Source organism: Haliotis asinina, chromosome 13 (genome assembly GCF_037392515.1).
Source record: "Haliotis asinina isolate JCU_RB_2024 chromosome 13, JCU_Hal_asi_v2, whole genome shotgun sequence".
Taxonomy (NCBI): domain Eukaryota; kingdom Metazoa; phylum Mollusca; class Gastropoda; order Lepetellida; family Haliotidae; genus Haliotis; species Haliotis asinina.
Genome location: NC_090292.1, coordinates 20,723,867 through 20,795,955, shown reverse-complemented (window position 1 = coordinate 20,795,955; position 72,089 = coordinate 20,723,867). Strand labels below are relative to the sequence as shown.

The following is a 72,089-nucleotide window of genomic DNA, read 5'->3' as shown; positions in this document are numbered from 1 at the left end:
TGACTTCCATGTAACTTGTTCAAAAATGGCTGCCAACTACTTGGGAATATAAGAATTACTAAAAAGTTAGGTCTATTGAAAACCATTTATGTTTACACATTTAGAAGTGTTAATTACCCCATAAGGAAAAGACCCTCGGTGTAAAACTACTCAGTTCTTTAAACTAATGGGAGTATACAAAATGCTAGTTACTCCTCAAGAAATCCAATTACTCAAACATAAACAGACATGGGAGTATTATACCCAATTGCTTGAAAAATTATCTGGAGCTCTGGCTTTATGCTGTTGCAGAACTTCTGTAAAGAGTGAAATGGGTTTATTTGTACCATATCTAACAAGGTGACATGATCATCTGTTACAGAACACAGTGGGGAAATACAACCCCATGTTTGTACCATATCTAACTATGTGATACGATCATCTGTTACAGAACACAGTGGGGAAATACAACCCCATGTTTGCTGGCTATCAGCAGCAGGACTCACAGGAGTTCCTCACCTTCCTCTTGGACGGTCTGCACGAGGGACTGAACGAGGTGAGTGGCAGTGTTGCAGAGTCAGCAAGGTGAATATCGTGAGCTGAACATAAGGGTTTCATTAGGTCCACAACCTGAGGATTTAAAGTCGTGAGTGTTTAGGGTGTAACAAGATAGATAGTTTGGGTTATGGGTGTTTAAACTGATGAGTATTCAGGGTTTGTTTGAAACATATTTTATTTAATTAAGAAACGGATTGGGCACAAGTTATCCAACTTAAATATGCCTTCTCCACATGAGGATAGTGTTGGCTATGGGGTTTAAAGTGGTGAATATTCAATGATTAACAAGACGAGTAGCAGGGCCTATGGGGGTTTAAACCAGCAAATATTGAGGGTTTAATGATAAGTAGTCAAGCCTATGGCATGAGGGTGTAAAGTATTGGGGACTCACATTAAAGGTCTTGATCGCTATTACAGAGGGACTGGATGTTGGTAGAGGTTGAAATTAGGACTGTAATCAGGACACAAATGAGCAGTGAGAGTCTGATTGAGACATAAAGGCAGAGATTGTATGAGACCAGTGTATGTACAAATTCATCAACAGGAGAAAAAACATGTCCTAAACTGACTTTTAGACCACGTCACTGAGTAGACATTCTGAGAGATATTGTGTGTGTACTAGGTGAAGGTTCGGCCCAAGATACCAGAGCAAGAAAATGACCGTCTCCCAGATAACCAGGCGGCAGAGTTAGCCTGGCGCGACCACAAACGTCTTCACAAGTCCATCATCGTGGAACTGTTTCAGGTAATATCAGCGTTTCAAATAATTGACGGAGACCCATCACCTGTTGTTATTGTATCAGGCTGTCAGTTTTAAATATTTGCAGGCCCTTGTGGCCTGCAGTAATTTATCTGACTTTTATTCCACGTGGAATCTTTTCCTTAATTTTTTATCTTTATTTACATTTGGGAGTCATCAGTAATCCATTGTGTTTTGATAACTTAAAGTTTCACTCTCTGGTATTTCAGCGGTTTGCACCTCAGAACATAAACACCAGCCTTTAACAAATGAAAATGTCTCTGTGTGCCGCTCGTTTTGAAAGAGTATGAAACTGTATACAGTGTAGTCTTTTTTGTTCTAATAGCTTCAATTTTATCAAAATGAGCCATGCAGATTTCATTCAGTTCTTGTAGATTTTAAAACCTGCAGACAGCAGCCTACAGATGGCAGCAGGCCCTGATGGACAACTGGCAAACTTAATTTATTAAAGTATTGCATGCCTTCTGGGTGTGTTTGTCGATTATGTTGCTTTTAACCCTTGATTTCCCATATTGATATGTAAATGATTGTTTCGAGGTCTATGTTGAGATTTGAATTTTGGCCGATCTGACACAAGGTATGCAGACGAATTCCATGGCCATGGCTGAAGGCAGACAGTATATTTGTTTCATTGCCACACTTGTCCCAGCTATGTAATGGCAGTCTATAAGTAATCAATTCAGGGCCAGACAGCAGGGGGATTGACAGGAGTGTTGCTCTGTGCTATTTAGATACTATGACATCTATCAGCTCACTTAACAAGCTGGCTACCCTATACCATTAGTCACTTATTTTGACAAGCAAGGTTGGTGTGGTACAATTCTAATGCAGATCTGTACAGATTTTATTTCTGGACCTATGAAAATCAGAGTTGCAGTTGGTCTTTATTAACCCATGCTTGTCCTAAAAGGTTATTCTGGGATCAGATGTCAGGCTAGCTGATTTGGTTGACTTATGTCATTGTATCCCGATTGTGTTGATTGCTACTGAGTGTGGTCTAAACAACAATCACAGAACAGGTTTCATTTTGGAGAGTTTTGAGTCATCAGATTCAGATAATGCCTGGAATAGCTATATTTCCCCGGTGGTAATAGTATCTGGTAATATATTACGTATTGCACAGTGACAAGTGACAAGTACTATTTCATATAACTCTGCTTCTTACAAGGGCGGTGGGATAGCCAAATGCTTTAAATTTTTGCTCGACACGCAGATGGCCAGAGTTCGATTCCCCACATGGGTAGAGTATGTGAAGTCCATTTCTAGTGCCCAACGCCGTGATATTGCGGAATATTGCCAAACACAGTATCAAACTCAACTCACTCACTCACTCACCTACAGGGACAGTTGAAGTCCACGCTTCAGTGTAAACATTGTAGCAAGAAGTCTGTGACGTTCCAGGCGTTCATGTTCCTCTCCTTGCCGATCCCGCAGCAGTCAAGGTGTACTCTAAGGGTGAGTGTGAGGTTCTAACTCTCAAGACCTCAAAACGTCCAATTGAGCTGCAGTGGCTAGTGCATCTGGCCATTGTCATCACTTTAGGTGTTCTCGGAAGGTGATTGAACGTCTGACTCTCAAAATGTCAGACACAAGCCGAGTTGCATATTATATGTGTGAAATTATCTTGAATGACATGATCAACACCAGTTCACCTAACTCAATATATCCAGACTTAAGCATTGTTGTAGTATGACTGTATGACCAAAAGGAGAACAGCATTGTTGTATGAGTTTATGACCTAAACAAGGACAATCTATCCTGTCTTAAGTGTTGATGTTATATGACTGTATGACCTAAATGAGGACAATCTTTCCAAACTTCAGCATTGTTGTTATATGACTGTATGACCTAACTGAGGACAATCTATCCCGACTTTAGCATTGTTGTTATATGACTGTATGACCGAACTGAGGACAATCTATCCCGACTTTAGCATTGTTGCTTTATGGCTCTATGACCTAACTGAGGTCAAGCTATCCTGACTTTAGCATTGTTGCTTTATGGCTCTATGACCTAACTGAGGTCAAGCTATCCTGACTTTAGCATTGTTGCTTTATGGCTCTATGACCTAACTGAGGTCAAGCTATCCTGACTTTAGCATCTATCCAAGCTTTGGCATTGTTGTGCTATGACTGTGTGACCTAACTGAGGAGAATCTGTCCAAACATTTGCATTGTTTTATTTCTGTAATATATGTGAGATTAATCATCAAGTAATTAATGAAGTAATCTAATTAATCTGATTTCCTGCAGGATTGCATCTACAAGTTCCTCAGCCCGGAGATGATGACGGGCAGTTGTAAGTGGAAGTGTCCAAAATGTCGCGTTGAGAGAGATGCTGTCAAGAAAATCGACATCTGGAAACTTCCACCTATTCTGCTCATCGGTCTCAACAGGTTAGCAGATTATCATTTCCTCTTTTTGTTTCATACATCACTGATTTATCTTGTCCTTAGCCGCTTCTGTTAGACTGGGGATCCCCATGCACAGAGTGAGTGAGTGAGTGGGTGGGTGTGTGAGTGAGTGAGTGAGTGAGGTCGGTCTAAATCCACAGAGTGAGTGAGTGAGTTTAGTTTTACACTGCACTCACTAGTGCCCAGCTATATGACACTGGTTTGTAAACAATCCAGTTACCAACAGTTTGAGCATTGACCTACACAAGTAGGAACAACGTCAGTGAGTCTGACCACACAATCCCATTAGTCACCTCATACGACAAGCATGAGCTTCTGAAGACCAATCATAACCCGGATCTTCACCGGTTTCGATCCAGAAAGCATCCGTAGCATTTGACATTAGTAACCACAGGAAAAACTATGAACACTGCTCTAGTCTTCAGCAACTGACAGAGAAATTTCAAACTTGGAAATTAAAAAAAAAATGAGGAAATACATACAAAAATTCAGATTCACATTCATCGGTATGTTTTCACTGCAAACAGACTATAATCATGTTTGTCATATATTTTTGTGAAACCTTTCTTACAGTAAGAGGCTTGTGGTTAAAGCATTCGTTTGTTATGCCAAAACCTGTGTGAAGCCAATTTCTAGTGTCCCCCACCGTGGGAATATTTCTAAGAGTGGTGTAAAACCCAGCTCGCTCAGCCACTTGTATATGTCAAAATATTGATGGGTATTGTACACTTATTTTTTTATGACTATGTACTACAGATTTGTGAGTGACGGGATGTGGACTCAGAAATCGACAAGTTATGTGGACTTCCCAGTTGTTGACCTGGACATGAGAGAGCATGTCGGCGACCCCAAGTCTACCACCAGATACAACCTGTATGGCATTTCGGTAAGTACAACCTTTACCTAAACTACTGAAGTAGTTTACCTTACGCCATAATGGCAAGAATTTACAACCTAAAGAAGGAGCTCCATCCCTTGTAGGGGAGAAGGGATAGCATAATGGTTAGTGTGTCTGTTCATTATGCTGAAGATATGGGTTCGATTCCCCACATGGGTACAATGTGTGAAACCCACTTCCTGGTGTCCTCCACTATGATAATTGCTAGAGCGGCATAATGCCATACTTGTGTACTTGCTCCCTTTCTCCCTCTGGCCACTAGCAAACTTGAAGTGGAATGCTGTGTCAGTAATTGCAGAAACATTAAAAACTGTTGAAATAAGTACCCTATTATGTGACTATGCTCGGGAATTCAGGAATTCTCACAAAAACAAACTGACACTGTTAGTTTCATCTGAGAAAAAAACTGAGACTTTGGAAGCAGACCATTGTCTTTTCTCTGGTATCCTGATGTCATGTTCTGTTCAAATGGTTAGATTTTAGTATTTCTGTATTTATGCAGATGATATTTGAATTCAAATGCTGATGGTAATCTTTTAAGACTGTCTTTGTGGATACTTTTAACTGACTCCATACTTTGGTGTGGCAATCTTAATCATTTTTTTTATCAATGTTTTGGTGTTTTACTTTTGGAAGATGAACTTCTGTAGCCCTGTTATTTGCTTGTTTCAGAATCACTACGGGACCATGGAAGGCGGCCACTGTAAGTTGAATGTAGAACTTTCTACATAAAGGGAGCGGTGAAATCTCAGTTTTGTGATAAATATTTCTTATAAGTAACAAAGTCTTCTTGTTAGAAAGCACTGTTGTACTAGTACACAGGGCCCTGTTTCCGAAAGCCGTCATAGCACCCTGACTGTCATAAGTCTGTGTTACAGTAAAGGAGGTACGGCAATCATAGTGCTACAATAGGGTTGAGAAATGGGGCTCAGGGCAGTGCCAATAACTGGTTTACGTGACAGATATTCACAGTCACTTGCTGATATTAACCTGTGTTTGCCCATAACACTGAAAAGTGGAAGGGTATTATCAGTGCATTCAGTGACAGAAGTTATGAAATGGAAAGTGAAGTATGAAGTCAACGCTTAGAGTTACCTTTCTTGGCTGACAGGTCCATTCTGGGCTTCATGGAAGTGGTTGAACAAGACGAAAATGTAGTTGTTTTCTTTGTAAATATTTTATTCAAAATATAGTTACAGCTGTTGTAGGGTTTTGAAATGGACATGTTAGAGTTTTTATCTACCCCAAGTGAAAAATAGTAAATGCTGGTTCTGGTTTCCTTAGTTTGATTCACTAGTTCAGGCTTCATGGCATCAAGGTGTCACACACACATACACTCTCACTCAAGAGCACATGTTGTCCAGCTCACATGGCATCAGGTATAGAAGTTGGATTCAAGGGTGGAAAGTAATACTCCTTACAGTTACTGGGTGGATTATGAAAGGGTATCATGGAGCGGAATCTGATTAGGAAAAAAATCACTTCTCTTTAATACCAAGGACGACTCCTGAAGAGCTAGCAACCTGTACAGGTTAGAGATTCTTGAGAAACATTTACAAGCTGAATATACAAGACAAATATATGGTTGGCAACTTCTTATTTATTGTGCAACACAACGTTTTTGGGCCACTTCTTGCCTCTTCCTCAGGTGATTAAAGACTGTATAGAAAGGTTTGTTCAAATTTTCAGGAACTTGCAGACAATATGTATCCTCTAAAGTCAGGATTGGTGTAGTCCTGTTGTTTTTGGAATGGATCAGTGATGTGGTAGACCGTTGTCTTAGTCACTTAGTGGTCAAAGCGTTAGCTCATAACAACAACACTTTAGGTTCAGTCCCCACATGTGTACAATGTGTGAGGCCCATTTCAGGTGTTCCCACCATGATATTGCTGGAATATTGCTAAAAGTGTGTAAAGTCTACTCACTCGCTCACCCACTTGATGCCCTGTGGGCAGTGTGCAAAATAGCCAATGGCCCACTAGTGTGACAGGCCGATGAATTTCCAGTCACATGATTGTGAATGTTCATCACTCTCTCTGACTCGTTAAATCATAACACACTTTTAAATCATGCTAGATTATGGCCTGATAAAATGTTCATCCTATCAGCAGCTTAATGATGAAGCAGGTGTCTGCATTAAAATTTCAGACCAGTGAGTTATTTTCTGGGCTACTAACTTTCAGGCATGACATGCCTGTAGATACAATGAACATTTTTGTGTGTGACTTCTCATGCATTTTATCCTTATTTGTGCATCCCATTTCAATATGTATACCACCATCGTTATCTGTGCTAAACCTTTGCCCATGAAGTTATATAATAAACTTTTTTGTAGACTGCTTCAAACACAGTTTACCCGACCCATGAAGGTCCCGGAGTAGAATAGGCCTTCAACAACCCATGCTTGCCATAAAAGGCGACTATGCATGTCATAAGAGGCGACTAACGGGATCGGGTGGTCAGACTCGCTGATTTGGTTGACACATGTCATCGGTCCCTAATTACGCAGATCGATGCTCATGTTGTTGATCACTGGATTGTCTGGTCCAGACTCGATTATTTACAGACCGCTGCCACATAGCTGGAATATTGCTGAGTGGCGTAAAACTAAACTCACTCACTCACTCACAGCTTACCCATTCATTGTCCTTTCAGACACGGCCTACTGTCGGAACCCCTGCACCAAGAAATGGTACAAGTTTGACGACCATGAGGTGTATGAAATGTCACGCTCCGATGTCAAAGTAAGTTTTTCAAATTTGCAGGGTTTCCAAATTTAGGGTTATGGGGTTAGTGAGATCTCTGAATCTTGTGACCTCCAATTTGGAAGTTCAGAATGGAGTTTGAACAATGACCCGATGCATGTATGCTTTGTTCTAAACATTGTCGGTCAACAGTGGATTAGGTATTTGTTTTCAAGCCTGTTTCTGAAAGTTAGAATATTGCCGAGTGAGACCAAATGAGGTTTGAACAGCAGCTCAATGCACATGTGCTTTTTTCTAAACGATGCTGCTTAACAGTGTGTTAGAATTGGAATATTTTCAAGCCCATTTCTGATAGTTTGATAGTATTTGACAAACACACACAGTCGTGTTGGGCAATTGCTTTTAGTAAATTTTACTTTAATTTAAGATATAATAGCAGCTAGTATGGTTAAAATAATAAAACCTAAAGACAGGAGTGGGAGATGTGAATCAGTCATAGCAAACGTTATCTAAGTTTTGTCTGTTCATGTCCGTTATTCATCATTCTGGAGACCAGTATGATTCAGAGACGTACATGTCAGGTGTTCTCATTGCTTGGTATAGTACCAGAATCACTAACTTAGTCGTTGGTTTCCTTTTCTTGCAGACATCGGCCGCCTTTGTACTGTACTACACGTCCATAGAGTTGACAGCACCTATTTTCAGCCCTTCATTGTAGAGCTGACAGCATCTGAGGGACATTTTAACGTAATCTGGTGTTTCGCAATAATGAGAAGAAATTAACAAATAAAAGTTACATATTTTTGTTGAGGGAAGGTCAGTTGAAGGGCCTGCATGTGATGATGTAATGTTAACGACTTATCTAGCCCTTTGTAGTTATTCAATGACTGGATGGATTTGTAGGTCTATGGAGATATGAATGGATGGGTTGATAAATGGATTGATGGGTGAATGGATGGATGTATGAATGGGTAGATAGATACAGATAGATGGGTGAATGGATAGATGGATGGGTGGACATTCATTAAGGTGCAGATATTTGTTCAGAATCAGAATCCCACCCAAACAAATGATGCAAAGCCTTGTTCTATATCATAGAAAGAACAAAACAAATGATTCTGGCCTGTTAATGAAAAACTGTTATTTATAGTGAAAAATTCAAAGCACATTGGATAACAAATATAATTCTCTTTACAATACAGTAATACTACAATCTGAGTAATTTAAAGAAAATTATTGATGTGAAGATCATTACTGAGGATTTATTACCTCGAGTCCAGTTACTCTGGGTAAGAAAGTTGTTTTGTATTTGGAGGAGGGGAATCAGAAACAATATTCTCTATGATGATTATGCCAAGACATGAGATTGTAGAAGATCTTGAGCTCTTTGAAAATGTGTAGGAAGTGATAGTGTTACCATAGAAACAATTTCTGATCAATAGTTACCTTCATGAAATGAATAAAAGTTAAATTATTGCCTCAAGAGGTGACTAATTGGGTCAGGTGGTCAGACTCTCTGACTTAGTTGACATGTCATCGTATCCCAAATGCACAGATAAGTGCCCATGCTGTTGATTACTGGATTGTCTGGTCCTGATTTGATCATTTAATCATTTTGGGTGTAAACTGTGTTTACCAGGTGAGACTTTTTTTCTGTTGCATCATGAACCAAGAATAGTCCTTTAACACCCTTCGTTGTAGGTGGATTCACAGTAGGTCTTTCCTTGTCTCAAGTCACAAGTCTTGTATAAGTTACCTCCCTTGCTGGTGCAGCTCACTTGTCCTGGTGCCACTTATCTATATCTATGTTGCCTCTCTTGGATTCACTAGGACACAGGGTTCGAATCCCAAGTAAACCAAATGAAGTTTATGGGTTTGTCGGCGCCATAGCTGTTTCACTGACAGCAGACTGAAGGGCCAGCATTGCTTTTGTTGTTCCAATTATCACACCGACTTGCAATATCACGCGAATATTGTTCAAATTGATATTAAACCCACTGTCACACACACTGGAAGCTCTTCAAGATATATATGTCACTAGCTATAGTCTGTTCGCAGTTAAAAAGTAACAGTGAATTTCATTTTAAACAAAAAAGTGAATGAAAAGTGAATGTGAATCCTCATGATTTAAAAAAAAATTCATTTGACATTTAATTCTCAGAATTTTATTCATCTGATGTTAAGTTAAAAGATGTTTAACAAATGATGATAGATTCAAAACGCTATTATTGGTTTGTATTACAAGGGGGTAAGCACAGTAATTGGAACAGTGAAACAATGCATGTGTGATATCAGCATTAACTTAGGCCAACCCTACTTGTTTTCGATGTTTCATTAATTGTGCATACCACTTGGTAATACAAACCAATAATCGGGATTTGAAACTAACATCGTTTGTAAAGCAACTTTTATATATTAAGTTGATTAAGTTTCTGATAATCAAATGTTCAGTTAGCAAGGAAAGCTTATGAGGATTCACAATCTTAATTTCACTTTCTTCCATTTAATTTTGATTAAAGTGAAATTCATCAGTACATTTTCACTGCAAACAGACTGTAACAACGAAGAAGCTCTTCAGAACTCAACTTCATTGTGACTTAAAGGGAAGTAACTCCTCAAGATGTATATTTATAGCTATTGTTGTGTAACCAGGTTGATTTTGTAGAATTTTATGGTGTCCATCTTGTCATGCATACTGATGTCAGTTGCATTTGTTTGTTATTATTTTGTGCCAATATGAGGGATGTGCATTGCATCATCGTCAAATTGTCATCACTGCCTCCCCAAAAGCTTTTCTCATGTTTGTCTGTGTTTCTATTGTCTGCCTAGGCTAGATTTTCATTTCAAGATGAATTTTTTTCCTCAAAGTTTTTTGACTCTGTCAAGATATTTTAAATGATATGATGAAAAATTGGAGTCTCATAAAAACAGGTCAGTTCGATTTTTGGGGCTCTACCAGTCTAAGTAAACTTAGTCTCAGTGTATTTCGTTACACTCCACCACTGAGTCTAACAAACCCTAGTAGAAGGTCGCGTCAGGTAACCTTTGAGCGACCAATGACCGTCCAGTCAAATGCGAGATGCTTAAATAGATTTAACCAATCAGACAACAGCTACTATTTAGGGATCGGAGGGACTTTCAAAATATTCAGATCACTGACAGAGATATCTCCACAAACAAAAATTCGCAGATAACTCAATTATTTGACATGCAGTATATACGCTTTGGGGTTTCTGTTGACATGGTTATCATTAGCTAATATTTCCGCAAGATGACATCCTTGAATGTTGCCAAAACACCATTTTCAGCAACTGTTTACTCACCATTGTCATGGTTGTATGTACGCCGTGTGCATCACCCGGAAGTGAGCGTACGCTAAATAGCATTCGAAATCGTTCGGGTACGAACCTTTTCGAGATAAAAAGTTCCAAAGGTATGTGCAAATGTCCACTTTTGCGATTTGGTAATCTGTGTTCTGATTGATCAATCTCAAAGGTTACCTGACGCGACCTCCCATAAGGTTTTGTTAGACTCAGTAGTGGAGTGTAACGAAAAGTACTGAGGATAAGTTTACTTAGACTGTAGGGTCTACATTTATGAAGAAATTGTTTCTGAAAACAAGGAACCTAGCGGTTGTAGCATTCACTTGTCATGCAGAAGACTCGGATTCAGTTCCCCACATGGAACAATGTGTGAATCCCATTTCTGGTGATACTGCAAGACTAATGCTAAAAATGGCATGACACTGACTCATCCCTCAAAGTTTTATTATGTTAGATATGTTCCTTTGAGGAAGCAAGTACAATTTGAGGATGATGTATCCACTGGTCTAAGAAAATTTGTGTTTATTTTCATTTGTTTTCAAAACAATGACCGATGCTTTGTGAACTAAATTTCTAATTTCCTTAGTTATCTGTATATTATGATCGTAATGTTTTGTGCAATGAGTTAAGTTTATTGTAAATAGTTTCAGGTATTTGTGCAGGTTAATATTTATGGGACAGATCCAAAGTGATGCCTATGTGTTTGATAAACTTAATCATGGCTGTAAGTATTTTGTATTTGTTTTAACTCTCAAGATTTGGTAAATCCTGTTTATTGTGGTTCATGCAGACTACTGCTTTTTGCCAAATATGTGATTAACCCAATGGAAGTACCAAATCAGTCAATCTGAAGGTTTCTTTCAGATCTGTGATAGAACTTTTCAACCAATCAAGACTCCCCTCTTTTATGAATCTTCATGTTGTCTAATGTTTCCATGAAGATCAGTTGTGTTGTATGAATTACTTTGCAGAATGTTTAACCACAATGGAACTACCAGATCAGTCAATCAGAAGGCTTCAACAAGATCTGTGATAGATCTTTTTAACCAATCAGGATTCTCCTCTTTTGTGAAGTTTTGTTTTGTAATATTTCCATGAAGATCAGTTGTGCTGTATCAGTAACTTTGGAGAAAGTATTACCCCCCAGTGGAAAAAAACAGATCATCCAATCATAAAGCTTCTGCCAGATCTGTGATATATCTTTTCAACCCATCAAGACTCTCTTTTTTTTTTACCTTTTATGTTATTTACGGCTTCAAGGAATATCAGAAGTGCTGTATCAAACATATTGTCGCTATTGTCCCTATGAAGATCCAAGTTAGTATTGTCATTCAGTAGCCCATATCCGATTATGTGGCTTGGCATATATATGTCATAGCATCCCAAGTGCTCATGATGTCTGGAGCAGACTCAACTATGTTATGACCAAGATCTTTCATGTATAAATCTTCTTATAATTCTTTGACACACAACACTTCGAGGTCATTTCAGACCCCTTCATCAGGTGAACTGATTTTTCCATAAAAAGATCTTGGTCATATGAAACAACATCTAAATGCCACTAAAAGAAATCTTACTTCATGAATGATTATGTTTTTAAAGATATTATTGAGAAGATCATAATTATTTTCTTTCAGATAAGCAGATTATATAGCTGAAATATTGCTGAGCGGGTTGAAGGACAAACACGATGATGTACCTTGGACCTTGCTGAAAGCCGAGTTCAATTTACTGCTCTGTCTCTGTGCACTGAGCAATGTTACTCGCATCATGCTTGGAGTGTAGAGTTTGTTACTACTGTACATAAGCATATGCAGCCAGTTAATGGCCTGTACAGCAACAGCTTAATTCAGCATAGCAGAACACTTGCCCTTGTAACAACTTCTACATGTCTTTATGTACACGTGTCTATTCAAGACAACTGTAAATAAATATTTCAAAGCATGGTTGTTAGATTTATGTAACAAAGTAAGACAACACCAGAAGTACAAGGAGATGGATATTATATTCCAAGCAGGACATCTGTCGCATCAGAGTGGCGTTAGGACCAGGTCGGAGTCCAAGCTGCCTGGGGTGTGTACTGGACTGCTGAGGAGACTCTCTCTGTTCCACTCGGGGGGATGTCTCCGTCTGCCTCTGCCTTCCCCCTCGGCCTCCACTCTTTCAGAGTCGGAGCCCTGGGTTGGTATGTGCTTCATGTCCCTTGACCGGTCAACCAGGAGTCAAGCACAAGTCATCATTTCTCCTCTGTTATCGTGTGGCCTCTTGATGTGTAAACATCATATACCTTTGACCGGTCAACCAGGGGTCAGATATTTCCAAACATGGTTGTTAGATTTGGATGCCAGGATATTCCGTCTACAAGAACTCCTTTGATCATTGCCCATCACATTATCAACAAGACGCCATGGAAGATTCGGGATAGCACTGACCTTCAGCAACCTGTCCAAAGAGGCATCTATGGGGATCGGGTGGTCAGGCACGCTGGTTGACAGATGTAATTATCTTACCTCACACATGAATGTCGCTTTCCGATTGGCTAAGCGCTATTCTACAATTTTCAATGTACCCCGCTTACAGGCGATGTATTACTTTCAATGTACACCGCGGGAAATTCCGAACTCTTCTTGTGCTTCATGGTAGTACTTCTTTGTCTCGAATGACATTGAATAACGCATCAAGCACGGAAATTACCGGTGTTTTGCATTCAACAGAAGTGCTTCAAACAGTTCAAAATTAAAATTCAGATAAATACGTTGTTCACTGGTCCCTCGGGGTCCATGGGCTCATGTACCCTCGAGGTTTGTTTAACATAAACACACCTCGAGGGTACATGAGCCCCCTCGCGACCAGTGAACAACTTATATTGTATCTCAGTTGCTTAGGTTGATACTTATGATGGCGATCACAGGAGTATTTGGTCCAAATGTGATCCTACAGACGTGTACATACCAATGTATTCCTCTAGACATGTTCATACCAATATATTCCTCCAGACATATTCACACCAATGTACTCCTACAGACATGTTCATACCAATATGTTGCTCCAGACATGTGCATACCAATAAGTTCCTTCAGACATATACATACCAATATATGTTCCTCCAGATGTATGCATACCAATATGTTGCTCCAGAGATGTTCATACCAGTTCAGACATGTTCATTTGTTTTACAAATTAAGAATGAAATGCAACAGAGATGGTTCTGGTGATTCTGGCACAGTCAGGCTGGTATAGTTCATCATCAGCTCAGGGCCCTTGCCCGTTCTTCATACTGACAAGACAGCAAATGGGACTTCTCCCAGGAAACACTGCCTAGTCAAACCCACCAAAAACCTTCCACACAATATGTACAGACTCCCCAACTCTGCAGTCTTCTGCACTAGCCGAATATCAGGAGGGTTGTGCTCCCTTTGGCTGCCTGTGTTTAGGAGTTACCAAACCAAGGGCACCAAGAACAATGGGGAACCTGACGACACTGTATAGTCTGTCAGGAAACGTTCAACCTTTTTCTGATTTGACATAAGGCATTATAATTGTTCTACAATTGAGAATTATGATATATGAATTATGACTTAATGATAAAAATGTTGTTTAAGAAACTATCATTAAAATAGTGCCACAGATCACAATTATTTACGAGGAAGGGGGCATGTGATGAGCGTATCTCACACAACCTTTTCGGAGAGTTAATAATACATACTGATTATTGTCAGTGTATGTGACATTTAGACAGGATTGGGATCTATGTGTCGCTTGGGTTTACCCCGTGGGTTAATTTGACGGTATGACATTGTGTGTGCTTTGTCATTACTTAACTGTCATGAGAAAAATCATGAAAAATGCAGACAACAATGTAATGCCAGTCCACAAGAAATCAATTCTATAACAAAGCGAGTGACGTGGCATAATCTAATTGAACCCGACACCAGTGATGACTTCACTAAATCTTATGTCATGTGATCGTGCCGTTTCAGTGTGAATCGTATTTGCATTCTTCACATATAGTGATTCGTTCTGTGGCGATAAGATCTGTTTTACCCCACCTTTCAGTTTGTCAAGATCTTAACTGGAACGTCTTTCAAGATGGAGGCAGTTATAACCTTCCAGAGATGCTTTTTCTTGGTTATCTGTATTTCAATAACATCCGGTTTGGAGGAGACCCATTATAAAAAGTGGCAGAGTGGAGCTCCCGCCGATTTAGGAAACCCTCAACATCTTCAGATCCAGCAAGTGTTTACACGAACAATCTGTGCCGCCCTGTGCTCCTACACGTCATGTCAAGAGTTCCAGTATTCAGACACGAGCCGCTTGTGCATCACACGACACACAGATCCAGTATCTGGTGGCGTCATTAACCCAGGAATTGGTTTGTTTGACACCTACAAACAAGGTACCGTATTCGATAGATTCTTTAACGTGAAAATATTGCAAAGTCCGTGCATTAGGTTCCTATATTCTTGGAACTGCAAGCATGAGTATTCATCGAATTAACGTTTAAGATCATAACAGAAGGAATGTTTACCATTTATGCACGAGGATGATTCATTGAGTACATGTCCACAGTCCGTTCCTTGGTGATCACCATCTCCTTTTTGCAGTATGCTGATTCATATTGTGTTGTTTCTTTGTTGTTAGGTCAGTTGAATAGGAGAATGGCATGAAATATTAAAAGGGGTAACGCGTTACTGAACTGACAATTAACTCTGAATTCACAATCACTGAAAACGAGAATTTATGAGACTCTTTCTTTGTTGTGTTTTCGGTAACGCAAATGGCAAGTCTTATCCTGTGTATTCCCTAAATTGAAATAATACGTTAAAATATGTATGCAAAATATCAGTGTGAAACCAAAAAAACAACGGAGGAATTTTACACAAAACACAACTGTATCAAAAGACGTGTTCAGAGTACTACTCGTAAAAGTCCGGGTTAGAATATTGGTCTTCAGTAACCCAAGCTTGTGGTTTAAGGTGACTAACAGGATCAGGCTCGTGGTCAGGCTCACTGAGCTGGTTGACACACTTGTCATCGTTTCCCCAATGTGCAGATCGATGCTCATGCTGTTGATCACTGGATTGTCTGGTTCAGATTCGATATTTTATAGACTGCAGTCATATAACTGGACGTAAAAACTCAGCTATTGTTAACAATCTGGATAACATAACACAGCTACTGTTAACAACCTGGAAAACATAACTCAGCTAGTGATAACCTGGACAACATAACTCAGCTAGTAATAACCTGGACAAGATAACTCAGCTACTGTTAACAATCTGGACAACATAACTGAGCTACTGTCAACAACCTGGACAACATAACGCACCTATTGTTAACAACCTGGACAGCATAACAGCTAATGTTAACAACATGGACAACATAACTCAGCTACTGTTAACAATCTGAAAACATAACTCACCTACTGTTAACAACATGGACAACTTAAGTCAGCTACTGCTAACACTGTTTCACGAGCTGCCAATGTTGGTAACCGTATTGTAGGCCTTTTGGCCGATAGTACGAATAGAACTTCTGTCTGTCTACCAAAGGAACCATTCACAATCCTTGAAGGGGTAGGATACAACTGGCCAGGGAATGTAGCATCGTTTGATGACCCGTTACCATAGGACCATGTTTCCTCCTCGATTCACTAATGCATCATTTCCAGCCGTGGTTAGATATGACAGAGATAATACGAAATGTCATAGGAATGGAGTATCGTGTTTGTGATGCTATTACCGACCTCTGAAAGAAGCACATCTCTTAAAGACAGAGGTATGTTAATCGTATCGGGGCCTAATCATCTCACGTGCTTCTCATTAAAGTTCACATTCAGGTGTCTCCAACGTTGCCTTTTAAAATGATTTTCTTGTCCTTACTATATTAACAGATCCTACGACATGTGCTGACTTGAGGACCGCCAACCCAACTGCTCACAGTGGAGAGTATACCATCATGCCTTCAGCTCCTCAGTTCAGGGGAATACCAGTGAAGGTGTTCTGCCTGATGAATGACACACACCAGCTGGAGTATGTCACACTGCCAAATGAAAACATTGGAAACTTTCCTAAGAGGTCGAACAATAACTGTAGAAAAGAACAGTCACATCTAGTAGGTGATGGTGTTGGCTTGGATGGAGTAACAGTGTATCAGAAGATCAGAATTATACCATCGGTAGGTGCACATTTCGACTTAGATTTCTGTGATGTGATTGTGAAGGTTTACTTCTTGTAGATGTCACCAACTGCACCAAATGTGAGTCACATTGCCATGTGAGAACTTTGGAAACTAACCTGAAAAGGTAGACCACTAACTGCTGAAATGATTTGCAACATGAGAAAGATGGCATGGGTGGAGCAACAGTTTATCAGAAAATCAGAAATATGCAGATGCCCTTAGTAAGTGACAATGAGGAGTAAGTACACACACACGCACGCACGCACGCACGCACACAAACATTATCTGAAGCCCTCTAATAGGAGGTGTAAGTACATCCCACCCCTAAAGTTATCTGGAGCCCTGCAGTGAATACTTTATTTCTGATTCTTGCGTTGTGAGTATGTCAAGAAAAGTGATGGGAGAACAGATTTGTTTTACATCTACATTGTCCATGATAAATGGAACTGGTGTTATGAAAGACAAGTGACACACAGTAAAACAGTTTTCACGGTCACACTCTATCTACAATTAAACTCAGTCAAAGTGAAAACGTCACACCCGTTTGACCGTTAGAACATAAGACCAAACGGTGCATTGACTAAGGTGTTAATCATTCGTAAGCACCACTATGACAAAGGTCCCTAGATATCAGGTCCATGGTCTGACCATTCCGACCAGAGCTGGCACCCAAACGTCTAAGAGTGAAACTGATAACACACAACTTACATACTGTTCCCAAAGCAGGATGTCAATAACATGTATCCCACCACGTGTGTTCATAACTGCGATGCATCGCCTCCTCATGGAATGACTGATGCACCGAACCACACCATCGGGAATACGGCGCCATAACTGCACCAACATGGCACCAACTTCCTGTAAAGTTTATATGGGTTTGGTACTTAGCGATGACTCTGTCACAACCTATGTCCAATAATCAAGTCCACCTGGAGCGAAAGCCAGAAGGCACATCAAAAATCTACAGTATGCTCTGATTGTGTGTCAAGGGTCTTCAACCTTATACTCGTTTCACAAAAATCGCAATATGTAGGACTGCATTATTTTGTACTGTCCTCCTTGTGTAAGCGGCATCGTTTCACAGTTTTTAGTACGCTCCGTTATACATATTCTTAATTATAGTATATTAGACTCCGTCTGTCCGTAGGTCCGCACGTACGAACTGAAATATTTTAAAAACTGTTGATATTTCTAATATTGGTACCTAGGTTCATTACTGTAAAAGAAAGGATACTCTTAGATTTGGTGACCTTGACCTTCATTTCAAGGTCACAATGGAACTTTAAAGTTTTACTCTTGTCAGCGAGAGTCAGTGGGTTTAGTTTAGCAATATTCCAGCTATATGGTGGCGGTCTGTAAATAATCGAGTCTGGACCAGACAATCCAGTTACCAACAAAATGAGATTGTCAGCGAGAGATCTCAAGAGTGAGTGAGTTAATATTTAAGATCACATCGGCAATATTGCAGCCATATCGTGAAGCGAATCATTAATATCATACATAATAGAGAATAGTAAAAAATATGTCAACGAAGGACAGAAAAACAAGTAGATTTTCACAGATAGATATTTAAAACTAGTAATTAAATCTAAAGCAATTTAACTGTAGAGGACGATACAATATAAAAACGGGCTATAGACCGCCGACAACTGAAGGTAGATAACCATACCAGGGTCCATGGGGTCCATGCGGACTTACAGTACGTTTGCTACCTGCATGGACATTAGCTGCCCATTGTACGATGGTTTAGCCGAATTTTAGTAGAACAAGTATACTTTGTTTAAAATGGGGTAAGCAAAAAATACACTATGAAAGTTTTGGGACTTACGTACCCTCTCAGGAGGACAATGATTTTACGATACTTTAACCCTCTTACAGGATACAACCACTAACAATACCAGTTGCCAATTTATACTACCAATCATTAAAATACATCTGTCTACAGCACATATTAATCAAAATGCAATCATGAAATCAATTTCTTTTAAAAGACAATAATTAAATGAGAACCAACAGTGGTAAAAGAGATCTTTAACAGTTTTGGCATTGAAATATTTATCCCTTGTCGTGGAGAATTCAACACAGTCAAGCAGGATATGCTTGACCGTGACTCTCTCATCACAAGGGATACGAAACGGAGGATCCTCACCTTTTAACAGGTATGTGTATATCTTTGTGACAAATACGGCATCGTCGCAAAAGAGGAGAAGACGGGGGGAAGGAGATATACCTCCAGCTCAATGCCGACAGAAGAAATAAATGGTTTAATTCTGTGTCTTAGAGGCGGAACTAGAGACGACTTCTTGTTGTACAAATCCTGAAAAAGAGGACGGCAGAGTGTATTCAGCATAGATTAGTAAATGTACATATATAAACACTACCTTTTGACAAATTCGCATTTAAATCCGCATAAAAGTATTTAATCAATCAGCGTGTTATCGGTTAATCCTTTGATCGATCTGGACACAAGAAATGCCAAATGGGGACCTTTGTGGGGTAATGTAAGAGGCGTTACAACTAATTATACCTGTTATAAATTCATTAACTGAGCATCAAGTGAATGATGACAAATAAGGTCGATTTAAGGTAATTAACGATCGAAATGAATAATTTTAATGACGGGGTTTCATTTATGATGATCCCAATGAGAGATTTGTGTATTTTCACCCCCTAGAGTGTATGTGATCTTTAAAATAATACAGTTGTATGCTTTAGACAATGACTGTTGTGAGAACGGACACCACCTTCACCAGCGGGACCAAGACGAAGCCACATACATATGGCAGAGCAGAAGACTGTTACTCATACACAGGAACATGCAAGCGAATCGGAACCTTTCACATCAACACCCTGGGTACAGGGATGAAGTTCGCCACTGACGTAAGTGATACATTTCTGGTAGTATCAGCAATACTAAAATATAATAAAATGGGTTATAGTAAATATGAGGGATTTTTTTTCAAATATATTCTTTTGTTTTAATATTTGAATTAGGGGAATAGGGGAAGAAAATATATCTAAATGTTTGCCAAGTCTTTGAAATATCAAACACAAGCAGGATAAAATGATTTTATGTGCGTAAACAGAACTTATAGTTCAAGAACATTTAAAAGACCTCAATTTATGAAGATATGCAGAAACTGTAGTTAATCCTGTTGTTATCCTGTTGTAAGTCAAATTGAAAACCATGAATAGTCTATTAATATCACATGATTATGTCCATATCATCACCTTGCTTCCTTGATCAGAGCAAAATCAGGACTTGTTATGACAAACGCATTTTAGCAGATCTTCTCACATGCAGCTACAGTGGACTGCCTTTGGAACAAAGCCCAAAGTGCACAGTATTACCCGGACACACGATGGCGCCGTCATTGATCTGGTGTGTGGAGGCTGGTGTGGAAGATGTGATCCTGTTGGAGACATGATCCTCTACCCAAACAGTCTGGATGCTCAGCTATAGACATGCATGGACACACCCATATATGTATCGTATGATGGCACTTTGACACTGATGGACACGCCCATATATGTATCGTATGATGGCACTTTGACATTGATGGACACGCCCCTATATGTATTGGCTGATGGCACTTTGACATGCATGGACACGCCCCTTTCTGTTTCGTATTATGGCACTTTGACATGCGTGGACACGCCCCTGTATGTATCGTGTCATGGCACTTTGACATGCTTGGACACGCCCCTATATGTGTAGTACGGTGGTTGTTTGACATGCATGGACACGCCCCTATATGTATTGTATAATGGCACTTTGACATGCATGGACACGCCCCAATATCTATCGTATGGTGGTTCTTGACATGATGATTTCGTTGGTTCTTTAACAACCACGAAGACAACTTATCTGCATGAGATATTGACACTTTGTGTTCCACGTTCACGTACCCAGTTGCCTGAGACTGCCAGCTTTACTTTAGCATCTGTGATACAACACATGAATGGGAAGTATAGAAATAGTTATACGTGAATTTAAGCAAAGATATCACGATACCGGCATTCAATATTGGCATTCCAGTGTAACATCATTTAATTTCCTTTTCCACAGTTGAACCTGCAAAATACATATTGGAACTCTATTATAACAAGGACCTTATACGTATTGTAGGCAAATTACTCTGTTTAAGCCATAAGCTGAATGCTCAACAGCGTTATAATAACAATCAAAATGTGACAAATGTGATTTTCATGTTACAAAACATATATTGATTATTTTACCTGTATGTACATTATATTCTGTACATAAAATCTGTATTTACCGACTTATTAGCATAAGTTTCCATTAAGATGAAAATTTAATCACTAATAAAAGATAACAAATGCACATCTATTGAAGTCTAGAGCAATTTTTCGAAGCACCTGAAAAATACATACTGGAAGTCTATCATAGCAAGGACCACATGTGTATTTTAAGCAAATAACTGTTTATGTCACAAGCTGAATTTTGTAAAACAAAGTTATAATAAGAGTATAAATGTTACAAAAGACGAATGTTTTACTTTTCCGTACATTTAATCTGTATTTATTAGCATACGTTTCCATCAAGATTAAATTTTCACAACTTGAAAAAACAAACAAATGTACGTATATTGAAGTCTATGGCAATTTTAGAAGCATAAGCTGCTTGTATGAAAATGATTTCATTAAATTATTTTATCTGTCCATCCGCAAAATATTGTTTTCAGTTTTTGTACTCTTGGTCATGTGACCTTAAATAAGGAAATAAACTTCTTCTTTGCTATGCTACTAGTTTTACTGTTCTTGAAAATGTTCTGCTTAATTCAAAATGTGATGCATAATTCCATTCCATCCATTGACATAATGCAATGGAATGTTATTGTACAGCCATCGGAAGGTACACGATATTTTAGATGACTTAAACGTTGCAATTAATCTCTTTTGCCTGAAGGTAGTCAGTAGTCATAGAAGTGGATCAATGCTTAGTTCACTTGTTCTAGACAATTAAACCTGGTGAAAACTACTACTTCACAAAGTATTGGTTTCCTATTTATGAACAATCCTTACAGCATTAAGAAGTTTCTTGTGACCAAAGGAAGAAATGAACGGATTGTGATTCTGAATAGGACTGTGTCATCCCATGGGGTTCTCACTCATGCTCGGCCAAAAGTATACTGGTATTCTAGCCAACTGGCTGATGGTGGATCAATACAAAGCGATTGCCGTGTGAAATCCATTCGTTTTGCGTAACAACAACAAGAAAACTATCGTGTCATTATGTATGAACTGCCATCTGATGTGACGGTGGAAGGTACAGAGGAAGATTTCAAACAGACGCTTATGTTTTACTAATGCAACCCGACGCATAGAGCGGTTACAAAGATTATTATTATGTATTACAGATTACAGACAATATTGAGAAGACTCACAGGCAGGATATAATGATTATTATTACGTATTACAGATTACAGACAATATTGAGAAGACTCACAGGCAGGATATAATGATTATTATTACGTATTACAGATTACAGACAATATTGAGCAGACTCACAGGCAGGATATAATGATTATTATTATGTGTTACAGATTACAGACAATATTGAGAAGACTCACAGGCAGGATATAATGATTATTATTACGTATTACAGATTACAGACAATATTGAGCAGACTCACAGGCAGGATATAATGATTATTATTATGTGTTACAGATTAAAGATATATGCAGCAGAGTGGGTTCGGGTGGTCCTGGGCTGGTAATGCTCATCATCAGCTCAGGGCCCTCGTCCCCTCTAAACGCAGCCCAGACAGCAAACGGGACTTCTCCCAGGAAACGCTGCCCAGTCGAACCAACCAAGAACATGAAGGTTTCCCAACACTGCAGCCTTCTGCATTACCCAGAGAGTCAGAAGCGTTGTGTTCCCATTTGAGAACCCGGGCACTCTCCCGATCTGCGCCAAGATATCAGGAGGTAAACATAAAGGGCTCTCAGGACAGTGCTGAGCCTGACGACAGTGCACGAGGGATGCAAGCGAGACATTTCAAAGGCGATGTCCACATATTCATCATGGTTTTAACTCTAACTCACTCTCACTCTTCATAAAATACTGATTGCCAGCTTGATGAAGCCCAGAGATGAAGCCTAGATCTGGAGTTCTGGAACATGCTACGTTGGTACCAATGCCTTTACTGTTTTCAACACCAGCATGGTGACCATCCTTCATTTGTTGGTGATCTACAGACCGTTATATATATTGTAGTGTTGTCTCCAGTAAGTTATGCTTTAGGTGTTTTTCTATGATAGCGTTTTAGTTTTAAAGATTACGTATATCCTAAAGGGGTACAAATACATCAATACTTTATTGACATCGTTGTAAATGAAACACCGTCAATAAAAGTACTCATTTCGACATTTTGTTATCTTGAATCGACCCTTTTGACAACAGTGTATAATTCTCTCCCGCGAACGAAATTTCAACCAGAGGGATGTGCCTCAATGACGTAAAGTGAGGTATGCTTATATGGTTTGTTTTAGTATTCATCTACATTTCAGGGGATGGATTATCTTGTTTACAGGTTTGTGTAAACCTGCAATCGAGACGATTGTTTTGAAAAATGAAAGCTTTGTGTTTTCACAATCTCCTGCCATTTAACTTTGTCGCCCGTATTGCTTATTTTCCGAAATGGTTTCATAGACGATTCTATCAAAATCGCTTGTTGTTATATGGATATAAATCGTTCTGTTACAAGTTTTGTCATGCATAATCTTTTTGGTCTCTTTGATTCAAAACCATGTAACTACGTGCAGGAAGTAGCTATGATCATTTAGATGGATGAAAACAAAACATATTCTACTCCATTTTCAAACTGACATTGGACCGTGACGCCACGTTCTCTGTCGCGAACATTCGCCAGTTTTCACCGACTTACAAAATATAAACTAGTTTCTCCTGGTAGTAAATATGTATTTGATTGATAGACAATATGATTTTGCATGACATTGCATATAACATCAGGATTTTAATTTTGGGAGTGAGGTGGGTGTCAATATTATACTACTTAAAACTAATTACTGTCACTTCGACCGAAACCCTGACTGCTTCCGAGAAAGAAACCGTCATGTTACTAGCTGTGTCATGCAAAACCCTTTTAGTTATCAGTCATTTACTATTAAGTAGTTTTGATTTTTTTAACTAGATGGAAACAAATCTAAATAGCATATTCTGTTCTATCTTGGAAGCGAAGTAGGTGTCCAACCATCCGACGTAATACGTACAGGGTTCAACAACGCTCGCTTTGCACTCACAAACAACATATTTATCACAAACTGAGGGATCCGTGGAAATTTTGCACGGTGACACCATCACCAAACACCTGGGGACATTTGACGACAACCATGAGAAATCAGCAAATTGCCGAGTTTGTTATGCAAAGCAGCTTTCTGGCGACTTTCAATCGCTCGGTGTCAATTAACCACGCGTTTTAAAGAAAACAATGGTGTTTCGCGTACGACTAACCACAATTCTTTCATATTTAATGGCGAAAAGAGTGAAAACAAATGTGAGTTTATTCGTTCTTTAAAGTAAGAGCTGCGATAGTCCAGTATTTTTACTGTCCTTCGATGACAGCTTTCTACAGAAGCGTATTAGGGCCACGGTTAATATCTCCTACGTAGGACTTACTATCTCCTACGTAGGACTTAATATAACGTTCAGTATTACCGAAGCATTACTAACGTATCATTAAAGTAGTGTGTTATAATCTGATCATACAGGATTCTCCATATGGGAACAACATATGTCTAGAGGTCGACTGTCCTCACAAGCCATTCATAATCAGTTACGGGCTGCCAGTCTCCATTCTCGACGTCCATATCGTGGGCCAATATTGACGCCGTTTCATCAACGTCACCTCTAATGGACTCAGAGAGACTGGAATGAAGTCATCTTTAGCGATGGATCCAGGTTTACCGTCAGATTCGCGGACGGCAGGCATAGAGTCTGGAGACGACGTCTTGAACGATAAGCCCAATGTTGTGTACAGGAAGTCGACAGATTCTGGGACGGAAGTTGCATGGTGTGGGAACAATCGTTCCCGACTTCTGGTCATCCGTGGAAACCTCACAGCTACTGCATACCGTGACCAGGTGTTCACCCCTGAACTCGTTCCTTTCATGGCGGTTCATGGCCCAGGTCTATAGTTCCAGCATGATAATGCTCGGCCGCATACCGCGATGTTGACACGAAATTTCCTTCAAAACACTGGAATCAACATCATGGACTGGTCATCGAGGTCTCCTGACCTTAATCCTATAGAGCATGTGTGGTCTGCACTTGGGAGAAGGCTTTCTGGTCTTAGGAACCAACCTCAAAATATGCAGGAACTTGGCGCTGCCTTGCAAGAGCAATGGCGCGGAATCACCAACCACGCCTTCATAAGCATCAGGCAATGGATGAGGAGATGATGTTTGGCATTGGTGAATGCGCGGGGCAGCCACACACAATATTGAACAGAGAAATTTCGAATTTATGTTCTTGTGACTAGACATTCTGTATACCCATGTTTTGGAACGGCGGTGTAGCCTAATGGAACTAATTGTGGCACTGTCGGTGTATCGAGTACATCACACAGATCTCGGCAATGAAATAATAACAATTTAACCAACTGTGCCATCTCTTGTTCTTTTATAGTGCTCCAAAGAAAGAATGTGAAGTTTCTTTTTTGACTTGTTTTCGAAGTGTCTCAAGAGACTTTTATTCCTGAATATGTGGATTTGAAAGCGCATAGATAATGACGGTATTACACTGTAGTCAATATGAATAATTCCTGTCAATAGTACGGTTTAAGCATCGGTTGATAGATTGCATGTTCTGTTTCTGAATAAGTCAGACATCGTTTTCTGTTTTTAAAGTGACTCAAGAGATTTCGCTTCCAGGAGGTACACTCGTAAAGGTGCTTAGGTAATGATGCTGTTGCACAGTATAATATATGAATTATTTCTATCAATGGTGTGGTGTAAGGTTTAGTTGCCAGATAGATTTTACTCAGTAATATTGGCCCTGAAAAATATACAGTATGTAGTATTTTGAGCACTTGTACATTTGTATGTATTTTACGGACACTGAATACATTTCTCAGACAAACAGCTGTTGGTGTTACTTCATGTACGTTGTCTTAATACAGAGGTTTGACAATGTGTGTTCATTTATTACAATTTTGGACAGACGTGACAAATACAGTGGAAGCTGTGTAAATCGGCAGCTGTCAAATTCGGCAAGTTATCATCACCAGCAGTGGCGAGAGTGCGATCGTCAATAATGACGATGTGGAAGAGTTTAAGGCACGCCTACCAACATTGATTGATGGTTATTCTGCAGATGACATTTTCAATTGTGCCGAAAGTGGCCTGTTGTTTCGCACACTACCAGACAAGACTCTTGCTAAAAGGTGTGAATGTGCCAAAGGTGGTTTAGTGACTCCGGACTCCAACACAAATATACCAGTACAGATAAAAGCTCCTCACAACACGACGGAACACACGGGTGGCAGGTACGAGACAGCTTATTACCGAAACTGTACTAACACGCATACGACTGCTGATTTTGTCACCAGTGACATGGCCATCCCTACAGAAAACCGCGACACACAGGAAGATCAACTGTTGACGGCAATAATCAGGGAAGAAGACAAAATGATATCTTCCACCGACAAAGAGACAGAGGTTCCAGTTGAGCAGTCCTCGATGACAATGAGAGACTTTATTGTACGGTAATGAAGCACTTTGCTTTGTCAAGCGAGACGCGCTTGCTGCCTGACATTGAAATTTAGAAAGTGTTGCCGAGATAATCGTTCTCGAATCATCAGTTGTGAATAGACAAACCAATATGTCTGAATGTGTTTCAAATGTGTTGAAAATGTGTGAATGAAAGTGAATATGAGCTGAAATATTTGTCCTGTGTATAGCATTGTCAATTGGTACAGTAAGTGAAGGTAATTGATATAACAATGTTCAGTTCTAATCGTACGTAACCATGTCAGCTCTAAAATTCGTCATGTTGTTCAAACCGGATAATTTCATCAGTTCCAAAGGGATCCGATTTAGACAGCTTCCACTGCAGTACATGTCGAGTCCATGGTATTGATAACATATTCAGGACTTGTACAAATTGGTTCCATAGCATTAGCAACATGTTCATGACCTGTATCGGTTCCATGATATTAAAAATTGCTACGGTTAATAACTTGCCGTGACAAAAGGTATACAAAATCTCCTCACAACCAACAAAATATAACAGAGACAAATCTAAAATAACAAATAATAATATGTACATATGTCGAATGATGACACAAGCCCATTATTACTCTGTGTTTAAGTGAGTGTGTGTGTGTGTATGTGTGTGTGCGTGTTTGTTTGTGTGCTTGTGTGAACACAACAACCAGCCATATATATACAGTCACCGATTCTTGAGCATTCCAGCGAAGCATGGAACCTTCGCGACCTGTCGTGTGTTTACCTACAGTCCAATCACACCAAAGGGAGGTAACTCTAAAGGGCTACCTTAAGGGCGTGCCGCTAACACACTGTGACCGATAATATGAAATGTGTCCCCATAATAACTATCACTCAAACCTCTAAATATTGTGGTCCAATAATAATAGCTTTATCAATAATAATACAAACTACAGACAATACACTCTCGTAAAACAACATATTCAAGACGTGCACCTGTCGGTTCCATGGTATTAATAACATATTCATAGGGGCAGTAAGCGTAACGTCAGTGTGTAATGAGTCATCCCGGACAATATGCATCAACTGTTAATGTTATGTTATCGTAAAGACTCACCCGTTGTTAGCTCTGCCTCCTATAATATATACACGATATTATATGAGTGCTCATGTGACAGTATGCCTAAATTTTGTTATTTTCCGAGCACGAGCGAGGGAAGGGGATATTTTGGCACGAGAGTTTCACGGCATACTCCGTAATATTCCAACTATATGTAACTAATCATGTCTGGACCAGATATCCAGAGATCAACATCATGAGCATCGACATTCAAAACTGGGAACCGATGACATGTGTCAACCAAGTCAGTGATTCTATAACCCTTTTGTTGTGGCCTTTACGGCGGTTGAATTACGGTACGATTACTTAACCCCCTTTAGCGTGCTGTATTACCATTATTTCAAAGAATATTATTCCTACCACACTCTTTATTGTTGGCTAATTTGCGTACACTAGCAGCTGTTGGGAGGGTGGAACCGTGCAGGAAGCAGAGCTGTTGTAAGTCCTCACAGTTCCTGGGTATGGCGCCTAACCTTAGTCGCTAGTGATCTATAGTCAAAGGCACCCGTGGCGAGCCACCTCCTCGTGGTGGGTGCTGGGTAACACTAAGAGCTCACCGACACCCCCGTAGTGGACCCGGGGGATATTTGGTCCACCAACCCGTTTGCCGTGGGTTGCGGCCGTGTCGGTGGAGGACGAGAGTCTTGGGGTTGAGGGCACTGGGAGCCTGTGACCGTGTTCCCTTTGCTCAACACACTCCTTCGACCCTTACTTCACCAAGACGGGAGGTTGAATGGGCCCGGTTCAACCAACTGGCTGGTCAAGATCTGAGTGTTACATTAGGTAATGTTAAAAAATTTAAAATTATATTCTTGTAAGTCTTTAACTTTAATTTTTCTGCTGGAGTATATCATCCGGGTATCCTTGGTGCTGCAAGCTGGAGACCCGCTTGCTTTAGCATTGTCCTTGTGATACTCCGTGGGAGGAGCTCGGATGATGAACCATATTAAACTAACTATGGCGTATGAAACCCCAACAAAAAAAACCAAAACGTCCACTTGATATTGACCCTGTTGATACTGACCATAGACCGTCTGCATCGATTGAGTATTGGCCGCGTTTCATTGTGATTGAGACTCCTGACATGACACCGTTGAAGCTCTTTGCTGTATCCAAGGGTATTCAAGGTATTGGTGGAGATGTGAAGAACATAAGACGTTTACGTTCGGGTACCCTGCTAGTTGAGTGCGGGAAAAAGCGGCATGCAACCAACTTGATGAACATGAAATCTTTCGTGGGCATTCCGGTCACGGTCTCTGCTCTCAAGACCTTAAAAACTAGTAATGGTATCATCAGAGATCGTGATCGATTGTTTGCTGATATGTCCGAAATTGACATAGCATCAGAAATGGAAGATCAAGGTGTGCTGTATGTCAAGCGCCTTTCAACCCGAAAAAAACCAATGAAATATTCCAAACTAATACCTATCTGTTTACTTTCTCATGTCCAAATGCTCCTAAATCAGTGAAGGCAGGCCATTGTAACATCCAAGTTGACACCTACATCCCCAACGCTGAACGCTGTCTGTTGTGTGGGCTCACGGTGGTGAGAAAACACGCACAACAGAAGATTGTGACTGTGATTTTAAAAAAATACACCAGCTGCTCAGGCGACCATTCCTCATTTTCTAAACAGTGTCCTATTTGGAAAGAACAAATGGAGATCAACAAAATCAATTTTACTCAAAATATCTCTTTTTCTGAGGCCAAAAACTGGTAAAGAAATCTGCTCACTGTGATGAGAAAACACACACAACAGAAAATTGTGACAGCTTTGTGGAAGTATGTACGGATCGACACCTACCTCGCTTCCAAGACAGAAGATTCTATTTAGATTTGCTTTCAAGTTACAAAAATCAAAACTACTTACTAGTTGAAGTATATGATTGATGACCAAAAAGATTTTGCAGGACACACTTGCAACATAAGGATTTCTTCCTCGGAAGCGATCGAGGCTGTGGTCGAAGTGACAATAATACTGTAAGCAGTAATACATTGACACCCACCTCGTTTTCAAGAGTGAAGTTTTTTTGCTATAAGCAATGTCATGAAAAATCCTATTGTGTTTCAATCAAATGCATTATTTTACCACCAGCGGAAAGTAGTTTCGATTTTGTAACTCGGTGAAAACAATCCTAAATAGCATTTTATTTTCTGTTCTCCACAGGGCGCGGCCATATTTTGAAAACATGGGGTCACAGTCTAAAGTCACTTTGAGAAACAATTAGATTATGGTGTGTTTTCATCAAGTTAAAAGATCAAACCTACTTCCTGTTCGTGGTTAAATAGTTTTGTAATCACGACCAAAAAGATTTTGTATGGCAGAACGATTTATAAACATTAGGACAACAAGCGATTTTGACAGAATCGGCTATGCAAACAAGTTTTATCCCGGGAAATATGCAAAGCAGGTGACAATATTAAAAATGGCAGTAGATTGTGAAAACATGAAGCTTTCATTTTTCAAAACAATTGTTACGATTGCAGCTTTAGGCAAACATATAAACAAGGTCATCTACATTATGTACATGAATTCTACAGCAACCCACATTGGTAAACTACACATTACGTCACGGAGGCGTGCCCCTCTGAAAGGTTTAAGTGAAAAGCATAGTTATTATTACCTTGCCAAGCTCTGTCCTGTTTCAACGCTGTGTAACCAGAACGCTGCGGTCACTACCTCAGGAGCCAAATTCCGCCATCCCAGTTCTTTGTAGTATTTTCTTATAGACGTATACAGAAAATAGATTTTTTACAGGTGTGGAGTAGGGGAAAGAGTCAGTAGAGATTATCCTTCAAAACGTCATATATACATCTAACAATCTTTTATCATTGAGTGCAACCAAAACGTTACAAAAGGCCATAATTTCTAGACGGAATTACATCACCTTTGTCCGGAGTTCCAAATATCTGACACCGAAAGCCAGTCAGTTTAAACTCAAAGGAAATAACCCTTGTGTTTTATCATGATGCATGATGTAACATATTCGCATGTTCAGGGTCTGTTAACATCTGTCCTAGTGACGAGAACAAGTCTGAATTCATAAACACTTTAAGTGCAAAGTTCAAATGTGTTTTATTTTAATAACACATATATTTGTTTCAGAATTATGTAAAAAATCACAAATGGCAGGCAGACCAAACACGCCTATGATATGCGCGGTTGCCTGTGCTGTCGCTTCACGATAGAAAATATTTTTCATTTCACGTCTCACAAAATATATACTTTGATATGGCATTGTTCGTCATCGTATACCTTTTCTTTAGTGAAACAAATGTGGACAACTTTAAAGTTTATGTACGGCCTTATGAATAGTACTGGCAGAGCGGATGGAGAAATAACCTGGCTCAGGCAGTTTGAGTCTATGAAGAAAGGTTACATGCAGTGCAGTAATATTCCAATTATGTAATGTCAAAAACTGTTACAGTAGTCATGGGCGATGTGAACAGACTTAAGAAATAACGATTTGGTTCGTGTGGTGTATTTGGTTGTGGTCCAAGAGTGATAAAGTGCAATTTAATCGGGACAGCTAGGGAGACTTGAGAGGACAAAGGGGCAACGCATCGCCCTTTGTTCACCACTGAAACTTTTAATCCCTCGAAATATGCACCTCACAAGATTTACCAACGAGGCGTAATTGATAGTGGCTGCACGAGCGAGTGCAGCTTAATAAGCCACGTTAGCCTGCTTTATACAGCTTTGTGTCAGGCTCTTTAGGCGATTAGAATAAAGAGGTCACTTGAAAGTTGGTTTCGAAAGTAGTAAATGTGTGAAAATGAAATGACGTGAACGTTTGATCACCTTGCTTGATCACAGGTAACATGAACATGTACGAACCGTTTCCATACGGTATGATGCATAAATATCTAAGGTATGTTAGCATTTGCAAATTTGAAAATTTACATGTGTTTCCCCAGCCAAGTAAAAGGAAATGTTTCTGCCCAGAGTAAACATAGGACGAAATCGGAAAGGGAAGCATTGGAAATACTGTATGACCATGTATGTACCAGGGGGTCTGTTTTATAGTTCATGTTTGGAATTACCTGACAATCCGGTGATGATATACATGAACGAGGTGTGTACTATGAGTATATGAGTAGATTTGTAAGAAATATATGTCCTAAATTAAGCGACGCAATGATCCAAGATGAGATGATGTCATGCAGTTTGACCGGGGTTGCTGCATCGGATGGCCACGAGTGACAACTCATACGCAAGACTGGTTCATCCGGGTCACTCATCTAAGGAACCAAGCTCAAACAGCAACAGTAATAGCAGCCTTAGTTCATGCATCAAGGCAAGCAGTGTCCAGCGACACCATTATTTGGCGTCGTCTTCTGACTACTGCCATCAGTTGCAGGCGTCCATATGTGAGGGCAATATTAACACGTCAACAACAAACTTTGGTGGATTTGGTATTTGGTTCAGAACAACATTAACGTTCTTCCATGGCCGTCACTAAACATTCAGGGACGAAATCAGACGAAGGATTGCTGCAGGTAGAAACCCTCTTACTCTGTTGGAACAGAGATTGGTGTTTAAGTGGAACCATTCACTTGTCTCGGCATTCTTGTGGACTTTACCACACGGTACCACAGTCGGACACGTGTCGTCTACGTTTTATAGGGAAACGCCTGTCTTCTTTGTTTGACAGCGAAGTATCTGTGTCTTCTTTCTTTGACATTGAAACGCCTGGCTGTGTCTTCTCTGATAGCGAAACGTTTGTGTCTTCTTTGTTTGACATCGAAACACCCGTGTCTTCTTTATTTGACAGCAGAACAGCTGTATCTTCTTTGTTTGACAGCGAAACACCTAGCTCTGTCTTCTTTGTTTGACAACAAAACACCTGTGTCTTCTTTGTTTGACATCACAAAATACCATAATCGGACATGTGTCGTCTATGCTTTATAGCAAAACGCCTGTCTTCTTTGTATGACATTGAAACACCCGTGTCTTCTTTGTTTGAAAACAAAACAGCTGTGTCTTCTTTGACATCAAACATCTGGCTTTGTCTTCTTTGACAGCAAAACATCTGTGTCTTCTTTGTTTGATAGCAAAACATCTGTGTCTCCTTTGTTTGAAAGCAAAACAGCTATGTCTTCTTGTTTGACAGCAAAACAGCTGTGTCTTCTTTGTTTGACATCGAAACTGTTGTGTCTTCTTTGTTTGACAGCGATTCATAATGAATCGACAATGCTTGCAGAGGATATGTCTGATGAATATGAACAATTGCAGCTACTTTTGTGTCATGATTCGATGATTTGAGGAGTATATTTATTATTTTTTTAAAATGAGGGGTAATGGCACAGTGGTTGCTATCCACATGTACACGCGCAAAATGAAAGTCATATTACGCTTTACTACTCACAAACACACACAAACGTTCCAAACAAGCTTTCCGTTTAGCATTCTAATCTGCAACTTTACGTTTCAGATAGCCTACGTTGGACTGAATCCCGATGGCGAAGAAAAGCGGCGTCCAAAAGCTTGATAGAAGTAAGTGTAGTTGCGTGATATGCTATCAAGTTAGACAACCCACGATCAGCTTAATGTTAACATCATTACTAACGCAAGTTTTGCGCCAACGTGCAAACATAATCCTCAGCTGGTGCCTTAGAAGTGGTCGTAAAGAAGCTCTCAGCTATGGTGCCACTTGGTACCAGCTCAGCTATTTAACCAGCTACTCGTATGGTCTCCTGGAATGTGAACTAGCAAAACAGAACTAGGAAAATCTATGGAAACCTAAGGAACTCAAATTGTCATATAAATTGTGTATGGTAAGGTAGGTCAGGTATAGCACCAGGTCCCTCAGTGGGTATGGTAAGTCATAGTTGTCAGTGTTGAGTGTTCAGTCTACTTTTAAATCGAGGAGTATTTCGATAGCAACAAACATGTCACTTCACTGTTATATTTCAGACTATGCTGTCTCTAGTACAGCTGGTAAACCGGAGCATCTCAAACAAGAATGTTTTAAAGATTTGATTAACTCCAAAACCTGAAAGTTTGATTTAAAACCTGACACTTTGGTTTAATTTGAATCACAACAATAATAATAATTTTTGACTCTAAGAATCCAACACGATGCTGCTCTCTGGCGTTACATCATTGCCCTGAAGGAATTACACTTTCAAAAGCTGCTACTAAGTGCTACGCGCGACCGTATCAATCAGTATATCCGCTTCTTGGGTGTCTGTTTTAAACAGCCAAGTGGACTGGTCACTTATGTTTGAACATATCTGGTGGATGTTGAACGAAAACATTAATACCTTTCATGAAATGTTAAATATTAATGTCATTTTAAGGCCATTCACTCCCAGCATGAATTGTTTCATTTGCAAAGTTGTGTATCAAAGTCGGGCACAGGGAACGTAGCAATAGATGTCTGTGTTTCTATATTTCGCCTGGATATAACTGAATGTGGACAATGTGATGATAGATGAACACATTCGTGCTTCAGGATTCTTCATCGGCATTTCCATGACACCGGTAAGTTTTTGGTTGTTGATTCAGTATCAGACTAGCCCTTCCATTTCGGGAAATAATTTACACTCGGTCAGAATAAATCTCACTGTGAACACCGGTGTTTTAAATCTAAAACATTTGAGTATCAGTTATCAGGTTCCTGCATCATGATCTTATCCAGCCAACACATATGCTGAAATGGATTTTAGTCTCGATTGTATTCAAATGTGAACCAGACAAAGTGCACTTTCACGGACTTTTACTTCATACCTTTATGTGTAAGTTCATTTTGTGGCAACATAAGGTTATTTGGACGTTTCTTGGTGTTTAAACGAACATCTCGCTCGTCCATTCAAATAGTTTCTGATTTGGATATATTGTACGTGGTGAATCATCTTGATTACAGAAGACTGTAACAAAACTAGCAAAGCGTTTCATTCACTATTTTAATTAGTTAATTAATTAATATAATTTAGCATATATGTGTATATATTACAGGAGCACTGTACTTACGCAGCTACATAGGCAGCAACATACTATACGTATATCTGATTGTGCTCGGTGTCCTCCAAATCATCATCTTCGTAGTGTTGTGCAGCGAGCTCCTGTTACGTTCTTCCATGAGGATGGCACTCGTCGCAGTACTTTTGTGCACTGGCTGTTTAATCGCAGGTTAGTCAAAGGGTTTTTATGGTTTCACATCATAGAAAGTCATGATTATAGAACCAAGGATTTAACAACACGCTGCAAAACCTTTGTGGCTTTTACAAACATTTTTTTCTTCCAGGAAGACGTTTTCTCGACGTTGCTGAATAGAAGTCCTTCCACCATATAGAGCATCTCCCAGGGGTTCATTGTTGCCACCTGACTATTTAATGGTTCATCGTAATCGTCACTGAAGTTTCGTCGTAATACTGTGACATCCCGTTTGGGTTTAAATTTATGTGATGTATATGTGCAAGATGACTCAATATTATCCTTGAAGCACCAAAGCGCACCACGTCAACTTATTGCTGCCGGAGAGGACAAACTTAAGTTGAGGTGTTGTGTATGTCCAATATCAAAGGTTAAGAGATAAGTAATTGCTGCATTATTTTGGCAGCTTAGTGGAGCTTATTTGGAGAACATTTCGGGTACATCGTTGTAAGTTTCAGTTCAAAATTTACAAGGAAATAATTTACCGGGACATTGCAAGTTCATTGCTCCTTTATCACAATTCAATAAAGACACCAAGATTAGCAAAACTCACCATTTGATCATCACCTTAAGGTCAGCACGGTTGAATCTGTTTTTCATTGTAAATCCAGTATTGGTTAATGGTTAAATTAGAGATATGAAACTACAGCAGTTCTAATAGTTACAGCCATTTGACATTCTCCTCCTTTTACCTGTGAGTAAATAAAGTCTTATAAGTACAAATGTTTGCTTTCCTGTGAAAATACGTGTTCATTGTACCCGCGTTGTACCTCAGGAACAGATCCTGCCAGTCGGATGGTACCGCTGGAACAACTAAGTGAACTAACGTGAACATCCGAAGTTTCTTTCGACCCGTGCAGATCCGGGGTGGAATAGGTGTTCAGCGACCCATGCTTGACACAAAAAGCAACGGGGGATCGGGTGACCAGTTTCGTTGACTTGGTTGATACCAGTCATCGGTTTCCAGTTGCGCAGGTCATTTTCTTTATCACTGGATTGTCTGATCCAAACTCGATTATTTACAGACAGCCACCATATAGATGGAACGTTGCCGAAAGAGTGTCCCTACCATCGTCGTGTAAATGGCTCACTCTCTGTCTTCTGCACTTAAACGTGAGATCGCTCTGATGGTTTTGGGTGATTTGACCTTTTTGATTGAGAGAATTTGAATAATGGTATTAGCATGGAGATTCCACGGAAAAGAGAAAAACGATTTTTGTTTGTTTTGGTTTTCGGTAGTTTTATGGCGATGTCGTATTGACCACAGTCGGTTTACCCATGACTATCTGCTGAAAACGGATGTAGATGGACCTCTCTCTTGCCGTGAAGTGTTCACCATCAAGCATATACTGTTTGACTGTGTTACATTCCGACTGCAAGGGACTCGCAATAAGAAACGACAAATCTGAAAAAAAACTGTTTTCCACCTTGAGTTTTTATTTCTTTTATACAATGGACAAAAATCGTCTTACTAACCCTTTGTAGTTTCCTTCCGATGAAGGATGGCGTTCCCCAGTGCTGTGAAGGGTGCATTTTGGTGTTTTAGACAGTTTACGTTGGCAGATAAGTTGATGAAATGTCATATAAATGCAAGAGACGTCACCATCAAAGAGCACACAAAAACAACTATACTCTGTTTTTAAAATTACCTAATTTCATGTGCAGTGACCTGTGGGTCATACGACAAATGTCTCCATTTTTGTGTACAACAGCCACAACACGCTATCCCAAGTTTTCTTACTGTTTACGAGTAAGTTACACACTTGGCAGGCAACGGATTCAACGCAGGGATTCAACAGAGTATCCTCACCTTTCAATAGGTATTCATGTGTATATCTGGTGTGGCCAGTACAACATCGCATGATGATCTCTTCAAATCTGGTCTAAGTAGGTATGACCGATATGAGGCTTTTTATTCCATGTAATTTGTTGATACCTATTTGGGTGTCCTACTTCTTTTGCATTAGATCTCATCTCTAATATATGGGGCACCCGTGAACGGCCACCTCCTCGTGGTGGGTGCTGGGTAACGCCAAGAACCGTTCACTCCCGTCGTGGACCCAGCGGCATGTTTGGTGTCCACCAACCCGTTTGCCGTGGGTTGCGGCCCTGCGTCGGTGGAGGAGGGGATCCTGGTGGTTGAGGGCATGGGAGCAGGATAAGTGTTCCTAATGTTCAACACACCACTTCGGCCCTAACTTCACCTAGACGGGTGGTTGAATGGGCCCGGTTCTATCAATCGGCTGTTCACGCCAAGCCCTGAGCGTTACTTTATGTAATGTTGTACGAAATTTTCAGAATTGTTATTTGTGTAGTATTAGGTCTTGGTATATTTTTGGACCTTCGGAATTTCAATTTTACAAATTTATGTTTTTGCCTAGAGTCCTATGCCAGAGGACAGTGGCTCATGGGCCAATCTGGTGGAATTATTAATATTTTAATTCTTCTGCTTGAGTATATCATCCGGATATCCTTGGTCCTGCAAGCTGGAGGTCCGCTTGTTTTAGCATTGTCCTTGTGATACTCCGTGGTCGGTGGGGAACTCGGATGATGAACGATATGACACCAACCATGGCTTGTGAAATACCCCCCAAAAAAACAAAACGTCCACTTGATATTGACTCTGTTGAGACTTCTCATAGCCCGCCTCTATCGATTGAGTATTGGCCACGTTTCCTTGTTATTGAGACGCCGGACAAGACCCCATTAAAGCTGAACCCTTTCGCAGTATCTAAGGGTATTCAAGGTATTGCTGGGGAAGTTAAGAACATTAGACGCTTACGTTCGGGTGCACTAAATCAGTGAAGGCAGGTTACTGCAACATCCAAGCTGAAACCTACATCCCCAACCCACTCAGGTGTTTTAATTGCCAAAAATATTTACCCAAAACATATCTTTTTCCGAGGCAAAAAAACTGGTGAAGAGATCTGACCTTACAGAAAGTTATGCTACAGTCGCAAACACATCATCTGTGCGCAGCTCTAAAATAACAAAATCATCTACAAGCTGCCAAACTACCTTGACTTGGGTCAATTGCGACTCTCCACAGCTTCTATACCCAGCTATGTCATCACAGACTGAGGAATCACTTCCTGGAACATCAAAGTCTTCTTCTGATCATAAATCATCTTTGCAGTCACGCACTGAGTCTCAATCAACAGCTGATAGTCAACAAACTGTGAAAAGTAAATCGAAGCCTAAGCCTGATGCTTCAAAACAACAAAGTGGCACAGCTCCTAAAGGGTCACAAAATAAAATTCAATTGCTCAATAAATACAGGTCTCTTGAAGACATGGACGTTTCTGAAAATGTTCATTCTAGGGCACGTAACTTGTCGCCCTCCAAAAGAGTGCGGGGTAGATCCCAATAAATCCCCCCAAAGGATTTGGTCCACCAACCTGTTGGCCGTGGGTTGTGGTCCTGTGTCGGTGGAGGAAGGGGTCCTGGTCGTTGAGGGCAGTAGGGGCTTTGAACCATGTTCCTGTCACTCAACAAACCACTTAGACGGATGGTAGAACCGGCCCGGTTCCATCAATCTGCTGGTCACGCCAAGCCCTGTGCATAGTGACTATGTTTGCACAATACATTATCAATGTATCTTGGTTATTTTGATGTGCAGTGTACTAATATTTGATTACTTTAACTTGCCTAGAGTCCTATGCCAGAAGGCGGTGGCTCATGGGCCAATCTGGTGATATGAGACCTCTGAAATGTGTGATTCTTGGGGATGATGGCATGGGCCGAACCAGCCAGACATTTATTCTTTTAATTTTTATAGCTTTTCATGTCTTTATCTCTGGAGTTTAACACCCCTGTATCGCTGGTGTCAGGATCTTGGAGATCCGGTGCTATTTGACACTGTCCACGTTGACACTCCGTGGTGGGTGGGGAGCAGGGGTGTCGAATTCATTTACACTTATCATGGATCCCACTCCATCTGGTTCATTGCGAAATGAAAAGAAGTGACGTCATGAAAATGTTGAGGATTCTTTCAACACTGTTTCTTTGAATTCTGAGTCATGGGCTCGTTTCCTTGTGAGTGAGTGAGTGAGTTTAGTTTTACGCCGCACTCAGCAGTAATCCAGCTATATGGCGGCGGTCTGTAAATAATCGAGTCTGGACCAGACAATCCAGTGACTGACGGCATGAGTTTGAAAATGTTGACATTCAGGTCTGTGTCTGGAAATGCAGGACTTCACTGTTATTGTCAATTCAGAATCATCCCTTTATTGTTCAATCCCTCTAACCCTGATTTCATCAAACGTGTTTCAAGTTCAAGTGACAGTCTTTCATGATTGCTATTTACGTCCGTCGATGGCTTTGTTTCCTACACATGTACAAGCTAGAATAATATAATGTTGGAGATCTATAGCCTGTTTTCATATTATTTTGTCCAGATAGTGATATTAGTTTTAACTTTCCACACTAGTTTTAAATTGTAACTGTGATATTCTAGTTGTTTTACTGTCCTTCGACGACAGACTTATTTATGAAATACATATCTTCCATTTCAGAATTAAATGTTCTCGTTACGATATGGCTGAAATATTGCCGATGTGACGTTAAATATGAACTCACTCACTCACTATAATAATATAGTCTTACATTTTTCTGTTTGTTGTTACACTCCAGAATATTCTATATATGTAAGAGATATTTATGAATAAAAGAGACTTGACAAGACCTTAAATGAGTGAAGTTTTAACGATGTCCAAGACTTCATTTCATCCATATAGCCATAGAAAAGGACCAGACAGGCAAACCTCTCATTTGAGCACAGAGGTATGGCATTGGAAGAGTAATCATGTCAGTCTAATAGCAGATCCATAACGTGCCCTTCAGGAATTAGTCGTGAAGACTATAAGAAAGTGTAAGAAAAGTCGTACCATGCATATGGCATCGTTCAACCAATGCTGGGAGATGGCTGGTGTGACGATAATTAGGACAGCATATTTCATTTGGTCCAAAATGAAACGTTAGCCGAGATCAAAACCGAAATCGAGAAACTATAACATTTATACCCTTACAAATTTGAGCTGTTTCCTACAATTGTGCAGAAGGTTGTATTGGATTGTGTTTGCATTTTGTATCATCACATGCAGGTCACAACTGGCATTTAGTGGCTAAAATGATGACATGCTGGCATATGATGGCTTGGGTTGCCAAGGCAAATCTTGTGTCCTTATCAAACCTACAATGTATCTGTCAGTAGTTTGAGAAGAACCCTCCTCTGTCCAGTTACTAGAGTAACACAGCTGACGACACTGAATGATTGAGTGAGTATAGTTTCACCCCGCACCTAGCAACATCCCAGCTATATAGCAGCGGTGAGTATAATGGATCCTGGACTAGACAGTCAAATGACCAACAGCTAGAGCAAAGCTGAAAGCAAATGAGACACGATGAAATGAATCAACCAAGCAGGCAAGCATGACTACTCGATCATATTAGTCGTTTGTTACGTTAAGCGTGGGTTGCTGAAGATCAATTCAAACGCGGATCTTCACGGATCAACAGGTGTGATCAGTCAGTGACACCATAGGCTTCAACTGTTGGCGTCTTCTTCTGTTACTGCCAGAACAAGTACGTTCGATCTAACCGTGGTTTACCGTATTTCAAAGTACTCTGGAGATGTTCATGTACATAAAACACGATTTAAAATGACTATAATTAAGTCACGCCAGTGTCATTCTACGCTGGGCCATTGTCAACCTGGAGTCTAATTTAGGGGAAGGGAGCTAGTCACCCAAACCAGTCATTAAATGTATATTGAACAAAAGAAACGCAACTCTGGCTTTCTGTTAAGTTTTTAAATGGATGACTTAAACATGAACGCTTACTCTTATGAGATTTCATTTCTTCAAAACCTGTGTTTCTTTTGTTGTTTAGTATACGTGTTCTTTTGTCAGATATGATGGATACTTTGACAACGAGTGTGTGTGTCCGGTTCATCAGCGTGTCGAGGGATCGCTTTAACCCCCAGGGTACCCCACTGACTCCACTGTAAATCTTCTGGCAGGCGATCTCACGACTATCAAATGACATTTACCGATAACAACGTATTAATATTGCAGGCGGAGGCCAAGCTCTCCAATATCGTGCCCACCAATCTTTAACGTTTAAACTTTATGTTTGATTTGGTAGACCTAGGGAAATCTTATTCTTTCTCCTCACAGCGTTCGACAACGTGTGGCCAAGAAGCAGAGCAACGTGATGATCAAGGCATTAACAGAAATGCTTGCGCATATTGTAAGGTAATGTAAACAGACATTTCCGACAGTTTGATTGTCCGACGGGACAGGTCTAGACCTTCAACCGAGAATGTACCATATATCTTCATTTGGGGACAGGTCTGGAGACTAAGAGAGCCAGTCAAATGGCTGTATGCCCTCTCGTGATAAGCTGTGAATGTTTAGGCCCTATGTGGTCTGGCATTATCATCTTGGAATTCAAACTTCCTGCCAATGATTCGAGTCAGTGGTGTCACGACAGGACGCAACACTTTGTCAACGTATCGGTGACCAGTCAAGGATCCATTAACGATGACCAGATCTGTGGTGTGCAACCACACCCCACACCATGACACTACACCCATGTCGCTCATAACCAATATTTTTAGCCAATGGCATACCGCTCACTGATATGGCGCCAACAACGTATTCGACCATCTGTGAATCTGAGCAAAGCCTTGAGTCAACTGAGATCATAATGTAACAACCATGGCGCAAAGCCCGTTCCTGACGCTGCCTTGCTGATGCCAAACTTTGGCGCCTATGGTGAGCTGTAAGAGTAATACTCTTGAAAGGCCACCTTGCTTTTAAACGTGCATGAAGAGCCGAGTTTTAACGGCTGAGTGTCGCCCAGTGAGTACACACAATTCCCTATTGATGGCAGGTGCTCATTTGAACCAGTGGCGTAGGGCGATTAATGTATTGAGACGACCCTGTCGTGATGTCGTTGATTTTGCTATACCACGCCCAGGCCTCATTGCAACCCTACCTGTTTGACGGCACTTGTCCCACAGGCGTGAAATTATTTTTTATGATTTACCCAACATACGGGCAACTTGACACAATGATGTACCCCCTCCATCACCCCACAATTCTCCATTTTGTTTGTTCATTGAGATACTGCTTAGGAGGTATTTTTCAGCATGTGTTCAACTCGTCTGCATTAGTGATTGCGAGTTCTCCAGTAGGTTTACAGAGGGTTACATGTGCACCTGCATCACGTGTTGGTAATGCATCATGTGGAATTTCATTGTCACTGGGTGTTGCATTCGTGTACAATGCTACGGTAACGCAGCCTTTCACCTTAACGTGTTGCATTCAGTTTTTTAATTCCATTATTTTCGGACGATAGTGTGTGTTTGTGTGTGTGTGTGTGTGTGTGTGTGTGTGTGTGTGTGTGATAAGTCATAAACATTCAAATTCTATTATTAAGCAATGAGAGCAAGGTATACAAGGTCCAAGTCAATAGTCACAATACGAAGCTGATTATAAATACAATTCAAGGGAGACAAAATTTAAGCCAATGGGTCACAAGATATAATATTGCAACTCACCAAAGTTTCAGTACGAGAGGTAATCAACCATGCAGAATGTCAACACAGCGATCGGTCTGACAGCAGATAATGTAGGTCAGGCGTTGACGGGTTTTGATGATCAAGCGTGGCAGTGATGTAACTCCGGCAAATATGAATGAGTGTGTGTCCTCCACAGGGTGTGTGTCCTACACGAAAGCAAATGTCATAAGTATGAAAGTGTCTATAGTGAAGTGCTCAGGCAAATCTATGTTTACCTTTTTGTAGACTTCTGAGATAACATGACTTGAAACAAACACTAGCTAGAGATATAAACTGAAACAGTTAAAGTTAAAGTTAAAATACGTTTCTAAAATATTTACAAAAAGATAGCAAAATCAACTTTGCCGCTATTAGGCATTCCTTTATTTATCTTGAGCAATGTCTTCCTTGCAGGTTAATACTCCTTCTGGAGTTTATCCCGGTCTGTTGTGTTGATATGAGCATCTTCGCGGCCACCTACAGTCGTTGCAACAGACTACGTGGCAACGTGTCATCGCCGATGATGACGTGCGGCGTGCCACATACACTCTACTGTGAAAGAGTGTGTACAATGACTTCGGGGTGCAAGTCATTCTTCTACAGTCCTCGTACGAGCACCTGTCGGTTCCATGACGATGTTGTCAGCGTCCAAAATAATGAAACTGACCAGACTACCGCCACATCTGAAGACCAGTACTACTACAGAGAAGAAGGTGAAGACTTAACTGTAGAAAGAAATAGGAAGAAAGAAACAAGTACTAACGATATTGTACTCTTGAACCAGATGACTTCACATGTGTAATGAAATGTATCTCAGCCCAACAAATTGCAGAGCCAAGAAAATTGCAATCAATATTTCGACAAACGAAACACCTATTGATGTATTTAATAAACTGTACTATTTTTGTATAAATATTTCATTGTGGGATATCGTCTTGAAGGAATTGGTCTGGTATCATTAAATTTGATACTGAGTATGGTTTTGCGCCGCATTTAGCAACTGTAACATCGTGGCTGCTGACGCCAGGTTTCACACACTGTACCCATGTAGAGAGTCAAACCCAGCAGCAACGGTGTGAAGAGCGAACGTTTGAACAAACAGGCTACACCACCATCCCTTAATTTAAGAGATGTCCATTGTATGTTGTATTCTGGTTAGGTGATACATATTGTTAAATATATTGTAAAGAAACGTACGACAAAGGTGTAATCTCTCAGAGCTGTCAATATTGACTTTCATTGGTTGGATATATTGTTTTCCATGAAGTTCAAAATGTAATTCTTGCGTGTATTAAAACCTGGGACAAATGTGCTACCACAAAACTAAACTTAGATATCTGACTGGCAAGGTCAGTCAGTGAATCAACCAAGCAACCAACTAATCAATCGATGAAGTTGAGTGGATTGAAGGATCCATGTTGTAAGCTCATTTGGTGACTGTAATACTGAGACATTTGTTGTCTTTATTTTTATCCATTCTATGTCTTTGAGTGCGACCTGGGATATTTTTAAATGGTTTAAAATAATGTTAACACCAACTTTGCTTTATGTTTTACACAGTTAAAACAGGAGTTGTGTGTCAATGTTTGACATATAGTACACATCCCTACGGCCACCATAAAATTCTACCCGTGAACATCGGGGCTAGACTTGAAATTCACCCAGGTTTGTCGTAAGAGGCGACTGACGAGAACGGGTGGTCAGACTCGCTGACTTGATCTACACGTCATCGTATCTCAATGGCATAGGTCTATGCTCATCCTATCTGTGGGTTGTCCGGACCAGACTCGATTATTTACAGCCCACCAGGACATAGCTGGAGTATTGTTGAGAGTGGCATATCACACTCGTTTAATATACACTCACTCGTTTCACCCATAAAATTGATTTCTTTCTCGTCTCAACAGGTGGTCCGAATAACGGAAATCCGGAGCATTTTACACGTGTTGTCTATGGTCCTGTTATCAGCAAAGGGAAGTATGTCTTTAAGCAATGGAACATAATGAGTCGTCAGATGACAGTATATTCCCATCTTCCAACCCAATTCTTCAGCATCACTTCCATGGCATACCTCTCGAGATCAAGAATATTGCTGGTTTCATCAAGGAAGCCCGAAGCGATCTGGAGGGCACCAGTTGATGGTTCAAATAACTGGACTATTGTTACTGATGCTGCTGCTACCAACATGGGTTTTGATGAAAGCAGACAGCTTTTGATTTTGACTGGAATTCATAAAGGCATTGGTTATCTTGGAAAGTTACACTTACGTTGCAATCATCTTGAAAAACTCGTTGAAAATACCTGGTTTAAGAGCCTGGCAGTATTGCCAGCACACCAGCTGATATGTGTTGTCCAAAAATATACAATAATGTTTCTGAACTATAATGGCAAGGTGATGAAGAGACTGAAGACTAGGCGTGACATACGCGTGGCCTCAAACCTGTTTCCTGGTACAGACCATGTTTTCTACTGCAAATATAAACATGTCATGCAAATGTCTTTGTCTAAGAATGCCACGGCCAAGGTTGTATCTTTGAGAAAGAGTCCCTCTGCTATGTTATATGATGGCAACAATACACTCTATGTGGCTATTTATGGGTACATTTTTACTGCTGATGTACGGAACAGGAAATTGCATAGGCTTGTAGCAACAGGAAATCTAGCCATTCGAATATTTGTACTTCTGTAGTGCCCTTAGAGCTTGTGTATACTTTCCCATTTGGACTCAAAAACAAACCTTGGAAAAAATGAGTGTCTCCGTGTCAAAGGCAGTGTTTAAAATGTTTCGATCTTTGAGCTTTTGATCTATGTACGGATGACTGAGGAAAGTTACCAAAGTCCCCCAAAACTGATAAAAGGTAGTGTGACAATTCGTGTGTACGTGGATTAGTCTGCCTTTTGTTTAAATGTGGCTATTGTCACCTTGTATTCTATTATCACCCCTTCAGTAAAACGCTGTTTTCATTTGTAATTGTGTATGAAATAAATGCCTGAAAAACCATGAAATCAGAGTTCAAGCGATTCACTAATTTCACCCCAACGGAAAAGTGCGCATGCGCAGTGATTAGGTTTGCTTTTTGTGATAGGTTCAGTCTTTTGTCATAATGTAACTATTGTCACCTATTCCACTGTCACATTTTGCAGTAAAACATGGACTTAATTTGTAATGTTTTAGGAAACAAAGGCACAAAATAAACATTTTGTCTCTTTGTTCTTGAAACTGTTTACTGGAGGACAGAAGTCATGTTTTTGAGAAGTACAATCTGCTTTAAGTGGACGATACTTTTATGTGATGTTTAAGGTTACTTTTAGCAATATTCCATTATGGCGATGATCTGTAAATAATTAATTTGGATCAGACTATGATTAACATGAACATCGATCTACGCAATTGGGATACGATGACATGTGATCAGTCCGCAATCTCATTAGTCAACTCTTTCGTCAAGCAGGGTTGCTGAAGATCAGTTCTAACCTGTATCTTCAGGGGTTTGATTATTGAAGAGTTTTTTTTCAGCTTTACCGTACAGTGATTACAAGCCAACAAAGTTCTGATAAATATCGCATAAAAAGAGTGTGACGCACCCAGGTAGGAATCCATATCTTTTATGACTCTAAACAATTCCTCGTAGTTAACTGATTCTCAGACCAGGCATGAGGTCATTTTGCGAGAACGTCATTTTTACGGATGAATGTCGTATAGAAACAGATGGGGACAAACACTTTTATTGTTCTCAGCACAGGCATGCATATACCTCATAGGTAGTTCCTACAATTACAGTGTGTGAGTTTAGGTTTCACTCAGCATTGTTCCAGCTATATGGCAGCGGTCTGTAGTTACTCGAGTCTAGACGAAACAGTCCAGAAATCAACATCCTGAACATCATTCTACGCAACTACGATGACGTGTCAACCAAGTTTACAAACCTGACAATCTGATGCCGTTAGCTGCATCTTACATCAAGCATGGGTTATTGAAGATCAATTCTAACCCGTATCGTCATGTGTTCCTATTGTTACAGGTCCATGGAGATATTGATGGAATATTACTAACGCTTGCAGAAGTCCCACTTCATGCACATTATGTTTCATTGTCCGTGATTTTAATTGTAGTATACATGTTACAAGCGTCTTCTTGAATGATGTGAATCCAGCTAGCGTCCAGGCAGGCACATGTATCAAAAGTACTGTATATCCCTATGGTCTGTTGCTGGTGATCTTCAGCAAATATTTTCATTAATGTGTTCGCGTAATTCTAAAGATACATGCTAGTTTTAAATCTCTATGTAGTTATGATGATCTAGTTATTTTGGATCAGATAGACAGATTGATGACATAATGTTGCGATTATCATGAATTTATAACTCACGGTATAGCTGAAATGGTGTCAATGTGACTCACGATATGAACTCACGCACGCAAACTATCAAACGCCAGTGCACATAATAAAACCGATAACATCGAAGTTAGATACTAATGTTTTTCTTTCAAGGTTATGTCTGTAAGATCTTTGATAACAATGACCAAATTATTCAACGTACTGGCAAAAGAATTTTGTTATTTTCTTAATGGGAATTTGCAGGATTTAGAAATCACATGTGGCCGAGATTCCATTGATGTTGCAACCCCGGGCAACAACTGAGAGCCAGAACTCGTAGCCATTGGGGATGATATTGGTGGGGCTAATGTCAAAGCCCGCATCCGTGGAGCGAAGTTCATAGGTGTAGGTGTATTGTGCTCCTTCCTCAAGCATGACTCAGTCGTCGCTAGCCCCGGACACGGGATCTGCAAATGATGATCATTACTGAAAGAAATTATGGCTTCTTGTTGAACGCCACACTCGGCCATTTTCAGGTACACAAATAATGAAATTGGGACCAAAGAATTTATTGTTTTCATCGTGAACATGGATCTACATACTTGGGATCTACACAACATGGCAGCGGTCCGTAAATAATCGAGTCTGGACCAGACAATCCAGTGATCGAGATCACTGGGTTCGTTTTACTCAGCTGCGTTATGATAACTTGTGTCACAAGAAAAGCATGAGGTACTAAAGATCAATTCTAACTTTTATAATAGTAAAACAGGATTATCTGAATCGAAAACTACATTACATATCAAATCGAAAAAATATTTTAGACAATACAATGATATTTGTAGGGCATGTAATAACCATATTGAATGCGTGAGTTCACATGAATGAATATGCTAAACCTTGAAATTATGCTATTGTGGTCTGGGCACCTGTGGCGAGCCACCTCCTCGTTGTGGGTGCTGGGTAACGCTAAGAGCTCGCCAACACCCCTGTAGTGGACCCGGGGGGATATTTGGTTCACCAACCCGTTTGCCCTTTATCAAAGGTTTTAACCAATTCAGCTGATGGATCATTATTTGTGGATGATTTTAATGTATACCTTGTCATGGGAAAAACATGCATACTATTGAGCGGCAACTGCAGTTATGTTTAAACAAAATAGATAAATGGTGTTTTGAAAACGGCTTCAAACTTTCTAAGTCAAAAACTAATTGCATACATTTTTTTGCCGTAAATATAAACCACATAAGGACCCAGAACTGTTTTTAAATGGCACTCCTATCAAAGTTGTCAAGGGCAAGTTCGTATGTCTGATTTTCGACTCACATTTAACTTTTCTGCCACATATCAAATCCCTAAGAACGAAATGCCTCAAGGCACTTGATTTATTAAAAGTAGTGTCTAATTCAAAGTGGGGAGGTGATCAAGCTACCCTTCTACACCTATCTATATAGATCACTTGTCCGTTCGAAGCTTGTCTATGGTGGAGCGTGCAAAAGCAACTTAAAACTATTAGATTCTGTCCATCATCCAGGGTTAAGACTTTGTCTTGGGTCCTTTCAAACTTCACCTGTTGCCAGCCTGTACGTTGAGGCTGATGAGCCATTTCTTGAGCAGCGACGCATAAAATTAGCTTTACAGTATGGAACAACACTGTATTCCAATTAATCAAACCCTGCATATAAGTGTGTTTTCAATCCTCTGTGTGAGGATTTATACAATAAGAAATCATCTCTTGTTCCGCCTCTTGGTTTAAGAATAAAACCACTTATTTCTGCTGCCAGCATCGAGCTGGAAAATATAACCCCTTCCCGTCTTCTTTCTTCTCCTCCTTGGCAATTGGTTAAGATCCACGTGGACCTAACATTGACCACATTTTAAAAAAAAAACCCGGAAACTAATGAATTACAATACAATCAAGAATTTTATCAATTAAAACATAAATATAGCAATTATAAATCCGTATTTACAAATGCCTCCAAGGACGGTGGCGCAATGGCTTGTGCCACTGTCATTGGATTGAGAACAATATCTTCTAGATTACCTGATAATAGCTCTATTTTCACTGCTGAAGCAAACGCCATATTAACAGTTCTTAAATATATTCAAAAACACCCTAAACATAAACAGAATATAATCTTTTCAGACTCTCTTTCTTGCTTTCAGACTTCTTATTCCTTACAGCGATTATAAAACCACCATTAGATCTTATATCCGTGCTCTGATGCAAAAGAAGTGCGACTCCCAAGTAGGTATATATAAATTACATGAAATAAAACCCTACATTGGTTACACCTACTTGGGTTATCAGTCCAGGCTTGAAGAGGTCATTATGCGACAATGTCGTATTGGCCACAAAAAGTATACGCATAAATATTTGCTTAAAGGTGAGGATCCTCCGGTTTCTATCCCTTATGATGAAAGAATCACAGTCAAGCATGTCCTGCTTGACTGTGTTGAGCATTCCATCACAAGATATCAGTACTTTAATTCACGAACTATAAAGGATCTTTTTAATAATACAAGTTCTCATTTAATCATTACATTTCTAAAAGAATTAGATTTGTTAACTGAATTGTAAATAGATAAATATTTTATTATTGGAAGTTTAAATTCATAACTGTGCTTGTTAGTGGCTGTGTCCTCAAACGGGATTGAAGCACTGTAAAACTATTGTCCTCCTGAGAGGATACATAAGTCCACAAACATTCAAAGTAAATTCAAACTTTCCACGTTTTTAATCGTAGAATAAGTGTCTTTTTATTCTGTATGGCTAGATTTCCCAAATTGCTGACGGCTGAGGGGATGATGTAAATCCAACTAGGGACCATGCAGGTAGCAAAAGCTCTGTAAGTTCCCATGGTCCCTAGTATGGTGATCTACCTTCAGTTGTTAGCAATCTATAGCCCATTTTTATATTGTGTTGTCCTCTATAGATAAGCTGTTTTAGGTATATTTACTAGTTTCACATTCTTTTCTGTGATATTCTAGTTGTTAAACTGTCCTTCGTCGACAGGGTTTTATAATACACATATATTCCATTTCAGTGTTATGTTCTCGTCACGATATTGCTGAAATATTGTCGATGTGACGTTAAATTTTAACTCACTCACTCACTCACTTAACACGACAATGTCTGTGACGACACAGTGTGTCTGTACCAATGGAAATTTGTACACAAGAGGGGAGCACAAGAATTCAGATCTCTCGATCACCGTAGTGTCGCTATCCAATGGGAGGTTCTTCTGACTACCTCCCAACTGACAATCAAAGGGTTTGTTACTGTATGTTGTCCTGGGACGACCTGTCAGCTCCATTTCTCACCAGTAACGCCACCACTTGCACGTGTCCCCTTTTTTCTGCTATCATTACTGGTGTCATGTCTTTCCTGTTTCTACTGTTGATGTCCACCATGTTCTGTGAAAGGATGTACTTCACCACCTCCACATATCCCCCACGACAGGCTAGGTGGAGAATGTTGTTAGCCTTTTTATCCCGAAGTGACACTTTGGCGCCTTCATTTACAAGTAACTGAACCACTTCCTCATGCCCCTCCATTGCCGCTATCAGAATCGGTGTCATCTGTTTCTTGTCTCTGCTGTTGATGTCTGCCATGTTCTTTGAGAGGATATACTTCACCAACTCCACATTTTCCGCACGACAGGCAAGGTGAAGGATGTTTTCACCAGCACGACTTGAGGCGTCAATATTCGCCCCTTTACTGACGAGAAACTCCACAACTTCTTTACGCCCTTTTCCTGCTGCCACCATCACGGGTGTGAAAGTCTTCCAGCCTCTACTATTGATGTCAGCCATGGACTGTGAAAGGACGTACTTCACCATTTCCACATGTCCCCCATGACAGGCAATATGAAGGATGTTGTTACCTCTATTATCATGGAGTGACACACTAGCCCCTTGGCCTACGAGTAACTTCACCACTTCTTGATGCCCCTTTCCAACTGCCATCATCACGGGTGTCATATCCTTCCGGCCTCTGCTATTGATGTCCACCACAGACAACGACAGTATGTACTGCACCACATCCACATGTCCCGCACGAGATGCATAGTGAAGGATAGTATTTCCATAAAGACCCTTTAGTGACATGTTGGCCAAGTTCCTAAAGAGTAACTCCACAACATCCTTGTGTCCATTCTCTGCTGCCATCATGGCGGATGTCATATCCTTCCAGCCTCTGCTGTTGATGTCCACCACGGGCAGTGATAGGACGTACTTCACGACATCCACATGTCCAGCACGACTGGCAAAGCGAAGGAGTTTGTTTTTACTGTTATCCTGGAGTGACACATTGGCCCCTTGACCCACGAGAAACTCCACCAAGTGCCTATGTCCATTCTCCGCAGCTAGCATAACCGATGTTGCCCCGCATAATACCTGTCCATTGATGTCATGTTTATCGAGGGACAAGATATATTTCACCAGCCCAACATCTCCTCCCTGGGAGGCAGAGTGAAAGATGTTGACACCGAAGTCATCTACAACTGACACATTAGCTCCTTTACTCACGAGTAGGTGAACCACGTCCCCATGTCTTTCACCAGCTGCCAAAATTGCTGGTGTCTTGCTATTCCACTCTTTACAGTTCATGTCTGCCCGTCCTTGAGATAACATGACCTTTACATTTGCCAGGTCACCGGTCTTTGAGGCGGTATGGAGGTCACAAAACAAAGGTTCTGGAACATTGAAACAGTTGCACAGATCAATGCTCATGCAATCACTGGATTGTCTGGTTCAGACTCGATTATTTACAGACTGCCACCAATTAGCTGACATATTGCTAGTCCGTTGTAAAACTAAACTCACTCATTCACTCCTTGAGTTTAAGGCACTAAACATTGTCAAAACAAGGAAAAACAAGGGTGGTTCAAAGTCCAAACACAAGAGCCTAGTGCATGTGCATGACAGACGTCCCATGTACGTCACTGCGTTCACCTATCGTGTGATGATACGCACCAACACATACAGTATACAACGCCTACAAATACAGTACACCACACCCACACATTCAGTATGCCACGCCCACACAAACAGAAAGGCATGCCATCTATTCACACATCGTTTGTAGTACAGGAAACTGCACACCACTATTCAGAGCGCTCGGACTCCGTACATGTAGCCTTTCTGGACAGTTCTAAGGCTTTTGACACTGTGTACCAGCCTGGTCTCCTGCTGAAGCTCCATCGGATGAACGTACCTCATCACTTATGGTCAATACTAGATCACTTCTACCAGAACATGAAGAGTTGTGTCCTATCACACAACGAGAAATCTGACTGGTTCCAGCTTCACAGAGGAGTCCGCCAAGGAAGCGTTTTATCTGCCAAATTGTATCTACTGTATATAGATGAACTTCTGAGAAACCTCCACAAGAGCGGAAAAGGATCAATCATAATGGACATCAGTGTAACAGCTCCAACCCAGGCAGATGATATAACCCTGATATCACCAACCAAATCCCATCTACAAGACATGGTAGCTACAGTAGACAGTGGCGATTTACATTTTCTCCATCAAAAAGCAGAGTTCTAACTTTTGGACCAGTCAGCCATTCTAACCTGGACATTAAGTTATATGGTCAAAAAATCCCAATTACCATAGAAACAAAACACGTTGGAAAAACTCTTTCAGCAGAATACAACTCCTGGAATAGAACCATCGATGCCTGCTCGAAGATGAGATCAACAACAATGTCACTGTTAAAAACAGGGCTACACGTCAGAGGATTAAATCCTTTAGTCAGCTCTAAAATCATTAAATCTATCTGTGTCCCAAGATCCCTTTTTGGGTGTGAACTGTGGAACAACTTAAGCAAAGTACAAGTGTTGGCGCTGAAACGCTCCCAGAGAGCAGCTCTCAAGATAGCACAAGGCCTACCTCGTTCTACGAGAACAGATATCTGCAACGCACTGCTCGGCTGGACATCACTGGAGTCTGAAATAGACAAGCGAAAGCTGCTGTTCCTTGGAAACCTGTGTAAAGGCAAAACAGACTTCCTCCCCAGGCGTATCTTGTCAACAAGATTGGTTCTGTCTAAGTACAAGTATTCAAAAAATCCTCTTGGCTTTGTCCCGGACATCAAACGGATTGCAGAGAAATACAACCTCACAAGTTTCCTTAACGCCTTCAGTAGCCATGGAACATTCCCTAATAGACTTACCTGGTAGAGGATTGTAAAAGATGCTATTAAAGGGAGAGAGCTCGACACATGGAAAAAAAAACGAATAGAAACCAACCCAGACCTGAGACACCTCCTACAGATTCATCCAGTTATCTCCCCCCACAAAGCGTGGGTAACGGCGAAGAGAGTTCCAGGTATGAAGGAAGCTGCAGTCTTTGTGATCCAGATGTGCGCCATGTGGAGGCCAGGAAACCTCCAGGGTGTGTGCAGGAACGGTCACTCAGACTTACTGGTACACATTGTGTGCATGTGTCATGAAACAGAAAAACAGAGAGACAGCCTCTGGTGCAACATAGTGGACAGGTGTTCTGTGGAGGTCAGTGCAGCTCTACATCAGAAGCCTGATGTGGAATTAGTATGCTGTTTACTGTCCTGCCATTCTCCTGTGCCAAATCCGGACACTGAACACACATTCTCTGAAGTAGTAATGCAAGGCTTACTCGAGTTTAAAAAAATAACTGTCCTCGAAAAGGAGTATTATAATCACCGCTTTTAAATCTACAAGTTACTAAAATTTCAGATGCCGATATAATGTAAAGCTGTTATAGCTTACTTCCCTTGTAACTCTCCTCTGGAGGAATAAAGAATATATATATATATATATATATATATATATACGCACCAACACATACAGTATACAACGCCTACAAATACAGTACACCACACCCACACATTCAGTATGCTACGCCCACACAAACAGTACACTCGCGCACACACACATACAGTACACCCACGCACTCACACACATACAGTACACCCACGCACTCACACACAGTACACTACGCCCACACAAACAGTACACTCGCGCACACACATACAGTACACCACACCAACACCTACAGTACGCCACGCCCACACCTACAGTACACCACGCCCACACATACAGAATAGTACACCACGCCCAATACAACTTGCCCGCAAACAGTAAACCACACCTGCATATACAGTACACCACATCCACACATTGAGCACACCACACAAACAAATAATGTACAACACACACAAAAGCATGTAAATCACACCCACCCCTATCACTGATTGAGCGTCTCATAAGCCACCACTGCATGATCTTAGGAATCACTGTATAATCTCATAAGCCTCCACTGTATGATCTTAGCAATAGGTGAATGATTTCCCTTAGCATCTGCTCTCTCATCGCGATTTCCTAGGGATCTGTGAGGGAACTTGGTGTCATGTCTGCATCTACTGTATAATGTCCTTAAACTACTGTTTCATCTCAGCAGTCTCTATATGATTTCCTCAGCAACAACTGTATGATCTCAGCAATCGCTGTATGATCCCGTCAGCAACTACTGTATGATCTCAGCAACTACTGTATATACTCTTATTTTGATAGACAACAGACCTATTCAATAAAGAGGCCTTGGGCCCATGATACATACTTTGTTAGTGATATCATAGTGGTGAGAAAGTAGCTGCTGAACAGGTACAGGTGTGAGGCTTTGTAATAAATATTATATGGACAACAGTATGCATTTATAAATCTTTGGTTTTTTAAAGCTGACCCTTACTGTGTACCGGTGATAACTGAAGGGTTCAGTGCTTTGAGTTAGTAGTGATGGGTCACAGTTCCGTACTTTATATAAATACAGACATTGCCTGTCCAGGGCAAAGACATTACTATGGTGGAATCTGTCTAAAATTTGCCACTAACACCAACTTCGGCAAGACTGTTCAGAAGTACATCATGTCTTATTGAATCAAACGCTTTGGAAAAAGGAACAAAAAGACAATAAAACCTACCACCTTTCCTTGATGAATATTTCTGACATATTGACCGATGGGAAAAATGTTGAATAATTCTCCCTAAATGCCCCTTGCACTTTACCTATACAGTTGTGGCCATCACCTCACTGTTTACGTCTGGAATTCATTACTGAACAGAACATTGTACACAATACACCTATTAAGGATATGCCTCGGTAGTTATTTGGTTATCTTTGTCACCAGATTTATGCATTGGAGAAATAATACTTTTCCCCGACTCTGATGGAAAATCCCCAGTATCAAAGATCTTATGAAACAGCTTAACCAATCCTGGTAAGATAGGGCTCTTGCTGGCTTGTAAGACCTCTGCAGCTAAACCATCTGGTCCTGGTGATTTATTTTTCCCAAGTTTGTCAATATGGGAGTTATATAACTCTGTTATAGGTGCATCTAAAATGGACCATACATCTACAGAGTTGTTGCTTAGATCAGAAATATTACAGTCATCTGAAGCTAAGGAACTTGACCCATCCAATATCAGAAGAAACGAAAAGTGATTTACCCACTCTTCATTTCTTATTTTATTGGATACAGCTGAAGACCTTTGTCCAGTTTTAAGTGCTTTTAAAATAATTTAGCATTCAATCTTGATTCCATGAGTTTGTTTCTGCAGTTCGTTTAATACACGTGTTTCTCTTTAGCAAAACTAATTTTAAAGACGATCTCAGAGTTTTGAACATGTTTATATCTACACCATGATCTCTGTTAGCCCTCGGTGCTTTATCTTCTTGACGTTCATGATTTTCAAGGTCACTATTCCACCAGGTTTTTGTGTTGATATAATTGATACAATTCTAAAGATACATGCTAGTTTTAAATCTCTATGTAGTTATGATGATCTAGTTATTTTGGATCAGATAGACAGATTAATGACATAATGTTGCGATTATCATGAACTTATAACTCACGGTATAGCTGAAATGGTGTCAATGTGACTCACGATATGAACTCACGCACGCAAACTATCAAACGCCACTGCACATAATAAAACCGATAACATCGAGGTTAGATGCTAATGTTTTTCTTTCAAGGTTATGTCTGTAAGATCTTTGATAACAATGACCAAATTATTCAACGTACTGGCAAAAGAATTTTGTTATTTTCTTAATGGGAATTTGCAGGATTTAGAAATCACATGTGGCCGAGATTCCATTGATGTTGCAACCCCGGGCAACAACTGAGAGCCAGAACTCGTAGCCATTGGGGATGATATTGGTGGGGCTAATGTCAAAGCCCGCATCCGTGGAGCGAAGTTCATAGGTGTAGGTGTATCGTGCTCCTTCCCCAAGCATGACTCAGTCGTCGCTAGCCCCGGACACGGGATCTGCAAATGATGATCATTACTGAAAGAAATTATGGCTTCTTGTTGAACGCCACACTCGGCCATTTTCAGGTACACAAATAATGAAATTGGGACCAAAGAATTTATTGTTTTCATCGTGAACATGGATCTACATACTTGGGATCTACACAACATGGCAGCGGTCCGTAAATAATCGAGTCTGAACCAGACAATCCAGTGATCGAGATCACTGGGTTCGTTTTACGCAGCTGCGTTATGATAACTTGTGTCACAAGAAAAGCATGAGGTACTAAAGATCAATTCTAACTTTTATAATAGTAGAACAGGATTTTCTGAATCGAAAACTACATTACATATCAAATCGAAAAAATATTTTAGACAATACAATGATATTTGTAGGGCATGTAATAACCATATTGAATGCGTGAGTTCACATGAATGAATATGCTAAACCTTGAAATTATGCTATTGTGGTCTGGGCACCTGTGGCGAGCCACCTCCTCGTTGTGGGTGCTGGGTAACGCTAAGAGCTCGCCAACACCCCTGTAGTGGACCCGGGGGGATATTTGGTTCACCAACCCGTTTGCCCTTTATCAAAGGTTTTAACCAGTTCAGCTGATGGATCATTATTTGTGGATGATTTTAATGTATAACTTGTCATGGGAAAAACATGCATACTATTGAGCGGCAACTGCAGTTATGTTTAAACAAAATAGATAAATGGTGTCTTGAAAACGGCTTCAAATTTTCTAAGTCAAAAACTAATTGCATACATTTTTTGCCATAAATGAAAACCACGTAAGGACCCAGAACTGTTTTTAAATGGCACTGCCATCAAAGTTAGCATGGCCATCAACGAGGCCAAGTTCGTATGTCTGATTTTCGACTCACATTTAACTTTTCTGCCACATATCAAATCCCTAAGAACGAAATGCCTCAAGGCACTTGATTTATTAAAAGTCGTGTCTAATTCAAAGTGGGGAGGTGATCAAGCTACCCTTCTACACCTATCTATATAGATCACTTGTCCGTTCGAAGCTTGACTATGGCTCCGTCGTCTATGGTGGAGCGTGCAAAAACAACTTAAAACTATTAGATTCTGTCCATCATCCAGGGTTAAGACTTTGTCTTGGTTCCTTTCGAACTTCACCTGTTGACAGCCTGTACGTTTAGGCTCATGAGCCATCTCTTGAGCAGTGACGCATAAAATTAGCTTTACAGTATGGAACAACACTGTATTCCAATGAATAAACCCTGCATATAAGTGTGTTTTCAATCCTCTGTATGAGGATTTATACAATAAGAAATCATCTCTTGTTCCGCCTCTTGGTTTAAGAATAAAACCACTTATTTCTGCTGCCAGCATTGAGCTGGAAAATATAACCCCTTCCCGTCTTCTTCCTTCTCCTCCTTGGCAATTGGTTAAGATCCACGTGGACCTAACATTGACCACATTAAAAACAAAACAACAGAAACTAATGAATTACGATATAAACAAGCACATAATGAGTTAAACATAAATATAGCAATTATAAATCCATATTTACAGGTGACTCCAAGGACGGTGGCGCAATGGCTTGTGCCACTGTCATTGGATCGAGAACAATATCTTCTAGATTACCGGATGATAGCTCTATTTTCACTGCTGAAGCAAACGCCATATTAACAGTTCTTAAATATATTCAAAAACACCATAAACATAAACAGTATATAATCTTTTCAGACTCCTTTTTTTGCCTTCAGGCTATTAAAAATATTTCTTGCAAACATCCACTTTTAATAGAAGTTATTGAATTATATGATGATCTTCCTACTGGTCAATACTACATCGTCTTTTGTTGGTTACCCAGCCATGTGGGAATCTTTTGTAGCACATGGGTTGACCTTGTTCCTAAAGCAGCACTCAACAAATGTGTGACGCCACTTCTTATTCCTTACAGCGATTATAAAGTTTACATTAGAACGTATATCCGTGATCTGATGCAAAAGAAGTGGGACTCCCCAAGTAGGTATCAATAAATTACATAAAACAAAACCCTACACTGGTTACACTTACTTGGGTTGTCAGTCCATGTTTGAAGAGGTCATTATGCAACGATGTCGTATTGGCCACACAAAGTATAAATATTTGCTTAAAGGTGAGGCTCCTCCTTTTTATATCCCTTGTGATGAAAGAATCATAGTCATGCGTATCCTGCTTGACTGTGTTGAGTATTCCATCACAAGAGATCAGTACTTTAATTCACGAACTATGAAGGATCTTTTTAATAACACATGTTCTCATTTAATTATTACATTTTAAAAAGGAATTACATTTATGGAATGAATTGTAAATAGATAAACATTTTATTGTTGGAAGTTTAAAATCATAACTATGCTTGTTAGTGGTTGTATTCTCAAAGGGGATTGAAGCACTGTAAAACTATTGTCCTCCTGAGGGGATACGTAAGTCCACAAACATTCAAAGTAAATTCAAACTTTCCATGTTTTTAATCGTAGAATAAGCGTCATTTTATTGTATGGCTAGATTTCCCAAATTGCTGACGGCTGAGGGGATGATGTAAATCCAACTAGGGTTCCTAGTATGGTGATCTACTTTCACTTGTTAGCAATCTATATCCCATTTTGTATTGTATTGTCCTCTATAGATAAACTGTTTTAGGTATAATTACTAGTTTTACATTTTTTTCGGTGATATTCTGGTTGTTTTGCTGTCCTTTGTCGACAGGTTTTTATAATACACATATATTCCATTTCAGTGTTATGTTCCCGTCACGATATGGCTGAATATTGTCGATGTGACGTTAAATTTTAACTCACTCACTCACTTAACAGGACAATGAATGTGACGACACAGTGTGTCTGTACCAATGGAAATGTGTACACAGCATGTGCCATGTCACAAGAGGGGAGCACAAGAATTCAGATATCTCGGTCACCGTAGTGTTGCTATCCAATGGGAGGTTCTTCTGACCACCTCCCAACTGACAATCAAAGGGTTTGTTACTGTATGTTGTCCTGGGACGACCTGTCAGCTCCATTTCTCACCAGTAACGCCACCACTTGCACGTGTCCCCTGCTTTCTGCTATCATTACTGGTGTCATCTCTTTCCTGTTTCTACTGTTGATGTCCACCATGTTCTGTGAAAGGATGTACTTCACCACCTCCACATGCCCCCCACGACATGCAAGGTGGAGAATGTTGTTAGCCTTTTTATCCCGAAGTGACACTTTGGCGCCTTCATTTACAAGTAACTGAACCACTTCCTCATGCCCCTCCATTGCCGCTATCAGAATCGGTGTCATCTGTTTCTTGTCTCTGCTGTTGATGTCTGCCATGTTCTTTGAGAGGATATACTTCACCAACTCCACATTTTCCGCACGACAGGCAAGGTGAAGGATGTTTTTACCAGCACGATTTGAGGTGTTAATATCCGCCCCTTTACTGACGAGAAACTCCACAACTTCTTTACGCCCTTTTCCTGCTGCCACCATCACGGGTGTGAAAGTCTTCCAGCCTCTACTATTGATGTCAGCCATGGACTGTGAAAGGACGTACTTCACCATCTCCACATGTCCCCCACGACAGGCAATATGAAGGATGTTGTTACCTCTATTATCCTGGAGTGACACACTGGCCCCTTGGCCTACGAGTAACTTCACCACTTCTTGATGCCCCTTTCCAACTGCCATCATCACGGGTGTCATATCCTTCCGGCCTCTGCTGTTGATGTCCACCACAGACAGTGACAGTATGTACTGCACCACATCCACATGTCCCGCACGAGATGCATAGTGAAGGATAGTATTTCCATAAAGACCCTTTAGTGACATATTGGCCAAGTTCCTAAAGAGTAACTCCACAACATCCTTGTGTCCATTCTCTGCTGCCATCATGGCGGATGTCATATCCTTCCAGCCTCTGCTGTTGATGTCCACCACGGGCAGTGATAGGACGTACTTCACGACATCCACATGTCCAGCACGACTGGCAAAGTGAAGGATTTTGTTTTTACTGTTATCCTGGAGTGACACATTGGCCCCTTGACCCACGAGAAACTCCACCACGTGTCTATGTCCATTCTCCGCAGCTAGCATAACTGATGTTGCCCCGCATAATACCTGTCCATTGATGTCATGTTTATCGAGGGACAAGATATATTTCACCAGCCCAACATCTCCTCCCTGGCAGGCAGAGTGAAAGATGTTGACACCGAAGTCATCTACAACTGACACATTAGCTCCTTTACTCACGAGTAGGTGAACCACGTCCCCATGTCTTTCACCAGCTGCCAAAATTGCTGGTGTCCTGCTATTCCACTCTATACAGTTCATGTCTGCCCGTCCTTGAGATAAGATGACCTTTACCTTTGCCAGGTCACCGGTTTTTGAGGCGGTATGGAGGTCACAGAACAAAGGTTCTGGAACATTGAAACAGTTGCACACATCAATCACTGGATTGTTTGGTCCAGACTCGATTATTTACAGACTGCCACCAATTAGCTGACATATTGCTAGTCCGTTGTAAAACTAAACTCACTCATTCACTCCTTGAGTTTAAGTGCACTGAAAAATTGTCAAAACAAGGAAAAACAAGGGTGGTTCAAAGTCCAAACACAAGAGCCTAGTGCATGTGCAAGACAGACGTCCCATGTACGTCACTGCGTTCACCTATCGTGTGATGATACACACCAACACATATAGTATACAACGCTTACAAATACAGTACACCACACCCACACATACAGTATGCCACGCCCACACAAACAGTACACTCGCACACACACACATACACTACACCCACGCACTCACACATATACAGTACACCTACGCACTCACATACAGTACACTACGCCCACACAAACAGTACACTCGCGCACACACATGCAGTACACCACATCCACACATACAGTACACTACGCCCACACAAACAGTACACTCGCGCACACATACAGTACATCACGTGCACACATACAGTACACCACGCCCAATACAACTTGCCCGCAAACAGTAAACCACACCCGCATATACAATACACCACATCCACACATTGAGCACACACAAAAACATGTAAATCACACCCACTACCATCGCTGATTGAGCGTCTCATAAGCCACCACAGTATGATCTTAGCAATCACTGTATAATCTCATAAGCCACCACTGTATGATCTAAGCAATCACTGTATAATCTCATAAGCCTCCACTGTATGATCTTAGCAATAGGTGAATAGATGTGCTCTCTCATCGCGATTTCCTAGGGATCTGTGAGGGAACTTGGTGTCATGTCTGCATCTACTGTATAATCTCCTTAAACTACTGTTTCATTTCAGCAATAACTGTATGATTTCAGCAATCGCTGTATGATCCCGTCAGCGACTTATATAACTCTGTTATAGGTGCATCTAAAATGGACCATACATCTACAGAGTTGTTGCTTAGATCAGAAATATTACAGTCATCTGAAGCTAAGGAACTTGACCCATCCAATATCAGAAGAAACGAAAAGTGATTTACCCACTCTTCATTTCTTATTTTATTGGATACAGCTGAAGACCTTTGTCCAGTTTTAAGTGCTTTTAAATAATAATTTAGCATTCAATCTTGATTCCATGAGTTTGTTTCTGCAGTTCGTTTAATACACGTGTTTCTCATTAGTAAAACTAATTTTAAAGATGATCTCAGAGTTTTGAACATGTTTATATCTACACCATGATCTCTGTGAGCCCTCGGTGCTTTATCTTCTTGACGTTCATGATTTTCAAGGTCATTATTCCACCAGGTTTTTGTGTTGAGGCAAAACTTGGACTTCTACAGATTACTTTAGCATGGTCGGCAGCTGACTGTTACAGGTTAGGTATACTAGATACTGCCTCTTATCTGCAATAATAGTACAAAGTGTATCATGAGCATGTGAAAGACACGGGACAAATTTCTGTTCCCTATTGTCTTTATTCCACCTATACTTAACCCATTAATTGGCCATATTTTGTTCCTTCTAGTTTTGGTACCCAGGGTAAAAGGTTATTGGCAGGCCTTGTTGACTTTGGAATAGGTCCTGATGCAGGCACAGTTAGTGAGCAATACAATGGTTTCGTTCATCCTTCATAGAAACTCCAAAATCTTAGACAGTGAAGAAAGATCAGTAGATGCAGTCAAATAGTCTGTGACAATTTGACCATTATGTGTGAAACGTGAATTGTCTCTGTTTGTCTGTAGCAACCTGCCATTTACAAAATGAAATCTAAGTGAACGACAAATATCAACTAATTACTTACCATGATAATTATAGACTTTATCTTTAGTATTTCGAGGCGAGCTAAACAAACCAGTAGGATAATCCTCAGTTTCTCTAACAAAGGTTCAATTATCATCAGGAATTGCACTGCGATCTCCAGCAAGAAATATTCTCTGATCTGGATAGTTACTATTGTTACTGAAATCTGTTCCAGATCTGTCATACCATCTTTATCAGATCCAACGTTTATAGACGAAGTTTCTGGTGACAAATACGTGAATATCATCGTCAGATCAAAGTCGTATGGCAACTGCCAGGTAGCGAGTAGAACAGCAACTGTTTTTTGGAAGTGTTCGTAAATTCTTTTAGCAAAACCAGCGGTAACAAGCCATTTATCTGTGACCTCTTATTTTCCAGCTCAGTATGTTTATCTCCTAATCCGGTGTGTGCATATGTATCAAGTAGTCAAGTTTCCAACAGATGCGGCCACGACTACCTGGTAACGCATCATGCATGTTGTTACCTGTCAATACGCAATCACGCATATAAGGTTACAAACAGTAAGTGAATTATTTATTGAGGTATGTGCGGTAAAGGCTTGAAGTGAGCGATTACGTGTAACTTCGCCCGATGAAAGGTACGGAGCAGCTTGACAGACAGGCACACAGATCTGTTTCACTACGTCAATTTCCGTTATTCGAACGTGTATTCGGTCTATTTTAATAACTGAACAGTGCTTGCATGCTGGTCACATCAGAATGAAACACGTGTGGAAGTGATTTCTTCTCGAACATCCACGAGAACATTGTGAATCGACTCCTTTACGTCAATATATATCATCATTGGCATCCTTGAACACAGTGTGGATGCAGCACGTAACGTCAAAGACATTCACCAGCACAATGTAAATTCCGAATGTATCCTCAATGACCGTCTAGCTTCATGAACAAATACGGGCACATTGTGAACACGGGCCTTAACGTCAATAGATATTGTCATGAACCACCATAAGCACATTTTCAGTCCAGTCCTTAACGTCAACAGATACTGCCATGAACATCCACAAGCAGAGGTCCTTAACGTCAATACATGTTGTCATGAACCACCACGAGCATACTTTCAGTTGTTACGAGAGTGTATTTTCCGTGATTTGAGTTGTTAGTAATTATTTTTGCGGTAGTTGTAATTGGGTCACAATATTTAAGGTTTTAGTGTTACTTATTATGAGTCACATTTCCTACAGAGAATTATTCAAGCGGCACGCCTCTATGGCAGTACTTTAGAGTAACCTCCCTTTGATAGACATAAACACGAGGCTACGACTTTTCTAGAGCTCTCCACATTAGTGGCGATGGTCGTAAGTGCTCAAAGGTTCTTGACACTATGACAGTATATATAAAGGCTAGTTGCCGTGTTGGACGGACACACAGAGTTTAACTGGACGTATACATTATCAACATCCGTCAGCGCCTGATTTTCATTAACCGCTACCTGACCACGCACTTGGTTATATTCTGCATAACTGTTTCTCTCTCGCACTAAGACTTTGGTGAGTTAGCTATATACTTTGCGACCCATTGCCTTAGATTTTGTCTCATTTGTAATGCATTTGAAATAGGTATTGTGAAATTGACTTGTGACTTCGTATAACCTGTTCTCTTTGCTTAATAATACAATATGTGGCTGTTTTAGACTTGTTTTTGTTCTGTTTTGCTGGTTCACAGGGGATTTCTTACATCTTTAATTTTGTCACGGCAAATTTTAACCGTAACACAGTCCAGTCCTTAACGTCAATAAATATTGTCATGAACAATCACGAGCACATTGTCAGGCCACACCTTAACGTCAACTGATATTGCCATGAACATCCTCAAACACAGTTTCAATCCAGTCCTTAACGTCAATAGTTATTGTCCTGAACACCCATAAACACATCTCATCAAGCCGTCTGTACTCTTTTGTCATGCCATTCCAGTCTCCAGTATACCCACGGAGCTGAGTCGCTGATTTTCTGTAAGCCGTGATATGAACTGCGCGCTGATTTGGTTAAAATTCAGATACCAGAGAATAACCAAGGGTTCTCCTTCAGTTTACAATATCAAGCGTGTGAACTTCAGATGTCAAAAAGCATGCAAGAAGTAAGTTCATTGTCCACAAACTGCACGCACAAGAAGTGACGCCAAATTGTATTTGGATAATGTTATTTCATCAAATATTTTCGGAGTAGGAAGGTAAAATGGACGATATCATTGAAATTTAGGTCTAATCCTATACTGATTAAACATTTGACACCAAGGGAATTGTTTGGTTCTTATATCAGTACAAATTTAGTGAGTGAGTGAGTGAGTGAGTTTAGTTTTACGCCGAACTCAGCAATATTACAGCTATATGGCGGCGGTCTGTAAATAATCGAGTCTGGACCAGGCAATCCAGTGATCAACAACATGAGCATCGATCTGCACAATTGGGAACCGATGACATGTGTCAACCAAGTCAACCACCCGATCCCGTTAGTCGCCTCTTACGACAAGCTGAGTCGCCTTTTATGGCAAGCATGGGTTGCTGAAGGCCTATTCTACCCCGGGACCTTCACGGGTACTAACAAAGGCATTTACCCGGAAGTAACTCTGAGATTCTGTCTTCACTATTCAGCTGCAGCTTCAGAAAACAAACGACCATATCAACATGCGAAATGATGAATTATCATTAAATCATATGGAATCCAATAATGGAGTAGGCTACTCACGACAAAGCAAGATGTCAGCTAAAGTGGCGGCCATTTTGATTTTTTTCTCAAAAACAAATATGTGTCAACTAATTTCTACATCCTTTATCAATACACAGAGGTCAAAATGAAAGTGACTAGGCTGAGGATAGTTAAACTATTCATGAGTAAATTTGAAGTATTGTCGGGCAGCAAACCAAATGTGACGAAAATGCTCGCAGGCCCTTGCTACATATAATGGCCTGTAAAAAACTCATACCACAATCCGAGAGTATTACAGACCTTTTCATGAGCCCAAAACATCATACTATCTGAAAACAATGTCAAAGAAATAGGACTGGGAAGGCTACGAAATCCTATTTTAGATCCTCCTCCTGGACTGCTGGAACTAAATGTCTGGCAGAAGGTGGACACTTACCTTGCACACACACATATGAACATCCCTTTCCTAGACAGACGGAAGTCGTGTTGCAGACAATGGGCCCACAGACTGGTTTCAGGACCTAAAGTCAACAACGAAATAAGACTGTTGTGAAGGGTATATCTGTGGTGTTGTTCCGTGTGGAGTATATATCTGTCGATATATCTTGATATGTAAGAATATTGTTGTGTAAAGTCGCAATCAAAATGGTCTTATATGCTCATCTTACTTCAAAAAGGGTAAGGACCTACTTTGAAACGTCGCACGCTCTGTACTAAAGATGAGATCTATCGATATATTGTTAGCTACCTACATTAAAAATTTGTGCAAAGCCAGCCTTGAGCCTGTGAACATCGTTTGATTACTAGAAAATGCTACTGATTATAACTAACATGCATAAATTATTATCAAACAGCCACATGTTTACAAAGAGCGTCCTGCACAGATTTTCTTGCATAATTAAAGGCTGGTATCTTTCTGTCTCATGACGTCATATTACACTGAAACACGTGTTTACAAAAAACGTCCTCCTGGGATAGGATAACGCCTTCATTTTGCATAATTAAAGGCTGGTATGTTATAGCCTGGTGACGTCACAGCATATTTACATTTATCATCCCCAAGTCGATTGTTCTGCTGTATCCTTTTCATTTACAGACCTCTATGACGTCACAGTCAAGTGGCTATCACTCTTTTCCTGTGTGTGTATTTTATTATTGTCAACAACGTCATAAATTCACTGCCACTATTTGCCTTCCTGTTCTGTTTGAAGATTTTATTATTTTCAAAATATAATTATATGTTTAAAGTCAGACATTTATTTACCAATCTGTGCATGCAAAGTACCAGTTCAATAACGTCTTTTATCTGTCCACTAAACGGCAATAGTAATGCATAGTGAATGAGTGAGTGAGTTAATGTTTAACGTCACATCGGCAATATTTCAGTCATATCGTGGCATGAAAAGGACCACATGTACATTATAAAACCTGTCAACGAAGGACAGTAAAACAACTGGAATATCACAATTATTAGCGTAGAAAGTTAAAATTAATATCACTATCTGAACAAAACAATGTAAAAACAGATTATAGATCTCCAACAACCGAAGGTAGATCACCATTCTAGGGACCATGGGGACTTAAGTACCTTTGCTACCTGCATGGACCCTAGTTGGATTTACATCATCCCTTCAGCCGCTCGAGAGTGTATGAAATGCTAACCAAAATTAAAATAACATGAATACTACGTTTAAAAACCTGGTAGACTTAAATTTACATCAAATGTTTGGGGACTTACGTACCCTCTCAGGAGGACAATAATTTTACAGTGCTTCAACCCCCTTTGAGGGTACAGCCACAAACAATTCTAGTTACTAATCTAAACTACCAATCATCAAAGAAACATCTATCCACAGAAACATATTGTTCAAAATTCCACAATGCATATTAATGATGTATGAACATACGAATATCAATAGTTATTGTTGATATTGAAATTAAAAAGGAAGCTACAACAAAATACGACTGGAAAATGTACTTTATCAAAAGTAGAACGTCTACGAGGAGTTTCATTATCATTTAATCACTCCAATTGTCAAAGAACAAACACGTATCCGTTTACCAATATAAACTCCTGGATATCCAAACTGTTCGCAACTTGCTTTGTTACTCATTCCTACAGGTACAGCGAGAAAAATGAATTGTTGAATATACTAAACGCCAAATTACATAATGTCATCTATACCTTGCCTACCATCTTACAATGTACGTTCATGACCTTTGACTGCGAAATTTGTTATATTTCGGTTCACTTCAGGTTTTACTGTCATTTATATACGTCAGTTTCATACACGTCAGCTGTGGAGGATTGTACAAATGACAAATCCCCCAAAACACGTACTTTATGATGTTTCTCGGGACTGCTTCCGCCTGGCGTCACTGTCTGCTTTGAGTCACGTAACTTGAGACACCATGCCAAAATATAGGTATCTCCCACACAGTCAACGTGGCAATTTCTGCTGGCAATATTTCCAAGAATGACAGATCTGACCTTGGTTTTGTCTCCTAACTGAAGTTCACATTCCTTTGTGTTGCACGTGCTCATTACAACAATGATGGTAGCCGTTAAAACCATCTGCAGACTGCTATTTGAACACAACGACCCCATCATGAAGTGTTCACAGATAGGATCACGATCCACAATGATGGAGGACGGCCAGGGTCTGCAACACCAGGGACATGCGATCACCATCTTAGGTAACCTGACGCCAGGGTATTAACAGTTGCTGACAGACGGGGACAACAAACCGTTAAGTGATAGCTCCATTTGTTACTGGGACATGCAATTAGTATCCCAGCCACCCAGTGGTGAACGAAGTAACGATGCACAAAGATCACCTCCAGCATATCCATATACTGTTTCATAATCATTATCAGAGAAGTACCGCCTGCTCTTCTTAGCACCCTGGCACTATCACCACCAGACATCTGACATATGTTTTATGCGACCGATGTTAGCAGAAACACTAACCTGACTGGGTGGTCGGTCTCGCGGATGATACCAGTGACGATACACAATGTCAGTCACTGGACTGACTGGTCCAACTGTGCCTGCATAGGTTTGATGAGTTTAGATTTTATATTTTGTGTCCACAGTTTCTTTATGTGCCTGGTATATCTTCTTTATTTGCAGTTAGAATGATTTACTTCATGGGATGACAAGCTGAAACCATGCACAACCTGTGTTGCATAAATTAAAGTTACAAAAAAATGGACACAAAGACAGAAAAAAGATGGAAAAGCCGAAAACAACATTGGCATCATTTGCCCTGACATTAATCCTTTAAAACTAAGTACTAATGAAAAACACCACAAAGGGGTTTACCTGTCCTCTACATATTTTCGGGAAAGTTATTCATATGATGTTGATCACTGGATTGTTTGATCCAGATTCGATTATTTACACACCGCCACCATATAGTTGGAATATTTCTGAAAGCGGCGTAAAACTAAACTCTCTCACTCACATAGGTTCAACAACCGAGATATGTTTGCACGCGGTGCCACCTACTTATGAATCCTTTATTTAATGTCAAATTGTAGACATGTGAAATTAAAAAAAACTTTCTGGAGTACCATTATCTAAGGTCATGGACCTTTAAGTCAAGAATCCGATGGGAACAGAACTAGAAACACATTACATCCTTTAATACGGTGGAACTTGTAAAACCATGTCATAAAATCATGCTTCAGCTCTACTATCAAGGTTGTTGCGTGAAACGTGCACCTACCGCACCGCTATTAACAATCACAGAATCTGAAAGACCATAACGATAAAGCAAAGGTTGTGTACAGCTGACACGCCAGGGAAAACCTTGGAATGTCAATTTCCATTACACATTCAGATAAGATCTCTGAGCCATGGGGTTGAGTAAGTTCTAAAGTCAATATTCACGCTTCGTGTATGGTGACTATAAAACCGACATGGAAACGTCCTGCAATAGTACTCAAGACTGAAGCTGTGGTCAATCTATTCCTTGGAAGTCCAGTATGAGAACCGGCCAGCTACGAGTAAATGTGTACTTCGTGTGTTTACTGGGAATGTTGCATGTTGGATGGACGTCCGAACATTCATCAGGTAACTTGAGTCAGTCAATCAGTCAGTCAGCCAAAAGAAGGCGACCTCTTAAGCACTTCACGCAACAATAGCGCCCTCCACACTTACTTGCTAACAAATATAAAGACCCACAGCGAAACGTTTCAGTATGACAGAATTTATTTGTCATCCCTAAAATATCCTGCCTTTATTGTTGGGTTAAGTTTGTCATCTTGATGTTTTAGGTCACATTGGCTGCCTTCTAATTTATGAAATACGTCCTGCCATGGCAGAATTCTTGATTCGTCTTTTAGTTAGTTAGTTAATTAGTTAGTTATGTTATTGTTTTCTTTTTGTTTTGTTTGTTTGTGTGTGTGCGCGCGCGCGTGCGTGCGAGTGTGGTTTTACATTTCTTATATAACGATATGTAAGTGTACATTTTGGAAACAAATAAGTAAAGTAAGTCTAGGTAGAACGAACTCAAGGGGAACGTGAAGTTTAGTTTGTCACACCCAATGTTCGTCATGCCATTTTAACTATTCCCATATGCTAAGGGCAAACAAAAGCAAATGTCTTTATACACGTCAATTCGTTTTAAGTGTGTTTACTACGAAAAAAAAGTTTACTATGTCGTATTTTAATTTCTCGCCTCAAGTTATTGTTGTCGTTGTCGGTGTCTTTGGAACCACGTGATATCATGGTTGTAGGAGAACTAGAGAAAATCTTGGATGGACTCAAGAAGAGGATAGAGGCACTAGAGCAGTACATACTCAGAACAGGTAGGGCATGCCTGAATGTCTGACTTAAATTCGTCACATGGATATGTGCCATAATGCATTTCATTGCCGGTGCCAACCCGTGAAGATCCGGGTTAGAATACTGACCTTCAGTAACCCTTGCTTGTATCTAAAAGGGTGAATGACCAACATCTCGTACGATTGTACATTCCCAAAGCGTGTTGACATAACCATCACTATCGCAGTATGATGCACTATCAACGCACGCCAGCTTTAAGTACAAAGTAACCGTGAAGATCCGGAGTAGAATAGGCCTTCAGCAACCCATATGCTGGCCACTCACTCACTCACTCTTAACATTATTGAGCATTGAAAACAATACTGATATTCTGATACTCTGGGCAAAGGTCATGGTGGAATGTCGTCACTCTCAACAGTGACGTCATCTGTATTGTGACGTTTCTATACTGTTAAAAAGTGTGTCAGTGACTTCCGTCGTTTGTTACTGGCAGTAAATGCTCCGATACCAATGTTTGTATTTATTCTATTAAACATTCTATCCATTTCAGATATTCTATAATAACGCTCTTTGTAACTGGCCTCCTTCTATGGACAGTTAATGTAAGACCTCGGGCTTCTGTAAATGATAAAATAGCGTTACTCCTATAGGAATATATCGCTTGACATAGGACGTCATAATGATTACAGCTATGACGTCACAATGCAAATAATGCCTCTTTCTCACCGGTAGTAGTCCTTGTTTCACTAGAGAAAATGGGCGATCTTTTTGTTGCGCGGGGTGATAACTCTCCTTTTAAAATGATAGAAGCGACGGTCCAGCTTCTCGCTTCCGGTCTGGTTCCCGATTGAACGTGCGCTGCGACAACTTGCTACATGTTAAGACAGAACCCAGCTTACGAGTTGCCGTGGTCACATTCGCTAACATGTACAAACCTATCATTTACAATGAGAAGCCAGTAACTGACACATTTGATTTTTAGTTTAGAAAGCATCGGTTGTTTAATTTCCAAGTGCAGTACGAATTGACACGATAAAGATCAAGAGAGAAAACGGAATGAAAAATCGGTATTGTCAGGGCTTTTCCAATGACAGAACACGAGGCAGTGCAAGTCTTGGGTGTCGTAGTATCAATGAAAATTCAGTCAGTGTTATCAACCCCTATGCTATTTTCATCGGTAATTTATTAATTATTGCCGCATTAAAATTCTACAAATAGTTCCCATACTACCACCGATCTCAATGTAAAAAATCGGAGATACACCTGCAACCAACGACTATCCCCTGGAAGGTCCTTATCGCCAATTTGTGTGTGTTGCGCATCTCTGACAATTGAAGAAATTCCGTATAGAATGTGACAGTTAGTTAGAAATATATTAATTACGTTTTCAGCAGCAGTTCCTCACTCATCTGAATCCATTTTGGTTTTAAATTCTGACACTACTGTATATTTTCATGTATACTTATAAAACTGCTATACACCTATTATCCAAGCAGTTATTCAGTAGCATCAGAAACACCAGTCATTATAGGTTGCAATAAAATATTTATCCCTTGTAAAATATGTCCATCAGTCAGTGTTGTGAGTCATGTTATATATGTGAATGTATTGATTCATTCCTTGCAAAGATTTAACACAACTTGAAGCTCTTAATATAAATAGTCATTTGCAGAGATTTGTTTCAACAAACAATATATAATTCTGGCACATCATATTTTATCTAACTTTACCTTTGTGTTCTTATTTTCATTCAACAGTTCTTAAGAAAATTTTAGGTTATGTAGGTTTGTTAGGAATTAACAAAGAAAATGTGTTTAAAATCAAATATGTTTTGATGACATAATTCGAATTTAACCCCATATTATTCCATGAAGATATGTTTATGCATTTATTTATATTTTTACAAATTTAACAGATAAAGTCGTGCATGTGCAACTTTTCATTAAAGAACACACGCATCATCATACAAGTGAGTGAGTGAGTGAGTTTAGTTTTACTCCGCTTTTAGCAATATTCCAGCAATATCACGGTAGGGGACACCACAAAATGGGCTTCACACACTGTGCCCATGTGGGGAACCGAACCCGGGTCTTGGGCGTGACGAGCTTTAACCACTAGGTTACCCCACTGCCCCTTGTCATCATACAAAAGCTCACATAGAAATACAATATTGCACAGTGTAGCTTTAATGTAAAGTGGGAAAAGATTCTGACTTTTTCATATATCTGTATTAAAATTTGAAAAATCAATATATTGCAACAAAAGAAGATCTAGCTCTAATAAATACTCTATCAGCTTGTATGACTATTATAATAATCTGTTTATTATGAAGGCAGGCTTTATGTAGACACAACAGTAAAATGTAAACCTTTGT

At 40.1% G+C, this 72,089-nt stretch overlaps 5 protein-coding genes across 5 annotated transcripts in view; 2 read left to right on the top strand and 3 right to left on the bottom strand.

The window, feature by feature from the left end:
• Nucleotides 1-12,574, top strand: part of LOC137259266 (ubiquitin carboxyl-terminal hydrolase 8-like) — a 36,151-nt gene extending 23,577 nt beyond the window's left edge. The window contains exons 18-25 of the mRNA XM_067796899.1: nt 431-535; nt 1,160-1,282; nt 2,639-2,752; nt 3,550-3,692; nt 4,467-4,596; nt 5,281-5,311; nt 7,264-7,352; nt 7,960-12,574. Coding sequence (XP_067653000.1) covers nt 431-535; nt 1,160-1,282; nt 2,639-2,752; nt 3,550-3,692; nt 4,467-4,596; nt 5,281-5,311; nt 7,264-7,352; nt 7,960-8,031 — 807 coding nt within the window. The 3' untranslated portion in view covers nt 8,032-12,574. The remainder of the gene's footprint in view (nt 1-430; nt 536-1,159; nt 1,283-2,638; nt 2,753-3,549; nt 3,693-4,466; nt 4,597-5,280; nt 5,312-7,263; nt 7,353-7,959) is intronic.
• A 57-nt stretch (nt 12,575-12,631) lies between these two features.
• On the top strand, nt 12,632-20,279 carry LOC137259411 (uncharacterized). The gene is made up of 5 exons (XM_067797076.1): nt 12,632-12,817; nt 14,693-15,032; nt 16,530-16,813; nt 19,532-19,696; nt 20,121-20,279. The coding sequence occupies exons 1-5, from the start codon at nt 12,632-12,634 to the stop codon at nt 20,277-20,279; spliced, it is 1,134 nt and encodes a 377-aa protein (XP_067653177.1).
• Nucleotides 20,280-49,965: 29,686 nt separating this feature from the next.
• Nucleotides 49,966-50,529, bottom strand: LOC137259410 (serine/threonine-protein phosphatase 6 regulatory ankyrin repeat subunit C-like). The gene has a single exon (XM_067797075.1). The coding sequence runs from the start codon at nt 50,527-50,529 to the stop codon at nt 49,966-49,968; it is 564 nt and encodes a 187-aa protein (XP_067653176.1).
• Nucleotides 50,530-50,569: 40 nt separating this feature from the next.
• LOC137259409 (ankyrin repeat domain-containing protein 29-like) lies at nt 50,570-55,968 on the bottom strand. The gene is made up of 4 exons (XM_067797074.1): nt 55,812-55,968; nt 52,585-52,641; nt 50,614-51,383; nt 50,570-50,575 (listed from the first exon to the last, which is right to left on the bottom strand). Exons 1-4 carry the CDS (start codon nt 55,966-55,968, stop codon nt 50,570-50,572), a joined length of 990 nt encoding a protein of 329 aa, XP_067653175.1.
• Nucleotides 55,969-58,982: 3,014 nt separating this feature from the next.
• Nucleotides 58,983-64,996, bottom strand: LOC137259407 (putative ankyrin repeat protein RF_0381). The gene is made up of 2 exons (XM_067797073.1): nt 64,963-64,996; nt 58,983-60,400 (listed from the first exon to the last, which is right to left on the bottom strand). The coding sequence occupies exons 1-2, from the start codon at nt 64,994-64,996 to the stop codon at nt 58,983-58,985; spliced, it is 1,452 nt and encodes a 483-aa protein (XP_067653174.1).
• Between the last annotated feature and the right edge of the window lie 7,093 nt (nt 64,997-72,089).

Bases quoted from the DNA above. Each gene is read 5' to 3' on its own strand.
- LOC137259407 (XM_067797073.1), bottom strand. From the start codon at position 64,996: ATGGCCGCCACTTTAGCTGACATCTTGCTTTGTC. The intron at 60,401-64,962 runs GTGAGTAGCCTA...TCAATGTTCCAG, and splicing joins AGCTGACATCTTGCTTTGTC to AACCTTTGTTCTGTGACCTC.
- LOC137259410 (XM_067797075.1), bottom strand. From the start codon at position 50,529: ATGGTGAAGTACGTCCTTTCACAGTCCATGGCTGACATCAATAGTAGA.
- LOC137259411 (XM_067797076.1), top strand. From the start codon at position 12,632: ATGGATATTATATTCCAAGCAGGACATCTGTCGCATCAGAGTGGCGTT. The intron at 12,818-14,692 runs GTTGGTATGTGC...CCCACCTTTCAG, and splicing joins TTTCAGAGTCGGAGCCCTGG to TTTGTCAAGATCTTAACTGG. The intron at 15,033-16,529 runs GTACCGTATTCG...CTATATTAACAG, and splicing joins GTTTGACACCTACAAACAAG to ATCCTACGACATGTGCTGAC.
- LOC137259409 (XM_067797074.1), bottom strand. From the start codon at position 55,968: ATGCTTGGGGAAGGAGCACGATACACCTACACCTATGAACTTCGCTCC. The intron at 52,642-55,811 runs GTGATTTCTAAA...TGTCTATTTCAG, and splicing joins CAATGGAATCTCGGCCACAT to ACTCCAGTGATGTCCAGCCG. The intron at 51,384-52,584 runs GTAGGCCTTGTG...TCAATGTTCCAG, and splicing joins ATCTGTTCTCGTAGAACGAG to AACCTTTGTTTTGTGACCTC.